The sequence below is a fragment of the Diabrotica virgifera genome, chromosome 4, assembly GCF_917563875.1.
Source record: "Diabrotica virgifera virgifera chromosome 4, PGI_DIABVI_V3a".
Taxonomy (NCBI): domain Eukaryota; kingdom Metazoa; phylum Arthropoda; class Insecta; order Coleoptera; family Chrysomelidae; genus Diabrotica; species Diabrotica virgifera.
The window spans coordinates 43,558,194-43,619,141 of NC_065446.1; the positions used below are offsets into that span (position 1 = coordinate 43,558,194).

The following is a 60,948-nucleotide window of genomic DNA, read 5'->3' on the forward strand; positions in this document are numbered from 1 at the left end:
TCTTCGCTATTGGAGTCTGTTTTCGTTATAACCCCAAGCGACACTGTGACAGTTGAAGTCACCCAATACGAATTTTATGTGCTGCGGTTAAAAGTTATCCGGTTCCTTAAAAGCAAAGTCAGCTTTTTGTCGAAGCTGACGAAGACAGCTGACGAAGACTGCGCTACCATACTGGTCGTGTGGTCTCTCCAGTATAAGATTCATATCCCGAATCCTTGGTCTGGGCCTTGCAGTACCTCAGTGGGTTTCTTAAACCAGTAGAAGATCTACGCCGTGTTCTCTGCACATACTAGACAACATATTTTCTTTATCTGCTGGTAGTACTTTAATATTATTTGAGGTAGTCGTCAAAAATGGCCTTGGCAAAGACCCTTTTGGTTGCGTTTCCATCTGTGTTGTTCTTGGTGCACCGGTGTTGAAAGGATTAACCAACATTACTCGTTTCCACAAGTGATCACAATCTACGTGGAGACTCCTTTCGTGTTCCCCTATATTTAAATGAAATGTTTACTTTGTTATATCAAGGAATATTTGGTTTAATTTTGTAGTTAAATTAAATTGAGATTAGATTAATATTTTGAAAACAAATAATTATTTACAAACAATGAGACTATATAATAAAAAATCCCTAGTATTATCTGGAGATAAACACATTTGACAGAATTATCCATTGTATAAAGTACAAACAAAAAAATATTTTTAATTCTGAGGAAATGTGGTACATAATATTGTTCATTATTTTATATTTAATTTTGCAATAACTTTTTCATTGTACTCAAGTGCGTTACAACCCTAATGCGCCTCGTTATTTGGGGTCCACCTGAGGGCTACTCTAATTACACACTTATCAAGGAATGTGACATGTACTTAAATTAACGTGAGATAAGAGCAAACGACCTAATTCATTCTTGCAGTGTTGCCGTGTATGTTAAGGTACCTTTAAAGAGTAGAAAAATATGTATTTACTATTTTTATTGGCAATTAATTACAATTTCAGTTTATTGTAAGTTTGTTTTAACGTTTCGATTTCCAAAGTAGAAATTGAAATTTCAGAATAATAGTATTATACCTATATTATGCAACGAGCATTTATTAATGATGGTCATTATGAAGCAAGTATGAGGGATACGAAACGAGCCGCCTAGCGGCGAGTTTCGTATAGAGTACGAGCTTCATAATGATAATTATGCAATAATGAAAGTTGTATACACGATTTTTTCTATGGTCATTCACAACAAAAAATATATTCAAATGTATTAATTTCTTAACGCAAACAAATTAAGTAGTTTGTCAGTTTGACAGTTTGTTTACATATTGAGAACTGTCAAAGCGTTATGTATTTGACTCGCCATTGGTCACTGCGCGTGTACCACATTTATCGCGAATTTATTGGTTAAAAATCTCTATCTTAATGAAAATCTGTATCATAATGAAGTTCATTATGATACAGGTAGTGATATCATAATTGATATATTATAGTATGAGAATAAAAAAACAATTTTAAGCGTATTTGTGCTTGATTCACAATTGCCACAAACACATTGCTTGAGCCACTTTACTTTAAAATAACTTTATATGGATTTTGGTTTGGTTTCAATCACCACTTCGGAAATCGTTATTTTTTTTTTTCAAAATAAACTTATTTTAAAGTAAAATTGTTTCTTATTCCCAATAAACATAGTAAATTGTATTAAGATGCCACAAGAAAATAGCTCATAAGTATATAATTTATACCATACAATGGTGATACTTTTTTATACAGTGCGGTGGAATAAGTGTTGCCCCCCCCCCCCTGTTAACTTGTTTATTTTAAGAATATAAGCAAAACGCTCGGACAGGTCGATTTTTAAACTAACCATAGTATATTATAGTATCAACGTTTCGAACTTTACGTGATCCCTCTTCAGGTGACAGCCATAAATTTGATTTTTTTAAACGGGAAAGTACATCATGTGACACCTCATTTAAAAGCTCTTAAAAACTGAGTTCAAAAATGTATAATACTTTAATCCTGTTTGAGAGCGTAGGCGAAAAATTTCGGTCTAATTCTTTCTAAATGCAATCATTTTTTTCGAATCCTCAAAAAACCAATAAATATTTTTGAAAAATTTAAACGCAGAATGAAATATTACAGTATTCTCGATGGTCCAAAGTCCCTGAGAACTCCTATAATGTTTATTTTAATAAGTAACAGTGGTGGAAAAAAGAGAAAGTTTAGTGTGATTTTTTTTAAATATATCATTCAAAAGAAACTTTTTGTTTATTCTAAGGGACTGTCAGCCCTCGGTAATAATCTAATCTTTCAATCTGCGTTTAAATTTTTCAAAAATACTTATTAGTTTTCTCAGAATTCGAAAAAAATAAATGCGTTTAAAAAGAGTTCGACCAAAATTTTGGGCCTGCGATCTCAAAAAGGATTAAAGTAATATACATTTTTGAAATCAGTATTTTAAAAGCTGTTAAATGAGATGTCACATGATGTACTTTCCCATTTAAAAAAATTAAAGTTATGGCTGTCACCTGAAGAGGGATCGCGTAAAGTTCGAAACGTTGATTCTATAATATATTATGGTTAGTTTAAAAATCGAGCTGTCCAAGCGTTTTGCTTATATTCTTAAAATAAATAAGTTAACAGGGGGGGGGGCAACACTTATTCCACCGCACTGTATAAATAAATAAGAATTCATTTACAATAGAAGCTTTCAATTAATAAGCCGCGTTAGCGGTATAAAACGGGAGACTATTATATATGTAGCTTTTTTACAGGTCTTTTAGGCCCAGAGCTTTGTTGTTCTTTTCCATAGCTTTCTGATAAGAGTCAACTTCTTCCAGTCTGTTATTCCCTTTTTTTTTAGGTCTTCTACTACCACCTCTCTTCATCGCTTTCGTGGTTTTTCTCTCTTTATTTTATAATCTGGTACTCGCCATGCTATTTTCTTGACCACTCTGCCATCGTTCATTCCTTCTATATGGCGCAGCCACTGCAACTTTTTTGATTTTATTACGCTACGTATTTGTGGTTATTTGTAAATATTATAAATTTCTTCTTTTTTCCATCTTATATACCCTTCCTCTGTTTTCTTCCCTCCTAATATTCTTCTGAGTATTTTCCTTTCTTATTTTCTTACCGTTTCTTTTGTTATTTGGTTGAGTATACATGTCTCACATCCGCATATCGCTGTTGGTCTTATAACAGTCTTGCAAATCCTGAATTTCTTAATCTGAAACAGCTGCTTTGATCTTAGTAAATAATTCATGGCTCCTGCAGATCGATTGGATTTACTTAATCTGGCATCAATAGATATACAAATTTGTCTATTTCCTCGAACTTAAACTTTCCTAATTGTGTGCTTACCTTGAACTTTGTCACATTCCACCTTTGTCTTTCTACTTTCATAGCCTTGCTTTTCTTTTTATTTATTTGTAGACTAGCTGATATTTTACTAATCTTTCTGTAATCTCTTTCAGAATTTTTTCACTCTTCGCCACGATTGCCACATCATCTGCATGTCCCACTAATTGATGACTCTGGTACAATATGTGCCCATTTCTATTGAAGCTGCTATTCCTAATGATTTTTTCTAGTATCATGTTAAATATTAGCGTTGATAGGGGGTCTTCTTGCCTAAGTCCTGAGCTGACAGCAAAATCTTCTGAAATGTCATCGTCACTAATAATTTCTTTAGCTTGGTAGGTATGTATTTCAAATTCTTCCATAACTTTCGCAATTTTTTCTCTCTTGACAAAGTCATACGCTTTTTAAATCTATGAATAATACTATTGCCGGGATTTTGAATTCATAATAACTTGTCAGTACCTACCTCTTTCATTATGAATATCTGATTGGTTGTTCCTCTGTCATTCCTAAACCCTACTTGATATTCCCCTATCTGTAGTTCAACAAGTACCTCCAGCCTTAAAGAAAGTGTACAATAATAGTTTAATCAAATATCTAGTTTGTAATAATAAATGCCCCCGGATTACTGGCCGCTATTTTTCGACTGGAATATTTGAGGAAAGTCAATAGAAAAGGCGCACCATCTCTTAGGTATCAAAATTTTTATTAAGTCATGATTTTTTTTGTTAAAATTTAAACAAAAAGCCACTTCTTTTATTCATTTTAATATTGTGAAAAAACTTCGCGTTGTAGAAGGAAACATTCAGAAGACGATTTTCTTGAAAAAACTTGCTCTCCGAAATGAGATTTTCTAGATTAAAAAATGTTTATAAACAAAAAAGTTATTGCAAATCAAACCCGAAAGTAAGCATTGTTTTCAGTTGTTTATAATTATTAAAATATACAATAAAAATATTGAAAACAGATTTCACAATGTGAGTCTTATATACAGAATAAGCCAAATAAAAACGGAACATACGCAGTTAATACAGTGTATCGGAACTATGTTTGAAATAGTCGACCAATATATGACAAACATAAACCATAGCAACTCAACTACCTGTCTCCTTTTAGGCTAAGTCTATGGCCAGAAAAGCGACAATTTACGGCGCCATAATAACAGTAAAATGAAGCGCGAAAATGGGTCCTGGGAAGAAGGATCTGGGTCCAAATTTGTAGCTCATCTAACCACAACAACGACCGAAACACTGTATTTACATCTCGCAACACGCCTTAATTTACATCCCCATCTGGTCATGCTTTTTACTGCCGCTTCATTTTACTGCTCTTACTGCGCTGTAACAGCAGTAAAATGAAGCGGCAGTAACTGCAGTAAAAAGCATGGCCAGACGGGGATGTAAATTACGGCGTGTCGCAAGATGTAAATACAGTGTTTTGGTCGTGGTTGTGGCTAGATGAGATACAAATTTGGACCCAGGTCCATTTGTTTGCAACACGACGCCGAAGATGGACCCGTTCGATATTGCTTCGCGATATTTTACAGCTCAGTCTGGCAAAATCTGGCCATCCACTACACTCACCGCGGGACCCATTTTCGCGCTTCATTTTACTGCTCTTATGGCGCCGTAAATTGTCGCTTGTCTGGCCGTAGCCTTAACCTAAAACGAGACAGATAGTTGAGTTGCTATGACTTATGTGTGTCAAACTTTTATATTGGTCTACTATTTCAAACGTAATTCCGATACACTATATTAACGGCATATGTTCCGTTTTTATTTGGCTTATTCTGTATGTGCAAAAGGTAGACCCCAACTCTCGGTCGAGTAGTTTTTATCACGGAACGGTTACATGTTTCCAGTAACTGGCGCCAGTCTCATTGGTATGCCACTTGCATGAAGAATAGACCAGCTTTCTATTTGAGACAGCGCTGACAGACAGCGCTGGACTGGCGCAAAAAAGTATTTACATGATGCCACTACCAGCCAGCGCTGCCGTGTCAGTGCGCTGGCGCCAGATACTGGATACGTGTAAACTTTTCATCACGTTAGAGAAAAAAAAAAGGTCAATTTCAAATTACTGTACAGGTGCTTTATCAATATTAGGAAGGGCTTCTTTGGTCTCATTTTCTTCCTAAGGTCTCAATTTTTCAAGTTTTTAAAAAAGTATAAAATAAAAAATAAATAAAAAATAATTTTATTTCAAGAAAAAATCAGTTTACATGCAAAAACTTAGATGCTAAGTACACGATGAACATATTGTTTGTGTGTGTACTTATTCTATTTATTATAATCAATAAAATTAATCTAATGGAGGTAACTGATTATTAAGAAAACAAGAGAAAATTCACTTAACCTAATAAAGATTTACAAAAGACTATGTCTATGTTCTATAAAGTTTTACATTATTAGTAGAATATGTTATTTATTTTTATATTTTTTATCCAGCTAGAAAGTGATTTCTTTATCTTAATAAATTTTTTATTTTTAAATTCTTGAGGTAAAGAGTTAAATATTTTTGGAGCTGTGAAGAGTAAGCTTTTTTGAACAGCCGTGTAATATATTGGTGTAGTAGTCGTTAACATATTATTAGTAGTAAATCTAGTTAGAAATTGATTGTTTGAGCTGGGTTTTGGTAACTTATTATTACAATAGAGTCTGACAATAGTTTTAATATAAAGTTGAAAAATCTGCATTACATTTGCTTCTATAAACAAATCTTCTGAAGAAAAACATTTCTTTTTAAATAAAATGATTTTTAAAATTGTTTTTTGTGTTATTATTAAGGGGGATAGAACGTTAGAATAACCTGCACCCCAGGTACATATTCCATATGTTAGGATAGATTCGACTAGGGCTTTATATATATTTATGATAGTGTCCTTTGTTAAACATTTTCTTAAAATGTAAAATTTGTACATAATTTTTCTTAATTTACCACAAATATATTCAATGTGAGGTTCCCACTTCATGTGTTTGTCAAAAAATACTCCTAAGTATTTAATTTTATCAACAACTTTAATAGTTTGACAATCACATTTTTTGTGATCCTTACATGTGTATTTATGTACTTTAAGAGCTAAAATTTCTGGTGACGTGGCTTCATTCATTGTGAAGCACATAAAGTGGGACTTCTCGATATTCATTGAAAGCAGACTGACATCAAACCAACTTTTAATTTTTGCCATGATTTCCTCTGCTATGGTAAGAGTTTTTTCCCAAGTGCTCTCACAAACAACAATGGCTGTGTCATCTGCATAGCATATAATATTAGCCTCTTTGAGAACTGAAAATAAAAAGTCCATGTATAACACAAAAAGCACTGGACCCAAAACCGTCCCGTATATTTATTTATTTCTAATTACTTTGATCTTTCACTTCTATTTCGAGCTTTCGGTAGCTAGATAGTCTGATGCCTAGATTTTAAACAGCCTCACTTATTTTATTATCTGACCTACAAGCTCTAATTTACATCTTAGTAAATTTTCTGTTAGAACCATGCATTGTGTCTTTTTTGGGAAAGTAACATGTTCAATGTTTTTGCTGTTATATTAAATTGGTGCAAAATACGTAATTAATTCATTTATCTCACATTTGGTATCCATTTTTAGTTCTTACTTTTTTTTAATATTTCATTCATGATCAGGTTGAACACTAGAGGACTCAGGAATTCCCTTGTCTTATCCTATTTCCAGCTTCAATTGGGTCAGTTAGTTTCTCTATGGCAGTGGTTCTCAATCGTTTTGAGTCATGTACCACAAAATTCGTTTTATGTATTACTTTTGGTACCACCTAACTGAAATACTTATGTAGCAAAGTAATCTAAATAACTTTAATAGTGGTGCTGATTCTTGCTGTTTTTGCGTTTTGTTTACCACCGCAAATAATGATATGCACCACCAGTGGCACATGTACCACATATTGAGAACCGCTGCTCTATGGCATTCAGGATGATAACTTTAGTTAAAAATAAGTTTATTTTGACATTTAGATTTTATTTCATTTACTTGGAAGCTGTTTATTTAGGCAAATGTTGGACAAAGTTGGAACTTGAAAGAGATTACCACAGAGACGCATTTCACCAATTAGTTTAACGAATTTATCAAGGTTAAAGCCAAAATAGAAAAAAGTGTACGATAAAAATTACTGAAGATAAACAAGTAAGGAAATAAGTGACATTGTTAAATGATTTTTCTACCGAAAAGTTGTCCAAGTAATGAGTGGCTATCGATAGTGGCCGTATTCTTACCAATGCATCGAATGGTTTGATTTGAAAAATCATAATTGGTTGAGTGAAGGAACAATATTAGCAACAATAAACAAATATCGAATCTTAATCTTAATTATTCAAACCCAGATCGGTAGTCCGCTGCATTTCTTCAAATATATCGACTGTGTAACAAACTAGGACGTTCGTTTGGCTATTACAATAATTAACAACTATCCGAGATAGAAACATTTAAAGCTTAAATTTTACTGTGAGTGCCATGTAACAATGGCCATTTGACCTTTTATTTTTTTAAAATAAGGGATTTAAACGATTCATTTTTGTAGCCACTGACATTACCTTTCAAATATTTTTTGGATGAACTTGATATCATAAATATTCACGGAGTTATTCTAAAGAAAAAACATTTGTTCGGAAAAATTAGTGAAGCATAAATTGTTATGCTATCAACTTCTTTTGGAGTTCATTTGATAGGTGTGTCTGAGTACTTTGACAAGTGTTTAGTATGTAAGTATATGTTATAAAATCCATCGTTTTCCCGTCATTTAAGCTTGAATAATAAGATTTGAGCACTCGCCGAAAAAAAAATATACATTCAATTACCTATAAATAACTCACTTCCAATTGGTCCCTCTGCCGATTTATGAGTTTATTTTCAATAAAATAATTTTTACCCTAAGAATCCACCACCAGAGTAAAAGCGCCAGTTGGCACTATGTCACATTTGTTTCTTGGTGTATCCTCTAATTACTCACCAATTTTCATGACAATAATCGATTGATGTTTATCGAGATCGGAGGTAATAGTTTATTGTTACCTTTATACACTGCACTAATGCCTATTTGAAAGCATAGATATTAGTTTTTGTGTTTTCATAATGTGTGATTCTCATAAAATCTTTTGATTTTCTCTTTGTAAAAAGTGCATTAAATTAAACTGTCGCACAGTGTGTCAATTATAACAAGCTAGGTGGACACAATTATTTTTCATCCTAATATTTACATTTGTGTCGGTGTTGGGCAATAATATAATTTGATAATAAAATAAATCATTAGTTTTATTAGTTAAAAACTGAATCAACTGTCAAACTAACGTCAGAACGTGTATGTATCGATCTGTAAATTGGTGACGAAATTTGTAATTATTACTGTAAATACTAGTTATTAAAATTAGTTTTCGCTCAAATAGTGACTAATAACAATTGTGTTACGTGTTAATCATCAAGAACAAGCTTTAACGTCAGTCAGTAAGAGATGTTTTACTTAATAATCTTCCAACTTAAACCCATTTAGTGTCAAACTGTCAATAGTTTTTTACTGTTGCTATCCCGTCCCAACGGACGCCAACGGTTAGGCAATCAGTGTTTCAGTGATGTATCCAAGGCTATCACTTATTTCCAGACATCTAAAGCGTAATATAAACAAATTCAAGTTACTTTTAACTACATGAGTAACAATTTAAATCAATGTTCCCCCACTATTAGCATCACCATGTCTGGACCCAATTCTTCCAGTAATCTTACTAGTTCATATGCAACTGCTACTATGACGAAACAACGTCCGAAGTATCCCAAGAAGACCGAAGCAATTTTATAATTAGTTGTACGTCTCTATAGTATCCAATGATTGTATATCCAATTTTTTTTCTTCATAATTTTTACCTAATGTTATTAGACATATAAATTTAAATAAAAAGAACTGAATCAGAGAGGTCTAGAAGCCTAGAAAATAAATAAAAAGTTAAAAACAAAAGTTTTTCTATATTAAATACATTATAAATACAAATAAATAAATATATAAATAAATATTCCTCTGATTTTGAAGTAGAATTGACAGAGGTTGAGACTCTACTGCAGTGGCGGCTCGTATAACTTTAGGAAGGTAGTGCCAGAATCCGGGCAGCTGCCTAAATTTTTTGTGGCGGTTTTACGATATGGTCAAAAAGGATATAAAATATAAATAGAGTATCACGATAAGCTGAATTTAATTGGGTTTTTATATTTAACTTACCAAGCATTGAAAAGCTAAAAACGTTATTCATGTGCACTTTAGATGTTTCATGGGATTTCAATTTCTCCCATATATGTACAAGATCATCGGTGCCTTTGTTTGACCAAGTCTCGTCACCTCCAAACAAAACGCATACAAAACAGAAGAGTTTATTAGTTTGTTCGCAACCACACAACCAGCTATTTTTATCATAAATAATTTTATTAAACTTCGACAGCGAAGTTTTTGTCCATTTCCACTTTGTTTTTCAATTTTTAAATCGGGTAAAAGCCGACCGAGTTCTTTAATTTGTAGTTTTTTTTCTAACGAAAAACCACCAAAAGAGTTTTTTAATATACTAATTTGATTCATTGTCAATAAATAAATTAAACGTAGAAAATAATCAAAATATTATTTTTATACCTACGACACCCACGATCACAACGCACTAACTAATAATTACAAATTAAAAAATATAGTAGAATATAAACACAAATATACAATACAGTAGTAGACAATAAATACAATAGCGTCAAGCGAACGCGTAAAGAAACTAGAAATATGTAGATCTAAAACATTGTATCTTAAGATCCACTAACTTCCTTTTCGAGATTTCGAGCCTGGCACGGAGACTCCAATTTAAACGTATGTTAAAAGTGCAATACCGCTCTCTCTCTCTGTCACTTACACAGGATGCTCATACAATCTTTCTCTTTTCTCACGAGCCACTATGCCGTTCGGCACTGGGATTTTTATGATTTTCATCCTTTATCCGGTCAGCTGTGGGTGGCCAGAGTCGGTAGATTTGCATTGCGCTCACAGTTGCCAGATTTGATATAATTTATAAAAATAAAGAGAAATATTCACAAAAAAAATAAACAGGCATTAAAATGTTTTTAAGATAAAAAATATGTTTCTGCATAGTTAGCAAGGTAGTGCCATGGCTCTATGGCACTACCTCACGGGCCGCCACTGCTCTACTGTAGGAGCTATAATCAACTTTAAAACCTCTGGGTACAAATTGACCAGCTTTTTTGTTTAGAATTTCTCTGAGGCTATTTATTATCTGTGGATCAGATGTTATGATCAACATCGTAAGTAAATCTGTAATCGTGGCAATACGTGAATAGTCTCAGGGCCTCGATTTTTGACCCTTCGCTTCGTTATCGAACGTGTTCGCTTCGTATACTAAACAGATACTAAGCGTATACGTTCGATAACGAAGCGAAGGGTCAAAAACCGAGGCCCTGGTGTATTGCTTCCAGAACTTGCGGTAATCTTTGTTCCTTGCTTCTTGAGCTCCTTTGGAAAGCGGTCCAAGCGAAACTAATGATGATTTTATTACTTCCATACTATGTATAAGTATTTTGTGTACAATGGTTTTCAGTACCATGAGATGGCTCTTATGGCTAAGAAAAAGTTCTTTGCATTCAAGACAGAAATTGTCAAATCTCTAAAAAAAAAACGTTGTGCTCGAGTGTGTTGGTTATAATAAGACTTATTATCAGTGAAAAAGGTGCAGATATTACATATAGCAAATTTAGCCCCGGTACAAAAGGGTACAAGTCATTGCCATCATTTGAAGTTTCGAAACGAAAAAATTCCTTCGTTCTTCATACAAAGTTTTTTTAAGTTTGTTTGTTTATCAGATATAGTCCTGGATCCCGCGTACTAAAAAAAGTTGATTAATAGCAAGCTGAAAATTTGTTAAAAGCTTAACGGTGCCTAGTCGGACAAACTTTGATGAATGGAAACACTGAAATAGGGGAAGTTTTAATTGTGGAACAGGTTAAAAATTTGGAACGTCAGCCTACGAACACGTTCCATGTATTTTGTCGGACAGAACTTTCAATTGATTTGTTACCATTTCATTAAACTCTCATGCAAAAATCAGACTGGTGTTTATCACCAACTGGGCATTTTAATACGTGAAACACGAAGAACATGTCAAATGACAGGAATCATGTTGGTTATTAATAGCAGTCTGACTTTGGCATGAGAGTTTCATGAAAGGGTAACAAATCAATTGGATGTTCTATCCGACAAAATACATGTGACGTTTTCGTAACCTGACGTTCCAAATTTTTAAACTGTTCCACAATTAAAACTTCCCCTGTTCCAGTGTTCCCGTACATCAAAGTTTGTCCGACTAGACACCGTTAGGCTATTAACAAATTTTCAGCTTGCTAATAATCAACTTTTTTTCCTACGCTGTATCCAGGTCTAATAGATTTATTAAATTAGAAAAAATTAGCATAAATATTATCCATCTTCAACAATATCTGTATAAATTAAGGAAAACTTAATTTCGTGTGAAAAAAATGATGAACGGAACTCAACTGATTTATTCTATTACAATAAATATACGTAACTTTGGACGCTATTACTGAAAAAATATGATGTGCAAGCGTGTGCAGGTTATAATAAGTATTATTATTAATGGGAAAGATGCAGCTATGACACAGAAAATTTAGCCCAAGTACAAAAGGGTACAAGTAATTGCCACCCTTCCAAAGTTTCAAAACGAAGAAAATTTCCTTAGTTCATCATAAAAGCTTTTTTTAATATTGTTTGATTATCAGATAGATTTATTGGATTAGAAAAAATGAACACTTACCAGCATAACTATTAGTATCCATCTTCAACAATTGATCTTTAAAAATAAGGAAAACTTTAATTTCGTGTGATTGAAATGGTGTACGGAATACACCTCATTTATTCTATTACAATGAGAATACGTACTTTTGGGCTCTATTACTCAACGATGGGATGTGTTTGACATAAACAAATATTAGAATAGAATGTTTTGGGGTATTGTTTACAATATTCAAATAATAATTCTTTTAGTTTTGACTATGACTTTTGTCCACCTAGCTAGGCTCATTGACACACTGTGTGTCGTGTGTATACACACTTTATATTACAACAAAAAATATGCAAAATAGTATATTGTACAACAAGAGAGAAAAAAGACATATTTGTCTCACGAGCGCAGAAGTTTGTTGTTTGTTTGAAATCAAGCGAGAGAAAAATATGTCATTTTCTCTCCTGTTGTACACTGTACTTTTTCTATGGATGGGTTTTTGTCAAGAGTTCAACCTTCAAAATTAAATAATTTAGGTGCTTTTAGGTATATTATATGCCTAAATTGAAATAAAATACATATATACACATAGGTATTTAATATTCTTAATATTTATATACTTTATTTATTTAAAATTATAATTCAGAGTTGAACAGTCTTAAAAGGTAATTTTTGATAAGTTTTGACAAGTTTGAACAAATTTTGTTCGACAAAAATTATTGTGTTTGTATTGTGCATGTTACTATGGAAATGGCGATCATATATGGAAAACCGTAGGAGAACCCGTGAGAAAAATATTTCTCTCACTGCAATGGCCGACTTTTCTCACTGCCTGAGAAATTGTTCATTTTGAATGTATGTAAGTAGTGAGAGAAGTTGAACATTATAGCATCCATAGAAAAATTTATTTCTACATAGCAAATGTAAATACGTAGAAATAACTAAAACACAATACCGAACCCATCTCTACACTGATTCAGTAAACGTTGCGTACCAGTCACGCATGAGCGTTAGTGTCACGTGGTAATTATGTTTATCATCATTGTAAAAAAATTTATTTGTTGGTTACCTTAATTGATGTTTTTATTATCACAAATATCGGTGTGTTTGTTTATAATAATTATTGATTAGTAATGAAGTTGATCGTAGTATTAATAGACGAACGCAACTGCCAGTTGGAAATAATTAGTGGCGACCACAAAACACTAGCGGGAGTTGTTGTTGTTGTTTAACCTAGAAAATTTTAGAATGGGTAACGAGTTTAGAGATTTGGCTGACGATTTAGAAAATTGGATGTCGCGGTTACCACAAAATGTGCGACAAATACCAATTACTAATATTTCTATCCCAGGTAAGAGAGTTTAATAAATATAAAATATAAGATTATTCTACTATTGAAAAAATTGTTTTGGATTTAAAATAATAGTGAACGTAATGGTAGGGGAGCCCAAGCGGGAATTTTTGCAGTTACTCGAGCGCGTCAGATTATCATATTCGGAGAAACCTGGTACCCTGCAGATGTAGCTCTACCATATATTGGTTCTTAACACAGGGACGTTCGTCCTAGAAAGATTTCACCTAAAAATTTTTTTTCGTCGAACCAATAACGGTCGCTAATTTAATACTTTTTTCCCATCCAAAAAGTGCACAACGTCCCTAAAGAACTTTTCACTTTAAAAATTTATTCCGCCGAAGTGATGACGGTCGCTATTTCAATACTTTTTCCCCATCTAAAAAGTGCACAACGTCCTTAAAGAAGTGTTCACTTCAAAAATGTATTTCGTCGAAGCAATGACGGTCGCTAATTCAATACTTTTTCCTAATCTAAATAGGACAAAACGTCCCTAAAGAAGTTTTCACTTCAAAACATTATTTCGTCGAAGCAATGACGGTCGCTAATTCAATACTTTTTCCCCATCTAAAAAGTGCACAACGTCCCTAAAGAAGTTTTCACTTCAAAGATTTATTTCGTCGAAGCAATGACGGTCGGGATGACGGTCGCTAATTCAATACTTTTTCCCCATCTAAAAAGTGCACAACGTCCCTAAAGAACATTTCATTTCAAAAATTCATTTCGCCGAAGCGATGACGGTCGCTAATTCAATACTTTTTCTCCATCTAGAAAGTGCACAACGTCCTTAAAGAAGTTTTCACTTCAATAATATTAGTATTATTATACGTACATTATAATAATATACGTACAAAATTTACTTCGTCGAAGCGATGACGATCGCAAAATAAATCCTTTGTCCCCATCCAAAAATAAGTTTTACATTTATTTTAAATTTAATTACTTTTATACAATTTATGTATACATATACATAATATAGATACAGTGGAACCCCGATAAGTCGGCCCCCGATAACCCGGAAGTCCGGCTAACCCGGACCGATTTTCATCAGATAAACACTTTGATTTTCAGTACATATTTTGTATTTTGACAATGCCATCCGTTCTGGGCGTCGAAATGTTAATAAAATTATTTTTTCAATTTAGTTGTGGCTTATTTCCCATCAAGATAGTTAACTATCAGATAAACATTTCAACAATAAAAATGTATGTATGTAATATAATATTTGAGAGATAATGTGTATTTGTGTAATTTGAACTATACATAGATAGTAAAAATGACTCATGGGCACAAGCCGGCAGAAACAACAGGCACCTGTCTGTATTATTCCTTTATTTTTTATTTCAAACTGTGTTAGCATTGTTTAAGAAAGACTATTTAAAAAGTTCTTTTTTAATCAATGGTCTTAGTTTTCACTGTTCTTAATACATAATAACTAAACATCCTTCGGATTGTGACTGTATGAATACAGTATTGTGGTATTGTTCGCTTCGGTTTGCTTTGCTTAGATTTGTGTTTGCGTGTTTTTAGTAATTAAGATGTGTAGGCACTGTGCATATTTTATATATATTTCATGTTATTTCAATTCTAACGGAGTTTATCTGTAAGTATACCGTATTTTATTAATTTTTACCATATTCCCCGGCTAACCCGGATTTTCGATAACCCGGATCGGTCGCGGTCCCGATTAATCCGAGTTATCGAGGTTCCACTGTACGTACAAAATTTATTTCGCCGAAGAGATGACGGTCGAGATGACGGTCGCGAAATAAATCCTTTTTCCCCATCCTAAAATAGGTTTTACATTTATTTTAAATTTAAATACTTCTATACAATTTATATATACATACACATAATATATCTATATTATGTACAAAATTTATTTCGCCGAAGCGATGACGGTCGCGGTGATGGTCGCAAAACCAATCCTTTTTCCATCCTAAAATAGGTTTGACATTTATTTTAAATTAAAATACCTCTGCACAATTTATATATACATACACATAATATATAGCATAAGCGATGACGGTCGCAATGACGGTCGCGATGACGATCGCGATGACGGTCGCCAATTCAGTGCTTTTTCCCCTATCCAAAAATCGCACAACGTCCCTAAAGATGATGGTCGCGATGATGGTCGCGAATTCAATGCTTTTTACCCTATCCAAAAATCGCACAACGTCCCTAAAGAAGTTTTCACTTCAAAAATCTGAAGATTTGAGCGGAAATGGGTCAGTCACAAAGTTTCACAAGAAAAAAGCGAATATTTCGCGAAATGAACGTCAGATCGAAAAATTAAAAGATACGTGTTCAATATTTTTCAAAAATCTATCGAATGGTACTAAACATGACCCCCCACGGAGAGGGGTTGGGGGTAAATTTGAAATTTTAAATACAAACCCCGCGATATTTAGCAAAATGAACATCACATCGAAAAACTGTAAAATGTTTTTAAAAAATCTATTGAATGGTACTGCAAATACACTGCATTTCCTTAGCTGCTTTTTAGATATTTCTTTTATGCAACTCCTAAAGGCATGACTTAATTCGACGACATTTTTCTAAAAATACACTTCTGCTCCATTCAGCCAAAGTGAATTCAATTTGGATGAACCGTGTAATTTCGCCTTAACAAAGTAATATTTGTCGATAAAAGTAGGTATTTGTTACATAACAAATGCAAGTAATCAATTAAAATGTATGCAATAAAGGCTACACATACTATAACTTTGTTGTCACGTACGCGCCGTGAATAAATTTAGTCAATAAAATGAAAAATGTGTTGCCTAACTTAACACAAGTAGTGTCTAAAATATAGGTAATAAAAAGTCTAGAACAATGCAGAAACAAAAATATGAAATTTTCTATTATGAGAAAAGTTTGTTCACTGGTATTTTTTAAATATTTTTGAGACGCATATTATTTTGTATCAATAATAATAACTTGATAAAAAATTCTGTTTGTACTCTGTTATTAAGTTGATCGTATGGATTTTTGTATAGGTATGTACCTATCGTCCAGGGTAATAAGGTTTTTTCCGTGACACTTGAACAGCCAGGGTACTGAAGCGTTTTTTCGATAGGTAATACCTATAAGAGCAAATTGTAACTATTTTCTGCGTAGGATCTGGCGGCTATTTTTATTTATAAACAATTAAGTGTCAAAAAATGGCATTTTTCACTTTTTTTTAAATCAACGGAAGACAGGGAAACTTATGGTTCTCTTAGTACAAATATCTTCGAGAATATGGAAAAAGCTTTAAAATGACGTATTACAAAGTTTGATATACTCATTTATTGTTAATATAATGGCGGCAAAATGTCGGAATTGCAAAAAAAAATTATTTTCGCAATAACTATTGTAAAAATAGTGTACAGCTTTGAAATTTTTGTCAAATAAGGGTTCTTTGGTGCTTAATATGTGATAAAAATTTCAAAGCGATTCATTGAATTGTTTAAATTTTATTCAAATTGTTTATCCCAGAGAGCATTTTTTTTGCAATAACATAAGTCAGAAGAAAATGACGTTAGAACCATTCCACAGGTGTCAAATTAAAGAGAATGAGCTATATTTTCAACTTGGTTTAAAAAAAAGTGAATAAAAAATGCATTTATTAGTAATAAATAATTATGCAAAAGTATCGTAAATCTTCCCTTATAAACTTTTTATTTTGTTATATAAGAAATTATACATATTTATTACACTTTTTACCAATTATGATATAGATAGCATTACTTGGTAGTTGTGCACTTAAAACAGGGTAAAAAAGTTAATTTTTTTGGAAAAAGTTATTCAAAAAGTTTATAAAGAAAAATTGACGATACTTTTGCATAATTATTTATTACTAAAAAATGCATTTTATTCACTTTTTGTAACCATGTTAAAAACGTAGCTCATGCCCTTTCATTTGACACCTGAGGAATGGTTCTAAGTTAATTTTTTTCTGACTTATGTTATTGCAAAAAAATGCTCTCTTTTATCACATATTAAGCACCAAAGAACCCTCATTTGACAAAAATTTCAAAGCTGTACACTAATTTTTACAACAGTTATTGAGAAAATTATAATAATAATAAATGAGTATAGAATTTTTACGACAAAGGCAAGATTACGTAGGTCAAAATTTTTGACGCATGAGCACTGTCAAAACATTAGAATGTGACTTTTCATCATGACCACGTTTATGTCAGAGATATTTTTCTTTGTTTTTGTTTACTATAAAAATAATATCTATAATTATTTATTCTAATTAATTATGTCAATTGGTTTTCATTACTTGTCGAAATATATTAATTAGCAACAATATTATCATAGTGTAGGTATAATCATCAAAAGAGATTATTTCACAGCATAATTGACCGCAACCAGCAACACTGAACTGTCATTTGCGTTTGAATGTATGAGTAGTGTACGAATGTCTAAAATATTTAACTAAAATTATTATTTTTTGGAATATTGAACTTAAATAATTGTTTTAGAAAATTTATATTATTGATAATAATAAATGTTTTTGGTTATTTAATTAATATAATTCTAAAATTCTCAATGTAATCGCGATTATGTTTTTCTTATTAAAATACCATGTGGACGCTTCTACAAGATCGGGCAGTTCCGTGTTGGTGTCGTATTTTAGCTATGCTACACAAATTTCAATTCTAGAGTTGATGTTATGGAATATCATTATTTTCGTTAACATAGGGCTTTTCATTCACAGTCATTTGTTTCGAGCTTTTGTCATGTGTCACATAATATTAATATATCTACGACATACGTTATTGGTATATAAAATAATACAAACCAAAGACGTATGACGTAGATATATTAATATTATGTGACACATGACAGAAGCTCGAAACAAATGACAATCGATGAAAAGCCCTATTAACAAATATTTTGACATATGATTAATATATTTCGGCAATTGATGAAATCCGATTGACATCATTAATTAGAATAAAGATATTATTTTTATAGTATTTATTATTATTTTTTAATAGATATTATTTTTATAGTAAACAAAAACAAAGAAAAATATCTGACAAGTAATGACATTATCGTGGCCATGATGAAAAGACACATTCTAATGTTTTGACAGTGCTTTTACGTCAGAAATTTTGACGTACCTAATCTTGCTTTTGTAGTAAAAATACTATATATCAAACTTTGTAATACGTCATTTTAAACCTTTTTCCATAATCTCGAAGATATTTGTACTAAAAAATCATAAGTTTCAGTGTTTTCCGTTGATTTAAAAAAAAAGGGAAAATGCCATTTTTTGACAGTTAATTGTTTATAAATAAAAATGGTCGCCAGATCCTACGCAGGAAATAGTTATAATTTGTTCCTATACGCTGTGAGCTCGTACGTAGAGGGGATATTTACAAATTCGCGAGCGCCAGTAGTGGCAAGTCTGTAAACGTTTACCGGAAATTTGACATAAATGTCAAAGTGATTAATTTAAAATTAAAATTAAAAACATTAATTATAAAAAATATTAGTTGGTCAAAGCTGTGGTATATATTTTTACCTTAAATATACTTACGTTTTAAATACTGAATTTAAGTTTTTTTAATGTTCCGTAATATGTAATTATAATTTAATCTAAAAATCTTAGCGCCATCTACACGATAATTGTGAAAGTATCCGAAGTGAGAAATTAATATTTTATCAATAGCACGTCAAAATGATTAGTAAAATCTTAAAAAAATCGATTACAATTTAATTACTTTTTTGCGTTGTAAATATTAAGCGATAACAATTAAATAATAAATTTAAAAATTACCGGTGAAAGTTGAATTAGTAATCCGCTAGGAGCGCCACCAGCGAAGCTCAGAGCGTATAGGTATTACCTGTTGAAAAAACGCTTCCGTAGGGGAGACCGGAGCTAGTTGACTAAAGGGGTTAGTTGACTAATTGCCTCTAGTTCTTCTAATGTGTAACAGATGTCGCCTAAAGACACGATATCTGAACTGCCCGCTCTTGTGCCTCCATTTTACAATATCGATGTTATGGTCGCTTGTGTTTTGTGTCAGTGAGAACAAGAAATTTAAAATCATCCTTGGTAAGTAATTACTTTCGTTCTTAATATTTCCGTATTATTATCTATAAAATTATTCGTCACAAATTTCACTGAATATTTTTGAGAAGTAACATACATTGATTATGATTTGACGAGATTTATTCCTATCTACGTTAAGGCATATCCATCATACGGCCTTCGGAATGATAAGGTGACGCATGGGGCTTGTTGACTAAGCCATGCCGGGGTCTGTTGACTTAGTCAACAAACCCCGCTATGTTCTCAAATTTCATCATTTTTGTGAACTAAGTTGGTATTTTACAATGGATTAATTAGTTTATAGTGATATTGATATTGAGGCATTTAGAAAATATTAGGAACTGTTAAATTGCATATGTTTCTTCAAATGTAAATCTATCTGAAGCGTTAATCGTCTTTATTTTTGTTACAGCAGAACTATGAGAACCTATCAGAGGAAAAGTGATAAGGGCAAGACAGCACTAGATATCATGCAACGGGCCGTTTCAACAGTTTTAAATAATGGCAGAAGTGTTAATAGTGTCGCAAAAGACTTCTTAATACCACAAAAAACACTTCATCGCCATGTAGTTAAAGCCAGGTCAAATGGTGGAAATGTAAAGCTAGAACGTGTAGGTTATTTCAATGGGCAAAATATTTTTTCTGAGGAACAAGAGACACTTCTAGCTAATTACCTGAAACAAGCTTCGGATATTTATTATGGTTTAACCCCCAAGCAGCTCAGAAAATTCGCCTTCCAGTATGCCAGTGCAAACCATCTAAGAGTTCCAGATAGTTGGACAAACAACAAAATGGCAAGTCCAGATTGGTATACATCTGATATCAAGAGGAATAAAACATTACCTTGAGGACACCACAAGCCACCAGTTTGTCAAGAGCCACTTCATTCAACAAATCAAATGCAGACATGTTTTTCAACAATTTAAAAACGGTGTATAAGCGTCTGAATTTGCAAGTATCTGATATTTGGAACGTTGATGAGACGGGTATTACAACTGTTCAGAAGCCGGATAGAATAGTGGCACGACGTGGCTTCAAGCAAATAGGCAAACTCACGTCCGCAGAAAGAGGAACCCTTGTAACCCTCAGCAAGTGGTAATACTGTTCCTTCGTTCTTCATTTTCCCGAGGGTGAACTACAGGGACCACTTTATTAGAGATGCACCTGTCGGAAGCCTAGGAGATGCAAATCCATCAGGATGGATGAAAGAACAACATTTTGTAAAATTTGTCAAGCATTTTGTATTTCACACAAGATGTTCTAAGGAACGCCCTATACTTTTGCTGCTCGACAACCACGACTCCCACCTTTCTGTCGAGGCGTTGGATATTTGTAAGGAAAACGGCGTAACGGTTTTATCTTTCCCTCCGCACTGCTCGCATAAATTGCAGCCTCTAGATAGGAGTGTTTACGGACCCCTAAAAAAATACTGCAATTCAGCTATGGATAACTGGATGGTGAACAATCCAGGTAAGACATTTTCCATATATGATGTTCCTGGAATTGTAAAATTGAGTCTGCCTCTAGCTGCTACGCCAACCAATATAATGGCTGGGTTCCGTAAAACAGGGATATGTCCTCTGAATGAGGATGTCTTCACAGAGAGTGACTTCTTGCCATCATATGTGACCGACAGGCCTACACCAGCAAATGAAGAAGGAAACGCTTCCGAAAACAATATAAATATTTCAACAATGGAACAAGCTGAAATCATGGAGAATCCCCGACAATTTTAGAAAATGTCCCAGATGTCAACGACAATTTGTCTTCAAACACAGCCGCACCGACAAAAATAGAACCTGCAAGTTCGATATTGCTTTCTCCTGAAGAAGTAAGGCCGTTTCCAAAAGCAGGTCCTCGACAAAATTCGAGAAAACCACGAAAGAAGAGACAGACTGCTATTTTAACCGATACTCCGATAAAGGATGCTCTAGCGGAAGAAAGACAGAATACGAAAGGAAAGAAAGGTCCACATAAAAGAAAAAGATGCAACCAAAAGAAAGACATCAAGAATACAAAAATTAGAAACGGTCGAAAATTTCTTTTTCGGGAAGAAAGCCCGATTCCATCTACGTCTGCAGCTCATCATGACCTTACATCTTCGGAATCTGAGGATGAAACTGAGTGTTTAGTATGTGAAGAACCCTATCGAAATAGCACCAGAGGGGATGACTGGGTGCAATGCACCCATTGCAGCAGATGGGCCCACGTCAAATGCACGAACAAGAATAATATCACTTTTTTCAGATGAATTAACTGTGATTCAGATGATGATTTGTGAATTTCGTTTTAATCTAAGGGCCGGTTGTTCGAACGCTAATCAACAATGATCACTATCAAATATTTAATTACTGTCACAACTGTCAATGTCAACTTTGATTGGGATGCTGAAAACATAATTGATTAATTAGAGATTAATTAATTAATTAACATAACACTTATTAACATAATTGATTAACTAATTTCATAATTGTAATCAATAATTATGTTTTCAGCAACCCAATCAAAGTTGACATTGACAGTTGTGACAGTAATTAAATATTTGATAATGATCATTTTTTATTAGCGTTCGAACAACCGGCCCTTAATGTCTGTAATAGTGTATTACTCAAAATAAACGTGAAAAATTGAATATGCATTTGTTTTTTGATTGTGTCACTATTATTAACCTTATGATATCACTAAGAAAATATTGAGTCAACTAACCCCATGCTGTTAGTCAACTAACCCCGCACCCGGAGCTAGTTGACTTATTTGACAAGTCAGTTAAAATTTGCTTAAAACTTTTTTTTACGGAAAACTAGAATAAATTGAAAATATGTATAGAATACCTGAAGGAGCATTGAACGAGCTGATATACTTCAATTTTACAATATACAAAAAATAAATTAGTAAAAATTAATTATCGAAAAAATAAGTCAACAAACCCCGGTCTCCCCTACCCTCGCTGCTGAAGTGTCATGAACAGGGTATATTTTGTTTTATTACCCTGGCCTACTACTTTTGTTTTTAGCTCTTGCTGCTGCTACTTTCGTTTCCTTTCTGGCGACATTATCCGTAGTTTTCAAGATCCGTGTCCGCTGTATTTTTTTTATAATTCTTTAGATATATTTTTATATTATATTTTATTATTCTTTAATTTTGTTTTCCACTGAGTCTCTCTGTTATAAAACTTATATTCTGATATTTTCCAGATATTTCTTAATATTGTCTCTAATATTAGATACTAGCCGTATTTATCTCCAAATTGTATTAGGACTTTCTTTCATTCCAGCTAATTTAATTATTAATTTTGCCCAAATAAACCATTTTCTCATGTTTTAATATTCACTATTTGATTATTTTGTGATCCTCTCCGGATTTAAATTTCCCTCTTTCTTGAACGTCCATCACCAGCAAATTGTATTCATGATATTTTTTAGAACTTCCGAACTAGAAGTACTAATGGGTGAACAGGGAAAAGTGTACTTTTGAAGTGTGTAAAACAAATAATTCCTAGCTGAGCGCTTTCGGCTTATAAAGCCATCTTCGGAGCTATGCTACAATAGAAAGGTCTCTAATGAATAATTGATCTTAGAATTCAAAAGTTTAACTTACGTCAAATGGTTCAAAATACCACTATGAAGAGAGATGGATCCCATGTACGATATACAAAAAATACTTCTATTACTTGTGCAATTTTTTAATGATGGAAAAAATATAGAAAAAAAAAACCTTGTCTGCCTGTTGAAAAAATGTGGTCAATTCTTGCTGTTCTTAGTCGGAAAAGTTGAAATAACGTATATATTACAAGCACAAAGGACTTTCACGAAAAACTACATTACATAATATAACACAAATTTGATCATGGTAAGGTCGAGAGACCTTACCGTCTGATGTGTGCTGTGTCAGTATGAAGAATGGCCGAATGGCGGCATGTAGTCTGGTGGATTTTAATGACAGCTGACATAGATAGCCCTAATAACACAAAACATTCCAGGAATGTTCCTAGAAGGTACACACAGGACATTGAAAACATTCCTGGAATGTCCCCAAAAGCACACGAACGTCCCTGGAAAGTCCCAGGAAAGTGCTGTGTCAGCATTTTAAACATTCCTTGAATGTCTTGTTGGAACATTCCATGAATGTCTACGAATGTTCTTTGAACATTCACAGTATATTGTTTAGACTGAATGTCTTGTTGAAACATTCCGTGAATGTTCTTAGGACATTCAAAGTATATTTTTAGACATTCTCTGAAATATATCGTCAGTGATGTGACAATACCTCCTATATGTTTTTTCATGAGTTTTGCAGGAGACGAAAAACATTTTTTACGGTCACCTGTTTTCATACGTAAGTTTTGACTTGTTTTGTAGTAAATAGATAGTTGAATTTACTACAAAACAAATCAAAAAATATATGAAAACACGAGGTGGCCCAAACAAGTTTTTCATCTCCTACAAAATTCATGAAAAAGCAGATAGGAGGTATTGTCACATCACCGACGATATACCAGAAGTACAGTAGGAAAAATGAAAGAATACCCATGAACGAACATATAAAACACGCTGTATTTTCCTGTCACCGTGTCACACAAAAAACTGGTCAGCACAAGTACATGTAATAATTATTGTTACTTGCACTGGACAATTTTCTTTGTGACACGGTGACAGGAAAATACAGCGTGTTTTATATGTTCATTCATGAGTATTCTTTCATTTTTCCGACTGTATATGTAGCCATACCAAATAATACATCCTTGATAAATATAAACATTTTTATTGCACAAAATCCTGTCATATATTTTTTTCCATAATCATCACTACGATGACGATTCATTGTATTGAATTGTTCATTAGAATTACAATCTGGTCATAACTCTGACCAATGAGCAATTTTAATTTAACCTAAATTACTACTGTTCCTTAAAATGAAGAGCTTACCCATAGCGTCTCTTATCTAATCTAACAGGCACACAAGCACTATGCTCTGCTTTTCTAACCGTACTATTCTAACATACACATGCACACAAGCATTATGCTCTGCTTTTCACTATCACTCAAACTAGTTCAAAAGGCTTTGTCCTCTTCAATCTTCTAGTTTGCCCAGTAGTATCCAGGAGCTGGATTTCCTCAATATTCTTGTAGGTACTTACGAAGTTGTTGCTTGTGCTTTCAAACTTTACTCCAACTTTAAAAACAAATCCAGCTGTAAAATATTTATGTGCCTGAAGGCTTTTGTATGCTTTCATCTATAATATCTATAATAGTAATTTGGTGGAATGCACTTTATGGTAAAATCCAATTCTGACTGAATTGTATATGGATCTGAATCCCCAATTATTTTCAGCTTCAATAAATATCTAAAACAATAAAAGAAATAATGTTATTGCTTGCAAAATTCATCAATATTAATAAAGATCAGAGAAAAATGAACATTGATAAAAATTGTTTGCCCTACCTTTCTCCAAACATCTGGTGTCTCCAATAATAATTTCCTTAAATAATCACTTTGCAGTGTGGTAAAGTTTATAAAGTTCACAAAATACAGCAAACGAAATCCAAATGGATCCAAAATATGACGATAAACCTTAGACAAGGAAAAAAGAGCGATAAACAGTGAAATGATGAAATGAAATGATATTACAAACATAACCTCTGTAACCTGTATGCCATGCCAACCAGAACCAGAAGTCACGTGGTTTGGATTGCCTAAATACATATACACGCGCAGCAAATTTGAAAATGAATGCAAATTGAATAGTAAATGGCCTCTCTTAAAATATAGGACATTGGTAGTATGTTCATAGAATGTCTTGTGGTAACATTCCACGAATAACTTAATCAGATATTCACCGAATGTTCCTTGAATGTCCAGTACATTCAAACATTAATAGAACTTTGATAGTACATTCCTGGAATGTTTTGTGTTGTTAGGGAGTGTGTGCTGGTAAAGGTACTTTCACCTTTTCTCATAACAAGTGACAGTAGTTGACATATGACATTTTAGCTTAATTATAGCTTAATTATTCTTCTTTCATGTTTAATTTGTAAAATTTCATTTGATCCATTAGTTAAAGAATTACATTAAAATAACTCAACCGTGCACTTCGCCGTACTTTAGTTTACAGTGCGCCAATGTTTGTGAGAAGGGTGACTTTAGCTTTATAAATAAAAAATTATATAAGATACAGATTTAATTTTAGAAAATTCTTTATACAAGTTTTTTTTTTTAAATTCTCTGAATTTTTCAATGGTCAGTTTTTTTCTAAAATTTATATTTTCGAAGTTATTTAAACAACATCTAATTTCGTAGTTCATTTGTTTAATAAAAAATTAAACACCCACTTCTCGAGTAGAACTTTTTGATATGTTGTTTATTAAACATTTCTTAATGAAATTGCAAAAAGTTCTATCTTCTTTGATTTTTTCCGAAGTGAAAATCTATATGCACTCCCCTAATTATAAAGATCTGAGACTTTTACAACATCTATATTGGAATCCAGAAGCTTCTATTGTCGTAGACGGCAAAGAAACAGACACAATTTTCATTCAAAGAGGTGTCAGACAAAATTGTGTTTTATCCCCAACTTTGTTTAACGTGTACTCGGAAATAATATTCAACGAAGCCTTAGAAGGACAATGTAGACTTTGAATTGGGTGAGAAACTGCTAACAACATCAGATATATGCAGATGACACAACACTCATGGCTGAAGGGTCTAGGACGTTTCATCGCCGCCGTTTCGATGCCGCCAGTTCGATGCCGATGCCGGCCGATTCATCGCCAGTCAATTAATCGCTATCTGATATATTTCCGAATTTCCGACAGTTACAATTATTATTTATTTTTAGTATTAATTAGGAATTCTAGGAAAAGCGAGATAGGACGGCAATGAAATGGACTGGCGATGAACCGGCGGCATCGAAACGGCGGCGATGAACCGGCGGCGATAAAACGTCCCATTCCGTGGCTGAAAGTATCTTCAATTACTTATAGATCTAGTCACTAGAGAATGCTCTAACAGCGGACTTGGCATAAATACATTAACCCTTATCCGGGCAACACATTTTACTTACGTAACCGGGCAACTCGGATCCGTTTTTACCCACCACTGTACTTGAATATACTCTTCATATTTACCCCTATATTTCTAATATTCTTTTTTGATTTTTTATTAAAGTTAAATTTAAATTGTCTAGATCAGCGGTTCTCAATATTTTTTAGTCATGTACCACCAAATACTAGCTGAATGATCTGATTAACTATAATAGTGGTGCTGATTTTGGCTGTTTTGCGTTTTGTGTACCACCTCAAATAATGAAATGTACCACCAGTGGTACATGTACCACAGATCTAGAACCGCTGGTCTAGATTAAAAAAAAAAGGTGGTACTATAGTATGCGGCCTACCTCGAGGGTGCGATCTACCTGAAGGATTTGCACAAAATAATGAAGTGCAAGAAAACTTTTGTAGAAAAAATATTTATTTACAAGTAATAAACATTTGGAGCCAAATAAAGACTTAATTAATAAATAAATAAAAACTTTTGTAAATCTACTAGGCCATTTTATTTGAAAAGAGGGGTTGGTGTTTACGCATACCCTGGAAAAAGATTACGGTGTTGTTGCCTTTCATTATTTTGTGAAAACCCTTCTGAAAAAAGAGTATGCTAATTAGCTCATGTATAAAGTGTAGAATTATTGAGACAGTCTTTATTTAGCACTTTATTACAATTATATTTCAAAGCGACAATCCATATCATTAACCTAACTTCTACCACTATCTTCTGACATCCTGTCGTTCTCCCCCAAAGAGGTTCTGTCTCAAGTACCGACTACGTTTCTGAAGGAAACGTATAAGTGGTTGCATACTGAGCTGACTCTACATAAAGTACCGACAAAAACGATTTTTACAAAATGAATAAAACGCATAATTTAGAAGAATATTATTATTTTACTTTTACAAATTAATACTTTGTCATATCAATTTACTATTTTAGTTGGGACTAAGCCACAAGAGTAGCTTATTCCTAACTATAATAGCAAATTGATATGACAAATTAAATTATTATTAAGCATGAGGTTAAAAAAAAACAATAAAATTAAAAAACCATAGATTAGTCATTTATTTTTCTTTATTGCAATATACTTTCACTGTAATTCAATATAATTTTAGGAGCTTAGTTGTCGACACTAACATCGGTATCAAACTACTGATAGCAGATGCATTATTTATTTCAAAATATATATAGGTACCTACCTAACAATACCTAACAATATTATTGCATTCCAACAATGATTATCAGTTATTAAAATTCATTTAGAATATAATATATAACACCTATTGTAAGCATCTCTTTGATGTTCACATCAAAGAGATGTTTACATTGTTTGTGGACGTTTAGACTTTATTATTGGATTTCCGGAATCATAAAAGTCGTTTAGATAATCCACAAAAACATTACCTTACTGCCAGATTAACTTCTGTAAGAAAGATTTAGACTTTAGGTATAAATACAAATAGGGTCCGACGGGCCCGTGTTGCCTCTTTACGTGACAAAATTCTTTCGACACAATAATTTCAAAAATGATAATGAATATTTTGAATATTCATAAAATATCATTCAATGATGCATAAAATTCAATAATTTTTTTTTATCAGTTTATGATAAAAGAATTGGCATCTGGGGCCCGTTGGAACCACCTTGCCCGGATAAGAATTAAAGACAAATAATTACTTGTTATAGTAAACAAGACGTTGATATAACTAATTGTCAACAGTGAGCTTATTACACAAATTAACCATTTTAAATACCTACGACCTCCGATGATGGATAAACTAGACCCTAAATCTTGATAAAGAAATTAAAACTCGTATAGAAATAATTGCAAGAGTATTTATGAAACTTAGATCGATATAATGTGCAATTCTCAGGTGAACTTACAACTAAGGATCAAGTTACTAAAATGTTATCCTGTATTATTATATTTAAATGAAACTATGGAACCTGGATCATGAAGGTTAATATGATGAGGTGTGGATGTCATTAGATGCCTTCGAGATGTGGTCATATCGTAGCATGCTTAAAATCTCATGGGTTCAACGCATTTCAAAGATAGAAATCTTAAACAGAATAAGTCTAGGCGAAGGTGATTTAACGAATATGATAAAAGAGAGAAAACTTGAATATATGTGGCATATAATGAGAAGTAGCAGATACTGGATACTGTAGGTAATACTCAACGGAAAGATCGAGAGAAAGGGAAGCATTGGTTTTAACGTTTCAATCAGCCGATTGAACGCTACACCAAGCTCCGCTTGGTATTTGTCCCTCGTACTATATATTTCTACAAGCGACCCTACTATCGTCAAATTAATTTGTCGAATTCTTCTAAGGTATTTAAACCGATACAAATTTGTACCCGAGCTTTTTCCATTGCCACGTAAAGGAGTGGGAATAAAGCTGCCGGCGATCACCACATGGGGAAGCAAACTGTAGCTGAAGAAAACTATCTTGGAGAGCAGAACGCGAGAGCGACTTCTCGCAACAGCCCACAGTATCCTGGATCCAACTACTGATCTACTGATGCATCAGAAGAATGGCTTCAACAAGATAGCCCTAGAATTCTCACAACTACCGACAGCAACAGAAAGTTCTGCAGAGATTGGAGACCTCCCATAAGAACTGTGTGACTCCGACAAGAGGACTTAAAGCTGAGTACCTTTTTTACCTTTATAACTTTTATACCGGTGACCAGCAGGGTCTCGGTCACAGTTTCAGAGAATTAAATTGGTTGCCTGTACATAATAGAATGATTTTTGTTAATTTTTTTTATCTGAATAAATAGTGTATATAAAATGATTTGGTAAACTTTTTATTTCCTGTACCTTTCTGTTGAATATCCTAAGGGATGTTCGAGGAATTCCTCCCCTCGTTTCTCTCAGCAGTGTGGTGTTGCTGCCCTGGTCTTGCTATGATCAGGATGTTACATGGCTCCTAAACCTTTGTCAATGGCCACGGCTTATTAGCTGATGAATAATTGTCGCATGTTTCGCAAGATCGAGAAATTGTCGGCAACATATCGGCAAATTGTCATGGAAGCTACCAGCCTTAAAATTTGGGCATGGTACTGAAAGAAGAAGAGGTGGTTAAAACACAAAAAATGTAGTTAAAATATGGTTCATTATGTTCTGTTCATTGGATTTTTCTCTTTCTTTGTTTCCTTATTATTTTTGTAAATAATTAAGTAGGTGATATTTGCACTATTTTTATTCTAAAAATTAATATTTAACAATTTGGTCGATGTAAAAGTTGTAAAATAAAATGTTACTTTTTTTTAGGTTCTCATGACAGCTTTACAGCCAACATTACGAAAGACTCTGATATATCCCCTGATGCCGAAGATATAGTTAAAGAACTCTCAATTTTGGGCCCCTTATTTAAAGAGGTCATAGCAAGGTGGTCACGAACTCAAAGCTTTTTAGCCAATGATCAACTTATTAGAGGTATTAGATATTTTGATATTAGAACTTCTACAAAAGAAGGAACTGACGAATTTTATATAGTACATAGTTTGTATTCTGTACCGCTACAGGGTTGTTTAAACGAAATAAATGCTTTCTTATCTACTCATCCGCAGGAAGTAAGTGTAAAAATTTATTATGACTTTTAATTTCAAATATTTCATTCAAAAGAAACTTTTTGTTTATTCTAAGGGATTTTCTGCCCTCGGTAATAATGTAATCTTTCATTCTGCCCTTAAATTTTTCAAAAATATTTATTAATTTTCTCAGGATTCGAAAAAAAAATGAATGAATTTAAATAGCATTCGACCAATATTTTGCGCCTATCCCCTTTACCTTCGGCCGGGTGCGCCTTAAAAAATTACAGTGTCGGGCGCGCAGCCACAATATCTTTTTAGTGAATTTTAATAAATATACCTTTTATAAAGGATTTTACTTGTTTCTTGTATAAAAAAAAACTTTAATTTATTTGATCATTACAATTTGTATATACAATATTAGATTTAGAGTGTCGCGTCATTTACAAGTGAATGCACTACATTTTGTACATTTCATAGACGTATACGACTTAATTTGTACAATTGCAGCATCTACCACGTTTAGCAAGATTTTCGTCTTCATGGTGAGGAACTGGTTACTTCGGAAACACCCTGAACAGAAATTCGGTTATATCACACGGAAGTATGCACTATTCACAATAAAGTTCGATAACTAAACTAACTAATTGTCCTTAAATTTCACGAAACGATGATGGTACCCGCTGAGGATTAACCAATAAAGGGATTTTAAAAAGATCACGTACATAGCTTATACCGTTCACACTTTACCTGGAAAAATTGAGTTTACGCAGCAAATTTCTGCGACACGCCGGGCTGAAGGTTAAGTACCTACAGTGTGACAAAACCAAATGGAACATTCATTATTTGATAAACCGGTGACTTTATAGAAAAATCCCGAAACAGGTGTATTTTTATTTTTAAATTATGATTTTTTGGCATATACAGGGTGGTTCATCTTATTCGCCTCGGTCTCTGTACGGAAAACCACTTGATATTTTAAAAAAAATTTCTTCACAGAAATATACAGGGTCTTTAATACTATAACCTAAAAATAATGTGAATTATACAGGGTGTTGTACCGGGTACCAAAAAAGAGTGGTATATGAAAGTTATATTTTTTCTTATGGAATGCCCTATATCTGATGACATTATTGAATTGACCTTAAAAAATAAGCTATACTTTCATAAGGGTTCCCTATACCTAAATACAGGGTGTTTTGATTTATTTCGATTTTTATAAAAATGTAAGGTTTTAGAAAAAAAGTAAATATCTACGAATCTAAGAAGCAGTAACAAATTCTTTCTTGGATCTTAATAATAGACTATTTAGCATACTTAAACAGATGCTTATTGCAACAAAATTTCTTACAGGGTGGTCAAAATATGAGATTGTTCTATTAACAAATTCAAGCTGTAATAAATTACTTATTTTAAATGGAACACCCTGTATCTTACTAGTCTATCGCGTAGAAAATTTACTTAGCTTTCAATTTATATTAGGGTTTCCTATACCTATCTTTTTAAAGGGTGGTCAAAATATTAGATTGTTCTATTGGCAAATTCAAGCTGTAATAACTTACTTATTTTAAATGGAACACCCTGTATCTTACTAGTCTATCGAGTAGAAAATTTACTTAGCTTTTAATTCTTATTAGGGTTTCCTATACCTATCTAGCTTCATTTTTAAATATTTAAAGATTTCCTAATTTGTAAGCTTTAAAAATTAGAATTAAGTACCTATGTCGTGGTTATGTACAACACATCACCAACACCGGCAATATACTTAAATATCTGAGTCAAGATAGTTTCATTAATAAAATTCACATTTTTATCATTTAATCACAGAGTGTTCTTATTTTAAATGACATACTTGATATTCTATTCTTTATAATGGAAGATATTTAAAATTTCTTCAATTCCATGTTAACATTCTCAATAGCAATACACATGTTATTCTGTAAATATAAATTCCCATGTTATTCTGTAAATACCCATTTTTACATCTTTTTGTACCGGGTGTCCCAATAAGAATGGCTCTCGGCCATATCTCAGGAACGGTTTATAGTAGAGCTTTGAAATAAAAAATTTTATAACAAAAGTTGCCTCAGGAAAAGCCTGGAAATTATTTTCATAATTGTGGGTCCACCGCTAGAGGGCGTAATTGAATATCAAAAATAAAAAAATCTCAATTTTACAAAATTTTCCTAATGAAGGGGCACTGGAAATCCGATTATTGTATTCTTCATCAAATTCTGCGCATATTTGATTTAACAAGTTTAACTCTACCTTTGCAAATAAGAGGTGGGGGTGAGTGGGAACCTTGTTATGAAAAAATGGCTGTAAGTCCGGTTCTGCTAAATCAAATTTTGAAAACTGGGTCTTGTTGAAGACAGATCTTTTTCTTCAGTGTAAGCGTGATAATTTTGAACCATCCTAATAAGTAATAAGCCAGCTGGGAGGCGTTATTTAATTTTTTTCAGAAATCTAGTTTTTTTTGGAAAATATTAAATACAAGTATGCATTTTTAATCATACTTTATAAAATTAGATTAAATTAGCAATAGAATAGCGAAAACCGCATGTCGATACCTTTTGTCTATCTCAAGATATCTCGAGAAACGTGTAAATTTTATACATAACTGTTACTATCTGCGGTAAACTAAGTTAATGAAAAGTAGTGTGCTGTGGAAAAAAACAAAATAACATTTTCCAGATGTCAACGTATAAAAATATAATTAATTAAAACAACAATATAAAGAGAAACAATACTATTAAAATTAAATATAACACAGAACAAAAAGAACTACTTAGTGACGACCTAAATATTCAAATTGTTGCCCATCATACACTACTCTAGAATACATTATCCAGAGAATACTAAACGCCATTCAAAGCATCTCGAGAGCAGAAATTGAGACTGCTGTTCAATCTACTCTTGAAAGAGTAAATGTTTGCAACGAAAATGATGGGCAAAAATTTGAACGTTTATGTCATCACTAAATAGTTGTTTTTATTTCTTTGTAATAGGGCTTTTCAACGCTTCTCATTTGTTTCGAGCCTCTGTCATATGCCGTATAATCCGTGTATAATATTAATATACGAGATATGAACGAGGCTCGAAACAAATGAGAAGCGTTGAAAAGACCTAATATACGTTGACAGCTGGAAAATGTTTCTTTGTTGTTTCCATAGCACACTATTTTTAATGAATTATTTCGTTTACCGGTGACAGTAACAGTTATGTTTTTAAATTTACACGTTTTGTAAGATATCTCGAGATAGAAAAAACGTATTAACATGCGGTTTTCGCTATTCTGTTGCTAATTTTGTCTAATTTTGTAATATGGTATTAAAAATGCATGTTTGTATTTAATATTTTCCAAGGAACACTAGATTTCTGAAAAAAATTAAATAACGCCTTCTAGCTGGCATATTACTCAGTAAGTTGGTTCGAAATCATAACTTTTACATTGACGAAAAAGATCTGTCTTCAACAAGACCAAGTTTGCAAAATTTGATTAAGCAGAACCGGACTCACAGCCAGTTTTTCATAACAAGGTTCCCACTCACCCCCACCTCTTATTTTCAAAGGTAGACCTAAACTTGTCAAATCAAATATGCGTAAAATTTTATGAAGAATACGACGATCGGATTTCCAGTGCCCCTTCATTAGGAAAATTTTGTAAAATTTAGATTTTTTAATTTTTCATATTCAATTACGCCCTCTAGCGGTGGTCCCACAATTATGAAAATAATTTCCAGGCTTTTCCTGAGGCAACTTTTGTTATAAAATTTTTTATTTCAAAGCTCTACTATAAACGGTTCCTGAGATATGGCCGACAGCCATTCTTATTGGGACACCCGGTACAATAGGCTCGTTTTCGTCAAAGTAGCCATTGCATTTAATTGTTTGTAATTGCGATTTAAAGATTCAAACAAAAAGTGGCGTTCTTAAATTTACTTAATAACCGTTGGGTTAAGATATGGAAAATACTTATACGGAATGAAATATAATTTATATATCTTCCAGAATACGGCATCTAATAAAGGGTATGCAGTTTAAAATAAACATATTATTCAATTTCACATGTAGGCCAAAATCAACTAAAATAATACAACACTCTGTGTGATTACATGATAACAATAAAAATTTTATTATTAATGACAGTATCTTGTCTAAGTATATTGCCGGTGTTGGTGATGTGTTGTACATAAACACAACATAGGTACTTATGTAATTCTAATTTTTAAAGCTTATAAATTAGGAAATCTTTAAATATTTAAAAAATGAAGGGAGATAGGTATAGGAAACCCTAATAAGAATTGAAAGCTTAGTAAATTTTCTACTCGATAGGCTAGTAAGCTACAGGGTGTTCCATTTAAAATAAGTTATTACATCTTGAATTTGTTAATAGAACAATCTAATATTTTGACCACCCTGTAAAAAGATAGGTATAGGAAACCCTAATACAAATTGAAAGCTAAGCAAATTTTCTACGCGATAGACTAGTAAGATATAGGGTGTTCCATTTAAAATAAGTAAGTTATTACAGCTTGAATTTGTTAATAGAACAATCTCATATTTTGACCACCTTGTAAGAAATTCTGTTGCAATAAGCATCTGTTTAAGTATGCTAAATAGTCTATTATTAAGATCCAAGAAAGAATTTGTTACTGCTTCTTAGATTCGTAGATATTTATTTTTTTCTAAAACCTTACATTTTTATAAAAATCGAAATAAATCAAAACACCATGTATTTAGGTATAGGGAACCCTTATGAAAGTATAGCTTATTTTTTAAGGTCAATTCAATAATGTCATCAGATATAGGGCATTCCATAAGAAAAAATATAACTTTGATATACCACTCTTTTTTGGAACACCCTGTATAATTCACATTATTTTTAGGTTGTAGTATTAAAGGCCCTGTATGTTTCTGTGAAGAATTTTTTTTAAAATATCAAGTGGTTTTCCGTACAGAGACCGAGGCGAATAAGATGAACCACCCTGTATATCATACTAGTGACGTCATCCACCTAGGCGTGATGACGTAATCGATGATTTTTTAAGAGAATAAGGTCTGGCGCATATTGAACCTGTAAGCGAGTAAGCCTATAAGCGAGTCAGAACCTGCGCTGGTGGGACCGGTGACCTGTGCAGTTATTTTTCTAGCGTGGCGCATATTGATCACAAGCTAACCCGACCGTCGGCTGTCGCCGTAACGAATAGAGACGGGCAAAATAAGTGCAAACGTGTAACGGTTACTATTGATACCGGTTCTCAGTGGTACTGAGTAGGTACAAATACTGATTACAAAATACTGATGTATCTGATCCTTGTACTGAATTGAGTAGGCAACTAAAAAACGGTAGTTCCGTACATGTAACTAGTAATGTTTTAAAAATATCTTACACGTCCCTAGTAGTCGTAGCGGTATGACTTTCGAAAACATCGAATTTGATCATAAGCGGCTGCATAAAAAGATATCTTACACTGAGTATTCTATTTCTACATACCTATATAATAACAATAACAAGCATAAGTTAAACACTGCATTGATTGTGATTGCAAAAACGGTTCGCATGTTTTAAATAAGATTTTTGCTGATTATGTTTTTGCTAAAATATTAAATAACACAAAAAATACAATTCACAACCATCATTTAATTTTTAACGATAAACAAAAGTCTAATAAATATATGATGCCAAGTTTAAAATTGATCGACTTTGTCGATAACAGTGTCATTAATAGATATTTTTTACCATGTTTCCAATAATTGTGTGGATTTAGAAATACATACTAAACAATTTTTTGATCTGTATAAAGGAGATTATCATGACACATTATGGTACTCCTTATTTTTCAAATAATATGCTCTTGTAAACGCATAACTTTGATTTATTGGCTAAAGCCACACTAACTACAGAGCCGTGCGGTACATCTTTTTAATATGATGCAAGTCTTAGAAATGCCGCCTCTTGAGTATTACAGAAACTTAACTTTTATTTTTATTAAACGAACCTACACAAAATGAAGGACATCTTTTATTTTAAAAGCAAAACATACTTTATAGACCTGGATCCGGCAAACTGAAAATTTGTTCGTAGCTTAACGGTGTCTATTCGGACAAACTTTGATGTACAGGAACATTGGAACAGGGGAAGGTTTAATAGTGGAACAGTTTAAAAATTTGGAACGTCACATTACGAAAACGTCCCATGTATTTTGTCGGACAGAACAAAAAATCGATTTGTTACCCTTTCATTAAACTCTCATGCAAAAATCAGACTGCTATTACTAACAAACATGATTCCTGTTATTTGACATGTTCTTCCTGTTTCACTCATTAAAATGCCCAGTTAGTGATAAACACCAGTCTAATTTTTCCATGAGAGTTTAATGAAATGGTAACAAATCAATTGGAAGTTCTGTCCGACAAAATATATGGAACGTTTTTGTAGTCTGACTTTCCAAATTTTTAACCTGTTCCACAATTAAAACTTCCCCTGTTTCAGTGTTCCCGTACATCAAAGTTTGTCTGACGAGACACCGTTAAGCTATTAACAAATTTTCAGCTTGCTATTAATCAACTTTTTGTTGGTACGCGGGATCCAGTCCTAGAAATACTATGTCACAAATGATGGCGTAATCTATTTTCTATAGGTATAAAATTTTTGTAAATATCATTCATTTCTTAAATCTACACAACATTATCATTAAAAATGATCCATTACTAAAAACCGTTAAGCATATCTGTGAATATCGCATAACCCTCAAATAAAATGTGTCATCATACCGGGCTTGTTCATGCTTAAAAATAAAATATGTAGACAAGATATAAATATACGTAATAGGTAAGCAGTTTTTGCAACGACAATCCAATCACAATCAGTGTTGTTTATAATAATGGTAATGCCGAACGAGTTCTATTAGCTTTTCTACGTCCATCTCGAAAACAAAACCGCAACTGAGAATTGAGTCACGCGTCCCACGACACGCAGAAAACTGTACGCCGATGACAAACGTTCGCATGGCTAGACCTGGCACCGTATTGACTGATATTAGGATGCGCAGAACTCTCTACGCAACTCGCAGGTAGAGTTGCACAAGTTTGACTTGAATGTTTGAACTTGACTTGAGTTTGACTTAATTTCAAATCAAACTCAAGTCAATCCTTCTGACAAATAATTCAAGTCAAGTCAAACTGGTCAATCGTACAGGTTTGAAAATTCAAACTGTTTGTCAAACTAGTTTGAAAGAGTTTGAAAAATAATTTATTTCGTAGATATAATTTTTTAACAATCCACGAGGAAAATAAAATTCCTGTAGCTGGCTGTATACCATAAATCACAAAAAATACAGGATTCTTCGTAAAAGGTATATTTAAAAGACCCTAATAAGGGTTGCATCACAAAACAAAACGTTTTCGGATTAACAAGTAATCCATCATCAGAGTTAAGCCAATAACATGCATGCGTGAGCCACCAAAAAGTTATGGGTAAAAACCCTTTAAAAGGTATAAGACCTTATATTATACTACATATTATGTTTAAAGTAGTTAGATGTTGCAAATATTCCTGGATATTACCCAGGGCAACACAGGATGCCTCTAACCCACGTGGATGTGATATGAAAGGGATGAACCTCACATATTGAAAATTGAGTGTCAACTATATCTTTTAAAGGGTTTTTACCCAGAAATGTTTGGTGGCTCACGCATGCATGATATTGGCTTAACACTGATGATGGATTACTTGTTAATACGAAAACGTTTTGTTTTGTGATGTAACCATTATTAGGGTCTTTTAAATATAACTTTTACAAAGGATCCTGTATTTTATTTTTTTTTATTTTTTTATATACTTTTTTGTTGAGATAGACATGTCAGTTGCCAATTAAGATAAGAAATTTAATAATAGGTACATTGAGTGCCATATAAATCATCCTTTAGTTCCAATAATTTTAGTATTTGTTTCCTTCTACTCATTTTTAAAAATCTAGAACACTGAAACTTTCACAGTAAACTATTTTTTAGCACGCACAACAAAATTAAATAAAAAATACTAAATGAACAGTTTTTGGTTTAAATTGGCTCTAGCTATTTTTATAATTTTCTGCTTTTATAACCGATAACAATAAACACCGGCTCCGTCTTCAACGACAGAACGAAAGTCATAAAAAAAGTGAAAGTTAAAAAGGAAGAAAACAAAGAACCTCAAAAATCTGTTTCCGTACCAACCCCTTCTTAAGGATGTTAAGGCCTAGTTCCTTGAAATTTTATGGTCAAATTTGGATTATCTACATTTTTTCAATACGAATGGCCCAGAATCTCACAACACGTGTTGTGTACTAAAAGTAAGTAAGTCGAGCTGCGTTTAGCAGAAGGTACTAATAAAACAGTAGAAGTTGACCTGTACCTTTAAAAGTTGTACTGTTGGAATAAAATCAATATTTATACATGAAAAACAAGCTATTGATTTATACTCTTAGTACAGAAATGATTAATAAACATTCAAAATTCAAAATATAGAAGAATCCCGAAAGGTTCATTTTATGACTTATACTATATTCTTAGTACATAGCACGTTATAATATAAAGATTTTATATAGATTATTTGTATTTTTTAATTTAATAACATATATTATAAACACAACATTTTCACTTTAACCCTATATTGCATAGTGTTGCTTTAAGGCAACACCAAAATTAACTTCCGTTAGAAAACTAACCTTTAATTATTAAGTGAATTTAAACTGCATGTTGTGTTCTGAAAGATACATTCTATCTATGTAATCACGCAAACTCCTACGTCATTATTTTAAGCCAAGTTTTCGCGCCAAAAGTTGGCGGGCGTTACCAGGCGTGTGTTATAAGCGAGAGGTAGAAGATCTTTCAACTTGTTTTCTTGTTGTACACCATTTTTGAACGTAAAATTGGATACTTTTTGTAATAAGCTTATGCGAGGGAAGTAATTCCTAGTAATTCTATAATTGTAAATATAAAAGAAGAATCACAAATGAAGTTGTAAACAGGTGTTGCTTTGAGGCAACTTTATGCAATTAAATCATGGAACTATCTGAAATTAGTGTAAATCGATTCTGTGGAAATCGGAGTAACAGAAATGAAAATGTTATAAGACCAGTGCCAGATGATTCTGATAACAGTAAACAAAACCTGCTTGTACAAAACCTATTTTTGTAAAACAAAAATTGCATTACCTATTCCGAAGTGGAAAGGTAATGTACCTACGACAAATGAAATAAAACAACCAATAGCATACTTTACTAAATTTTTTGATGACGAGTTGATTGGAACTCTTATAGAGCAGTCAAATTTATATGGTATTCAACAAAGTCCAAATAAGCCACTTGGTGTAACAAAAAATGAAATTGAACAATTTATTGGTATGTCATGCTACACGTCTACCTATATAAACTACCGCAAGAACCAATGTTTTCGAATCCAAAAACGAGGATTACCCAAGCAGCCGATGTAATGTCTGTGAATCAATTTGAGTCTATAAAAAATATTATGAGCGACAATACTAGACAACCATCTAGATAATCTCCATATTATGACTATTCATACAAAATAAGACCGTTGATCACTAAAGTGAACGAAGTATGTTCTACAATTCCCCTTGGAGAGTTCTTGTCAATAGATGAACAAATTAATTGTTCCTTTCAAAGGAAGAAGCAGTATAAAGAAGTGTAATAAAAAAAACCGAAAAAGTGGGGATACAAAATTTTTGTTTTATCTGATAAATGTAGTTTAATTGCATGTTGTTGCTACAGTACACATTCCGAATTTTCAAAAAAAGGGGGGCCGACTCAAAAATTAAATTATGGGATCATTTATGTTTATAATTAAAGCCAGGTAAAACGAAAAAAAAAAACATTTTTAGTTTTTAATTTTTTAATTTTAGGGTTAAAAAAATTCCATCACTTTTTGACGGAAACTTCAAAATTAATGTGTATGTGTAACACAAAACTGTTATTCTGGCCAAACGCTTAGTTTAGCATAAACAGACCAAAGTCGGCGCTTAGTCTACAATTGCGATACTGTTATGAATGACAGTTATGGATATATGGCAGTTAAGAATGGCAGTTATGAATATAGTCTTGTTATGCAAAACTAAAAACCCTTAATAGACAGAATGTCGCTTGGTTTATTTTTGTTTTTCTTAGTAACCGTTAACGTGACAATAACAGGGATTTTTCCAAGATAGTTTTAGCTATGTGTCACCAGAATCCGCTGTTATCTCGATTTTAAAGAAATGGCGCTTGGTCGAGTTATGCATAACGCTGTCCTTTGAAAGAATTAGTTCACTGTTTGTGATTTTATAACGCTGTTCTTTATTTTTCCATAATAAAAGTATGTATGCACTTTGCAATTTTCACTTTTTTGAAATCACCTGCCGCACCATCAAATAAATCAGTATATCTATTTTTCTTAATTAATACTGCTTCGACTACAGATTGTTTCTGTTAATTTTTGCAGTGAGAATACCTTCAATATCAGACTCAATTTGTTCTGGTACTTATTCTGAACCTAAATATATCCACATTCAGATATTAGGTTTGTTCTAGCAAACAGTCAAACTAGTCAGAAACCGTCAGCAAACAGTTGGTCAGTGAGAGAACATAATACAGTCACCAGTGATATCCCCTCTACTCGCGCTGGTCCACTATTCGCTGATGGTTTCAAACCGTTTGAAACTGATGCTAGAACAAACCTATTACCTTCCAAAGCCACACACTTCAAAACGAACGTAATAAACAAGCCAAACATGGACGTCTAAATATGAACTACAAACTAATTTGCGGAGTATCAGAATACAGATTCAGACCTATCCAAATAACTCACAACAAAATACATACGCTCTCAATTAGAATTGGAAATAAACACGTTGCCAATATGACATTCAAACTTCAAACTGTTTGAAGAAGTTTGATTTCAAGTCAAACCTAAAGATATCGAAATCAAGTCAAGTCAAACATTTTTACAAAAAAAGTTTGATTTTCAAGTCAAGTCAAGTTTGTTGAATAAAATCAAACTAGTTTGACTTGATGCATCTCTACTCGCAGGTGCCAGGTTGTGTTCGCTTAGGATCAATTTGCGCCGGGACTAAGGGTTGTGTGCTAGCTTATTTGAAAGGTTACATTAACTCATTTGAAAGGTCTATTCAATCAACAGTAATAATTTTATATTAATATTTTAGGTAGTAATATTGGATTTTCAACATTTCTTCGGTTTTGATGATAGTATTCATAAAAGACTGACACAAGATATTATTAATACGTTTGGAGGTAAATTAATACCATATACAAATGAAATTAATACAATTACATTAAAATCGATGGCTAGCAATAAATACCAGGTAAATAGTAATAGGAAAAAAACGATATTAATTATAATAAAAGCACAAAATATAAAACCTAAATACGTGGGTGGTTCGATAAGTACTTAAGCCTGACCGCTCGATGGCGCCACTGTAGCAAACGATCTATCTATTATCGCGTAATACATTCTAGTAGACGGCCAATGTCAAAATTTCAGCCAAATCGGACTCGTGGTTTAGCTTTGATCGCGTGTGACATCAGGCGTGTCCACGGATTTTGGAAAAATGGATTTTAGAAGAAATATCTGTCGGTGATTCGATTCTTGTTTTTGGAAGGAGATCACGCAGCGAAATCAAAGAGTGCTTTAATGCTGTGTACGGGGACTATTCTCCTTCCATGGCTTCTCTCAAAAATTGGCTTAACGAGTTACAACGTGGTTGCACGTCGGTTTTTGATAAGCCACGTCTAAATGCCCTGAAAATGGCTACCACGGATGATGACGTGACAAAAATCCACAAACTCGTATTGGTAGACCACCGACTAAAGGTGCAAGAGATAGCTGAGACAATAGACATCTCAAAAAACTACATGAATCATAGTCTGCATGAAATTTTGGTCATGATAAAGCTGTCGGCGCGATGGGTGCCGCGTCTGCTCACTCCGAAAACCATGAGACCTCTTCAGAGCAGTGTTTGACGTTATCTAAGAATGATCCGAAGGAGTTTTCAAATCGTTTTGTAACCGTCGACGAAACATAGATCCACTGGTACACACTAGAACGTGCTCCAAAGAAGGCGAAGACTGTCTATCGGCCGTAAAGGTGATAGCCACCATTTTCTGGAATTCACAACGTGTAATATACCCCGACTACATGAAAAAAACCTTCTTCTTTTTAAAGTTGGAAGGAGGATGGATATCATAATGGCTATGGTCACTGTGTTGCCTGCTGCTCTGAAAAGTTGTAATGAAATACAGTTAAACCATTCTCTAAGGTTCCTCAGCCAGGAGATGAGTCTTCTTCCTATGCTTCTTCTTCCTTGGATCCTTCCTTGCATAATAATTCTCAGCAACTCATATTTTTCTCCTCTGGTAATGTGACCCAAATATTCCATTTCTCTAGTTTTTATACTTTTTATAATTTCTAACTCCTTATTTCAACGTCGTAGCACTTCGATATTGGTAATCCTTTTGAACCCACTGAATTTTCAATAGGTTTGTTCTAGCATCAGTTTCAAACGGTTTGAAACCATCAGCGAATAGTGGACCAGCGCGAGTAGAGGGGATAGCACTGGTGACTGTATTATGTTCTCTCACTGACCAAGTGTTTGCTGACGGTTTCTGAGTAGTTTGACTGTTTACTAGAACAAACCTATTATTCTTCTGTAACACCACATTTCGAACGCTTCTATTTTTCTTATGTGTTATCTCTTCAATGTCCAAGCTTCCATTCCGTATAGCAATATAGAAAATATGTAGCATCTTAAAGCCCTCAATCTGAGAGGCAACTGAAGGTCTTTTTTTGTAGGCAGTGTCTTCATTTTTATAAATGCTTGCCTTGCAGTTTCAATTCGGACTTTAATTTCTTTGCTTTGGTCATTTTTGTCATCAACCCAGGTTCCCAGATATTTGTACGTCTTAACTTTTTCTATTTGGGTTTGCTCTATCATTAACCTTTCATTTCCATGTTCTGTTTTTGAGACAATCATAAGTTTAGTTTTTTTCTGGTTTATTTTTAGTCCGTATCGAATTCAATAATCGTTAATTCTATTTAGCAATTCTTGTAGCGATTTCAGGGTGTCTGTTATTATAACGGTGTCATCAGCGAATCTTATGTTATTTACTATTCTTCCGTTTATAGAGATTCCATCACTTAACTCCGCTATCGCTTCCTGAAATATGGCTTCACTGTGGTTATACAGTAGCGGCGACAGAACACAACCCTGTCTTACTCCTCTCTTTATATCAATATTCTTGGATTCTTGTTCTTCTTTTTTTTTATTGGCCTTTTGATTCCAAAACAGATTGATGATAATTCGTAAATCTCGTGTGTCTATATCTCTGTTTTTCAATAATTCTATTAGTTTTTCATGTCGGACCCTTTCGAAGCTTTTTCGAAGTCGATGAAACAGGAATAAATATCCAGGTTCATATCTAAGCATCTTTGAGAGAGGACATTAAACGCAAAAAATTTCTCTTGTTCCAAGTCCTTTGCGGAATCCAAATTGGGTATCATCCATATCATATTCTAGGTTTCTGTATAATCTTCCATGAATCACCTTCAGAAATATTTTGAGGGTATGGCTTATTAGTGATGTTGTCCTATAGTCCGAACAATCTTTGTTTTTGGTATTGTTACAAAGGTGGACACCAACCATTCCTGAGGGATTTTTCCGGTTTTATATACTTCATTAAACAGATCCAGTAGTACCGGTAGAGTTTCATCGTCTAGACATTTCAGTAATTCCGCAGGTATTTCGTCTGGACCTACAGTTTTTCCGTTTTTTGCGTTTCGTATTGCTTGTTCGATTTCCTCCATTATGATCTCTGGTCCCGTTTCGCTGTCGATTTCTTCCGGTTCTTGTCTATTATTGTCAAACAGGTCTGTTATGTATATCATCCACTTTTTTAATTTCTCTTTGACTTCTATAATAATTTTTTCATTGTCTTTAAAAAGGTCATTTTTCTTTTTTCGCTGTGAATTTGTGATTTCCTTTATTTTCTTGTGCATGTTAAAGCTATCATACTTTTTAGAATATTCTTTTATTTCACTACATTGATTTGCCAGCCAGGTGGATTTGGCCTCTTTTATTTTCTTTCCTATTAATCTCTGGATTTCCTTGTAGTTTTCCTTACTCCTGCCTTTATGTTTCCTTCTTTCCTTCATTCCCTCCTTCTCTTTTCTTAAAAAAAGAACCAAATTGGTGAAATTGGGCTACGAACTCTTGCATAATCCACTGTATTCTCCAGACTCCCGTGCGACTTCTTTTTGTTTCCAAACTTGAAAAAGGCACTCGCTTGGCAGTACTTTAAGTCGAATGAGGAGGTCATCGGCATTACGGAAGCCTAGTTTATAGACCTCGATAAAACGTATTTTTCAGACGGGTTAATGAAGTTGCAACATGTCTGGGTCAAATGTATCGAGCTAAAAGGAGACTATGTTGAGAAATAAATCGCCACTTTTCCAAAATTTTCGTTTTTTTGTAGGCAAGTACTTACCAGACCGCCCTAATATTTAGTATATAGGGTGAGGCAGATAACTGGCCTATTAGAAATATCTCGAGAACTAAAGGCAACAGAACCATGAAAATTGTAATGTAGGGGTTTTGAAGGATGATCTATTAAATGAAAATATTTTCATCTCTTTGCAACTTCCGTTATAACCGGAAGTTGCTTATAACTTCGTTTTTTTAAATGGGACACCCTAAATATTTTTACATTTTTGGATTCTCCTCAATATCTTCGTTCTTAAAATATGAGGTTTTGTAATATTATACAGGGTATTTTAAAAGATATTTACGTTAAATATTACGAATATTTAGCAATATTCACACCCTGTAGAATTGTAACAGTTTGACATTAAAAACTCTGCTTACGTTCGAGTGATTTTTAATATAGTTAAATATTGTTAAGAATCATTAGTATAGCTAATTTTGAAATTTTAGTATACAGGGTTGGTCGAAACTCGGAATGAATATTTTCTGAGTTTTCTTAAATGGAACAACCTTTATTTTAGTATTGTAATGAAATTATATTTTATGGTACTTTTTTATTTTATAAGTATTCCCTATACCTAATTGCTTTAATTTGTGAGTTATTGGTGATTCAAGCTAAACATTAATTGCAAAAAAAATACGTAAAATTTTATTAGGTTGGCCTTAAAAAAATTCAATCACAAATAATTTTTCAGAAATAAATGCATATTAATCCAGACTGATCCTTAAAATTACCAATAATGGTTTAGCTATCAAAATACCTACGTAGTTAAGATTGTTGGTGCGATTAACAATTAAGCACAAATGAAAGCAGTTAGGTATAGGGAATGCTTAAGAAATAAAAAAGTACCCTAAAATATCATTTCATTACAATACTAAAATACAGGGTGTTCCATTTAAAAAAACTCAGAAAATACTCATTCCGAGTTTCGACCAACTGTGTATACTAAAATTAAAAATTTAGCTATACTAATGATTCTTAACAATAGTAGACTATATTAAAAATCATTTGAACGTAAGTAGAGTTTTTTTAAAGGGTGTGAATATTGCTACGCAATTAATACAAAAACGTAATTATCTTTTAAAATACCCTGTATAACATTACAAAACCTCATATTTTAAGAAATAACACATCGAAGAGAATCCAAAAATGTAAAAATATACAGGGTGTCCCATTTAAAAAACCAAGGTATAAGCAACTTCCGGTATAACCGGAAGTAGCAAATAGATTAAAATATTTTCATTAAATAGATGACTCTTCAAAACCCCTTAATTCAAATTTTCATGATTCTGTTGCCTTTAGTTCTCGAGATATTTCTAATAGGCCCTTTATTTGCCTCACCCTGTATTTGTTAAATAAAAAAATCTTTACTTTGTAGATATTTGTTATATACCGTGTAAAGGGCACAACTTTTTGGCCTGCCGAAACGTTTCCAAATCCGTGGCCCAATGTGGACTCAAAAGAAGCCCTGATTAATTCTTTGGATAACAACCTTGCAAAAAGAAATCCTAATATCCCGTTTATTTCCCAATGTGTTCTTACACCAGACGCTGGATTTATTATTGCCAACTTTTTAAGTAAGTAATAATCATTGTTTGGATTACTTTCTTAACATCGGTATAATAGGGAACAAGCTTTTCTAGCCCAGTAAATATTTCAAGGTGAAATCATTAAAAAATTTAGCACTTTTCGGGAAAACCCCATTCAAACTTTTTAAAGTGTTTACAAGAACCTTTATTTTAATTGTTTATAAAAGTTTCTAGCATTAAAAATAAGCGAGTTACGCTCAAAATAAAGTTGGCCTTTTTTTGGTACAAAAATGATGAAAATCTCCCCGTGTTTAGCTCCCCAAATGAAATTAATCGCTACCGCTTTACAAACAATTTACTTAGTTATCTATTTTTTATATGATCTGTCAGGTTCAACGGTTTAAAATGCTTATTTTTGAAAGGGTTATAGTTGAAAAAGCTTGAACGGGTCACTAATCACGAGTGTATGCAAATTTTGAACAGCCATATCTTAACCAATTTTTGTCTTACGGAAAAACAACATCAAACTAGCATATTTAAAATAGCAAAATCTACATTTTTACTGTTTAAGATTTTTCTTATCACTAATACTTTTTAAGTTATTTTGAAAAAAGGAATCTTTTCAAAAATTTTTGGAAATTTTTTTTTACTACACTCACCGGCACAAAATTCCGCCACCCAAAATTTTTAAGTAAGTTTGATAATTTATAACTTTGTTATTTGTGCTCCGATTTTCAAGATTCTTGCATCAGTTTGTAGGTACATGTATTGATATCGTTTGGTATTATTCCGGTAACACAAAAAATTTGCTTGCATTGCATTATACGGGTATGAATGGAAGTGTTGTATTTCCTCCTAACTTTAAAACATTCTGTGGAAAAATGGAAGGGTTGATTTTGTTTCATAGTCCTGTCATATTATCCCAAAGGCATCACTAAAATTTTGTTGTTTGAATTATCCGAATATCTCTTTTCTTGTAAGAACTGTACCATTTTTTGTAAATAAAAACACTGATTAGCTCATAAAATAGAAGTTGGATTGATAAGATTCGAATGGCCCGCATGCAGCCCAGATCTCAATCCTATTGATTATTTATGGGATGAATTAAAAAAAGCTATTCGCCGTCATCCTAGGCCACCAGAAAATTTGGTAAAGTTATGGCCCTGGTAGAGGAATATCGGGCTATTCCCGAGGCAAGAATAACATATCTTTATTCGATGCCAAACAGATTGCGAGCAGTCGTTGCTGCAAGAGGTGGACATACCAGCTATTGAGTTGTTTGATTTTGTTGTTAATTTTGTTTTATTTTGTTAATTTTAGTGAGTTTGTTATTTTTAATTAAAAAAACCTTCAAAGCAGTCTTTTTATGTACAGCTCTTACAAGAAAAGAGATATTTGGATAATGCAAAAAACAAAACCTTAGTGACACTTCCAGGATGATACAAAAGAAGTATGAAACAAAATCAGCCCTCAAAATTTTTCCACAGAATTTTTTAAATTTAAGAGAAAATACAACGCTTCCATTCACCCCCGTATAATGCCATCTAAGCAAAAAATTTTTGTTACCGGAATAATAACAAATTACATCAATACATGTACCTACAAACTGATGCAAGAATCTTGAAAATCGGAGTACAAATAATAAAGTTATAGATTGTCAAAAATATTGGGTGGCGAAATTTTGTCCCGGTGAGAGTATATAACCAATTTTTTTTTTAAATAAGCACTTCAAACCAGTCAAACTTACAGATCCTATAAACAATACACATAAGTTAAAATAAATGTTAAAGGGGTAACGATTAATTTTATTTAGGGTGCTAAATAGAGGAAGGTTTTCACGATTTATTCTACCAAAAAAAGGCGCCAACTTGTTTTCAGTGTAACTCGTTTATTTTTGATGCTAGAAACTTTTCTAAAAAACAAATATAAAGATAATTTAGATACTTTAAAAATGTTAATTAGCTTTTCCCGAAAAGTGCTTAATTTTTCGGTGATTTCGCGTTGAATTATTCGATTTGGAATTAAACGACTAAGAACGTATTTTTCATGCGCTACAACTTTGCCTTTACATAATTTATAGACTTTTTACTGATACACCATTTTTTTCGCTTTTTTATAAGCTACACTTTTGCTAAGAATATTTTTTTCAATAAAATATTTACTTTTTGAGTTAATTACGAAAAACGGTCTGAAAACGTAGTTTTTTTTTTAATCAACATTTTCAGTCACGAATAACTCGAAATGTATTGATTTACGTAAAAAACTTTTTGGAACGAAAGTTGCTTATAATCCGTCAATTTATCCATTTCCGGGCTTATTTTAAACACGCGTTTTTCACCCCCCCCCCTCCGAGAAGGGGTGACTGTCACCCCCCAAGTAAAAGCAACCAACTGCACAAATTCAACTTTGAACGGCACAAATTACACTAGCAGAGCATACAGTGTCAATAATCAACAATAAGCTTTTACATCATGTGACGATCGCATACGTAGCCGCCATGTATAATTTTTTATCTTATTCTTCTAGTACCATGACCGTTCTAAATAGTTGGATATCATGTTGGCTACCATATTCGCTATCGTGACTTTATTGACAGCAGCTCTGAATAACGGTGTAGTCGATTTTCCATACCATTGCCTTTTTTTTCAGCCATGATGTTCTTCTGCTACCAAATAAAGAAAGGAAAAGCGGTAGGACCAGATGATATTCCTGGGGAAGTATGAAGAGCATTGGGAGAGACAGGAACAAGGTGGCTAGCAGGTCAATTTAATAGAATTATGGAAGTTGGACAAATGCCAGACGAATGGAGAAGCAGTATACTGGTACCTGTTTACAAAAACAAGGGAGATATACAACAATGTACAAACTACAGGGCTATACAACAGCTTAGCCACACCATGAAAATATGGGAAAGAGTAATTGATAGACGGACACGTGAAGAGACCGAAATATCCGAGAATCAATTTGGCTTTATGCAGGGCAGATCAACAACTGATGCAATTTTCATTATAAAGCAGTTAATGGAAAATACTCATTATAAAGCAGTTAATGGAAAGCAAGGAGTAAAGAAACAAAAGCTCATATAGTATTCATTAATCTTGAGAAAGCATATGATAGAGTTCCTCGAGAGATTTTGTGGTGGGCACTCAATAAGAAAGGAGTCCCTGGTGAATATGTAAAGATTGTGAGGGATATGTATGAGGGAGTAACGACTAGTGTTAGGACAGGTGTGGGAGAGACTGATTAATTTCATGTGAAAGTAGGATTGCACCAAGGCTCTGTGCTTAGTCCGTATTTATTCTCATTAGTTTTGGACCAGATAACAGCGAAACTGCAGGGTAACATTGCATGGTGCTTAATGTATGCTGATGATGTCGTGTTAGTAGGAAATAGTGAAAGAGACTTAGAACAAAAACTGGAACAGTGGAGGCAAGCTCTGGAGGAAAAAGGTTTAAAACTTAGTAGGACAAAAACAGAGTATTTGGAATGTTCATTTAAAGATGGAGTTACTACAAATAAAATGGTATCTTTGGATGGTGAACTGATTGTAACAAGCAATAGTTTTAAGTACCTGGGATCGGTATTAGAGAGTAATAAAGAAATAGATGGAGATGCATGCAGTAGAATTAGGGCTGGATGGATGAAGTGGAAAGAAGCGAGTGGTGTGTTGTGTGACAGAAAAATTCCAATGAAGCTGAAGGGAAAATTCTATAAAACAGCCATAAGATCGGCTATGATGTACGGAATTGAATGTTGGGCAGTGAAGAAGAAAGAAAAACAACGAATGCATGTGGCGGAAATGAGAATGCTTAGATGGATGAGTGGAGTGACAAAGAAAGATAAAATTAGAAATGAGTATATTAGGGGAAGTCTAGGTGTGGCAACAATTGATGCCAAAATGAGAGAGCATAGTTTAAGATGGTTTGGTCATGTTCAACGTCGTGACGTTAATCATCCAATACGAAGAATAGTTGAAGTGTAGATTCCTGGTAGGAGTAGGAGAGGAAGACCAAAGAAGACCTGGGGGGAGACGATAAGGCAGGACATGTTGGTAAAGGGGATTGACATTGATATGACCCAAGATAGAATTGTGTTGAGAAATAAAATTAGGGAAGCCGACCCCGCATAGGAATAAGGCAAAGAGAACGATGATGATGTTCTTCTTCTACCAGGACCACGTTTACCTGGGATCTTTCCCTGAATGATCAGATGTAAAAGATCATATTCTTCAGGGTGCCTCATAATGTAACCGATGTATTCCAGTTTGCGTCTCCTTATTATATTGACCAGTTGTGTTGTTTGATTAAGCATTAAGCCGTCTCAGGACAGGTATACCTAGCAGAACATACATGGTCAATAATTAACAATAAGCTTTTACATCATGTGACGATCGCATGCGCAGCCATCAAGTATAATTTTTTTATCTTCTTGGCTACCGTATGCGCTTTAGTGACTTTATTGACAGCAGTTCTTAATGCCTATCGATATTCCATACCATTGCCTTAGATTTTTCAGCCATGATGTTCTTCAGCTACATCTTCATGATGTAACATGGAATTTGGACAAACGCCAGACGAATGGAGAAGCAATATTTAGTACCTCTCTACAAACACAAGGGAGACATACAACAATGTACAAACTACAGGGTTATAAAACTACTTAGCCACACCATGAAAATATGCGACAGAGTAATTGATAGACGGGTACGTGAAGAAACCGAAATAGCTATCCGATAATCAATTTGGCTTTATGCAGGGCAGATCAACAACAGATGCAATTTTCATTGTGAGGCAACTCATGGAAAAATACAGGAATAAAGAGACCAAAGCTCATATGGTATTCATTGATCTTGAGAAAGCGTATGATAGATTTCCTCGAGAGATTATGTGGTGGGCACTCAATAAGAAAGGAGTCCCTGGCGAATATGTAAAGATTGTGAGAGATATGTATGAGGGAGTAACGACTAGTGTTAGGGCACGTGTGGGAGAGACTAATTTTCATTTGAAAGTAGGATTGCACCAAGGCTCGGTGCTTAGTCCCTATTTATTATCATTAGTTTTGGACCAGATAACAGCGAAACTACAGGGTAGCATTCCATGGTGCCTAATGTATGCTGATGATGTAGTGTTAATAGGAAATAGTGAAAGAGACTAATAACAAAAACTGGAACAGTGGAGACAAGCTCTTAAGGAAAAAGGTTTAAAACTTAGTAGGACAAAAGCAGAGTATTTGGAATGTTCATTTAAAGATGGAATCACTACAAATAAAATGGTATTTTTGGATGGTGAAATGATTGTGAGAAGCAATAGTTTTAAGTACCTAGGATCGGTATTACAGAGTAATGGAGAACTAGATGGAGATGCATGCAGTAGAATTAGGGCTGAATGGATAAAGTGGAAAGAAGCGAGTGGTATGTTGTGTGACAGAAAAATTCCAATGAAGCTGAAGCAAAAATTCTATAACACAGCCATAGGTCCGGCTATGATGTACGGAACTGAATGTTGGGCAGTGAAAAAGAAAGAGGAACAACGAGTGCATGTGGCGGAAATGAGAATGCTTAGATGGATGAGTGGAGTGACAAAGAAGGATAAAATTAGAAATGTGTACCTATATTAGGGAAAGTCTAGGTATGACACCAATTGATGCCAAAATGAGAGAGCATAGGTTAAGATGGTTTGGTCATGTTTAACGTCGAGACGTTAATCACCCAATACGAAGAATAGCTAAAGTGTAGATTCCTGGTAGGAGTAGGAGAGGAAGACCAAATAATACCTGGAGGAGACGATAAGGCAGGACATGTTAGTAAAGATAACATTGATATGACCCAAGATAGAATTGTGTGGAGAAATGCAATTAGGGAAGCCGACCCCGCATAGGGATAAGGTAAAGAAAATGATGATGATGATGATGTTCTTCTTCTATCAGGACCACGTTTATCTTAGATTTTTCCCTGAATGATCAGTCGTAAAAGATTATATTTTTCAGGGGTCTCATAATGTGACCAAAGTATTCGAAGTATTGACCATTTGTGTTATTTGGTTTTGGTTCAGCCGCCTAATTACGCCCTCATTTCTAACTCTGTAGACCCAGCTTATTTTTCAATAGCACAGGAAAGATATAGCAATACAGTGGAACCCCGACAAGTCGGCCCCCGATAACCCGGAAGTCCGGCTAACCTGGACCGATTTTCATCAGACAAACATTTCAACAATAAAAATGTATGTATTATGTTAAAACATTTTATTTGTAGCCTCTTCGGGAATGTCTTAAAAAGATCGAGTTTGATTGATAAAACTTCGCTTCGACCATAATATAATATTTGAGAGATAATGGGTATTTGTGTAATTTGAACTATACGATAGTAAAAATGACTCATGACACACGGCGGCGGCGGCAGAGCGATGTTAATTATCTGCGGCTATCGCAAACAACAGGCACCTGTTATTCCTTTATTTATTTCCAACTGTCTTTTAAAAAATTATGTTTTAAACAATGGTCTTTTAAACAATGAAAGAGGCACTGTTCTTAAATAACATAACATTGTTCCGATGGCAGACGAAATTGACACAACCGAAACTGACTGAGTTTTTTTACGTCTAAATGAACAATACGCTATACTGTCTATACTATACTCTATACAACTATAGGTAAGTTAGATGTGTAATGTGCATATATTATATTTCATGTTATTTTAATTATAACGGACTTTATAAGTATACCGTATTTTATTAATTTTTACCATGCTCTCCGCCTAAACCGGATTTTCGATAACCCGGACCGGCCGCGGTCCCGATTAATCCGAGTTATCGTGGTTCCACTGTATGTCATTCGAACGCGAAAATCAATACTGACTGCAATTTTATATACCAATTAAGTCATTGGTTTATGCCATCTACTACACAAATAATATGTATAATTTTATATAACAATTAAATATGTCAATCGATTCCCTTTTTTAATGGCATAGATATTAATGATTCAGGTGTAGTGCGTGTGTGGAGTAAATGTCTTGTTATTTAGTAAAGTCGACTTTATTGTCTTTACAAAGAGACGCTAGTTGTATCCGAACGTCTGCAGTTCCTCAGGTAAGCACCGATCCCACAAGGCGGTGGTGCAAAATCCCGACAACCAAAATCCCGACAGCCAAAATCCCGACGACCAAAACACCGACACGCCAGAATCTCGACCGGCCAAAATCCCGACATGCAACAATCCTCGCATAAGTAAAAATTCCGACTGCTACATTTTGAATATTTATTGTTTCCTTTTCAAATGCAATACCAAATCATACTATAGAGTATAGAGTATTGAAATTGAAAAATTATTACTTACTAATAAGTACGGGTACTAATTATTATGTATTTTATAAGAAAAAATTATTTAAACACTTTATTTATAAAAGCTATACTTACTGAAATTTAAGGTTGTAAGTGACATGATAATATCTCTTATATGAAAGTAAACTTGAATTCACAATTTGATTATACATATTATTGGACTATACAGGGTGTCCAGAAACTCTACCGACAGATGAATACAGGAGATTCCACAGGTAATTTTAAGACAATTTAACCCAATTCACTTAGTCCGAAAATGGTTCCTAAGGGAGCTAGAGCTATTTGAAGATGGCGTCTGGTAAGTAATTTTTGTTAAATACCTCCGGAACGATTCTATTTAGAAAAACAAAAATTGGTATGCGTATTTATCTTTTAGAGATAAATCGAAAAAGATAAATCGATTCCATCCATTGCAAATTTCTAGTGCCAGTCATAGGCGTCCGTTTTGGGTAGGGCAACGGACGTTCTACACCTTCGGCAAAGAATTAAGGATTTGCATGAAATTTTAGTATGTTATAGTTTACTTCAAAGAACTAAGACTTGATTTTTTAAAAATTGTTTTACCGTGCCGTTTAATTACTATTAAGGGTCAAAGTTAAGTTTTAACATGGGCTCTTATGGGAATTCTTAAAAAGTTAATAACTTTTGACCCAAATTTACGATTTTTAATTATTTGTGCTTAAATTAAAGGTTTTTTTTGTAAGGAATAACATATTAAAAAATGAGGATTTTTTACCGTACCATTTATTTTTAATTTATTTATTATAATTAATTCCGTAATTTATTCCGTAATTTCCGTAATTTATTATAATTTATTTTTATAAAGTATTCAATACTGAAACATAGGATTTGAGTATTCTGCTATAAATGCATTGTTATCAACTTTCTCTTGCATTTAAGTTTCCCCCCTTTCCTCTGAGAGGCATACCCCGCAACGAAGGTGTAGAACGTCGTTAAGTCGATAGGATACACCATTTTCTAGAAAAATCGATTTGAAAATTTTTCGTTTTTTAAATTTCAAAAAAAAAAAATTAAAAAAAAAAACTATTTGAAAAAACGGAAACTGGTACGTTTAATTATATTCCAAAGATGAATCGATTTCATTAATTGCGAATTTCTAGTATCGGTCATATGCGTCGGTTTTGGGTAGGTCAACGGTTATTTTATCGCATAATTTTTTTGTCTTCAATTTTTAAGCATTTTTGACATTAGATTATTAAATTATGAGGTATTCTAGTAGTAAAAGTTACTCTTGCTTTAAGTTGGCCAAATACACCGTTTTTTTTTGAAAATTTTTCAATTTTTTTTTCAAATTCGAGACGAAAAATTTTTAAATTGATTTTTTTAGAAAACGGTGTGTTCTACCGATTTAAATCAACAGTACCTTTTAGTACTAGCATACTTCACAATTTAATAATCCAAAGTGAAAATGCTTAAAATTTAAAGACAAAAAAGTTATGCGATAAAATAACCGTTACGCTACCCAAAACGGACGCCTATGACCGGTACTATAAATTCGCAATAAATGGAATCGATTTATCTCTGGAAGATAAATATGCGTACCACTTTTTGTTTTTCTAACTAGAAACATTCTGGAGGTATTTAAGAAAAACTCATTACAAGACGCCATTTTCAAAGAGCTCTAGCTCCCTTAGGAAGCATTCTCGAACTAGGTGAATTTGGTTAAATTGTCATAAAATTACCTGGGGAATCTTCTGTCTTCGTTTGTCGGTAGAATTTCTGGACACCCTGTATATTGGCAAAAAAAAATAATTTGATTTATATACCCATGTTAGAAATTTTATTTAGAAAATTAGTTCATATTAAATGGTAAATACTTTTGTTTAGTAACAAAAAATAAAAAACAGATGGCCATAAACAAGAAATATAATTACACTTTTATAAAAAATATATTTTTTATAATTAAACGTTTTTATTATTTATAGGAGAAAATATAAAATAATTTGACGATATTTGATGCTTAAAATTCCAAAAATTACACTAGTATAAAAAAGTACTTTTTATAATACCACGGTTGTTTAAAATGGTATATATAATATTTATATATACTAATTAACTTATAAAATACGAATTTTAAGTATATCAACTTTTACAGAACTTTTTTGCAGAACTTTCGGTCTGCAGTCTAATGCCACTGACCCACCATCAATTTGTAGATATCGATTTATTAACGTACTTTAAAATATCATTGCATTAGCCACATTTTTAAAATAGTTTGAAATAAAACAAAATCGATTTATCTATATAGGTTGATTGATTGGTGGGGTAAAGCTCCGTAGATCCGCTATAGTAATAGATAGAAATAAAAGTTAATAACAAAAATTGTAGCCAACTTTGATTACAGATTGATAATCAGTAATCGTAAATTGTCAGTTTTAGACAATTCAGTCATGGCTTACCTAAAATTTGAAAAGATTTAGACCCGTAATTAATAATTTACTCTGAAAAATTAAAATATCTCAAAAACTAATAAATTTAGACATAGGGAATGTTATACATAAATTGAAGTAAGGTAACAGTACTTTTCGATAGTGATATAAATACAGGGTGTTTCATTTAAAATTACTGAGAAAATAATGTACTTGCGTTTTGACTCACCAATCATTTATGAAAATTTTGACAATAAGTTAAAAAATATGGCATCAATAAACCATTGCCGTTGTGCTTATTTTTATTTATTCAGGGAGTGGAACTTGTTACGATTTTCATATAAAATTTGTTATAACTTTGTAAATACCCTGTATAACATACCAAACCTTTATATGTTTGTAATGGAGAAGTTAAGAAGATTTCGAATATAAAATAAAATATAGGGTGTTCTATTTAAAAAAACATGAGTTTGATCTGCCACTATGTTATCTAATACCCTGTAGAATTCTAACTAATTTTGTAATGTGAAGCTCAAAGTTGGCTACAATTTTTTGGTTATTAACTTTTATCGCTATCCATTACTATAAAGGATCTACGGAGCTTTACCTTACTAATCTATCACCCTGTATAATAGCAGTTAAATATTGCATTGTTAGCTAGTTCAAAGCTATTCTGAAAATTGCAGGTACCTACGTAGCCTAGAACTATTTTTAAAATGGATTACAAAATTTTCGGAGTCCGTGACACCGACCAAGCCAAGTATATAAAAACGTTTTAAAATGTAATTATATGTTTAAAAGAAATTTGTCAAACCTGTCGTTCTGGCCTGTCGGAATTTTGGCTTGTCGGGATTCTGGCGTGTACGGATTTTGGCCGTCGGGATTTTGGGGTAGACCCCCCACAAGGATATAAATTATTTTTATTTATTAAATTTTTAATATAGAGAACTTTCCTACCCAGCTGGTTTTCGAACTCAGAACCCTTGTGCAAAGGTAGGCTCTTTTACCACTGATCCACACAGTGAGCGATTTTCCTTACTTTGCGAAATGTATTAATTAACAATGACAATTCCATCTTCAATGCTGCTACAAGGTATACATACTCTAACCCACTAAAACTTATGGATAAAAGCCTTTTAATTTTATAAACTTGTTATTATATTATATTGTTGCTGATAATATTATAAAATATTTAGACTTTAAGGTGATTTACTTCACGACAACTCCCAACTAAGAGGTTTGTTACAGCAAAAAAAAAGATCGAGAGATGATACTGAATAAATATAATGAATATAAAATGCAAAATATTCAGTTAATCTCTCTATCTCATCTCAGGGATTTATTAGGGGTTAGTGGAAGGTGACCCGGTTATTTCTGAGCATTAAAACAACCTATAACTTCTTCTTCTTAAAGTGCCGTCTCCTCAATGGAGGTTGGCTACTACAATTGCAAACTCTTCTCTGTCTTCAGCTGTACTTACTAGCTATTCAAAATTTAGCCCTGTCCATTGTCGGATACTTCTGAGCCACGATAGTCTTTTCCTTCCTAGTCCTCTCCTTCCCTCGATCTTTCCTTTCACTACAACCTATAACTACAATTATTTATTGAACATAAAATGAAAAACAGAAAATGAAATAAAATAGGAGGAATTGTATCAGAATATAAGGAACTATTAACTATAAAATATTGCTATGACTTAAAAAGGCCCTAACTTATCACATACATAATATACAACTTAATACCTAAGAATATTGTCAATATAAATAAACACTACACCCTGAATAGTAAAATGTACCTCCGTTCAGCAAGACTCAGATATGTACCGTACCATACTATATTAATATTATTATACCAAAAATAATGTGAATAATTTATACCATTAAGTGTCAAATACCTACTTCTGTAAGTCTTCCCGTGGAATTAACTAAGTACAATTTAATGTATACAGCCTGTGACTACTTGGTTATAGCTATATCCAGGTGTACAATGAGGGTAGAGGAGGGACCTAGATCTGTACAAAAATGGTAGGTACAGACACCCTATGGAATATAAATCGCTGTTATCTATGATTAATGTGATTCCTAATACATTTACAGCGAAAATAATAATTCTTTGATAAGTATTGGCGATTACAATTTTTTTTATATGCGTGTCCGCGAAGATTATAACTCCCAAAATATTTATAATGAAAATATTTAATTCATAATAGATGCCGACGAAAACAATAATTATTTCCCTTTCTGTTTCTGTGTTTGCCGACGAAAACAATTATTTCTGAAAACTTTTTACTAATTATAATTTTCGTGGACCAACAAACAGAAATGATGTTTTTTGCCGATACTCCTCAAAAAATAAATTTTATCGCTAACACTTTATTAGGGATTATAATTTTCACAATCATATAATCGAAAATAATATTTTTCGCGGCGTTCATTGAAAGTTCTATTCTTAACGGCATTTTTCGGAGTTTTACTTTTCGTAGGCGGCGGAGAAATATGGTGTCTATAAAAAAAGAAAGATATTTAAGGGTACTGACTTTCTCTGTTCTTGCTTACTCTGGTACTAGATGTCGGTTACTAGGACTGGTTACTGGTGCTGGTTACCAGGTACTAGTTGCTAGGTGTCGTGGTGACTACTTGCTAGGTGTCGTGGTGACTAGTTGCTAGGTGTCGTGGTAAATGTCCCCAAGAAATTGGCCTACCAAGAAGAGAAATTACACTGTCAGTAGGGACTGTACGAGACAGTAGAAATACTAGAGGCTATAAGCCTAATATAGCTTTAAAGATATTTACCTGAGGTTTAATGTGGCCAACAGAGAATAAGGGTTGTTGAGGTTATGCTCGTAACAAACTAAAATTTCCACTGGCACTACAAAATATACAGCCCCAAAACCGTCACTGGCAAAAACTCTTCCAGGCGATAAGTTTTCATAAACTTGGACCGTATTTTCTCACCGATGGAAAAAGGATTAGCAAACACAGCTCAAATTCTGCAATCCCGAGCACTGTCGTCAAGACCAAAACCAAGATGGACAGACCGGATGTCATCCGTCTTACCTCCATACCATTCGATCCCCAAACGAACATCGAAGTACACCATGGTTGACTCAGTTACGCGACAAGAACCTACACAAAGACCGTGAGACCAGAAAAAGACACACACAGTTCTATGGTCTCAGAAATTCCTAAAACACCTCAACAGACCCATTTTGCAAACGAACCGACCATTTTATAGTAACTACCATAGGCGTAACCAGGGGGTTTTAAGGCATTTAAGCATCTTTCAGTCCAACACATATAAATGAATTGTGAAGGTTTAAAAAAAACGTAACAGGTTGCTGGATCGGAGATAATAAACGTTTAAAGGGTAGTAATATAATAACAATTATATGACATCTAAATGATTTTTACCAATATATTTTTAGTGACTTTAGTCATGTATACCTTGTAGCAGCACTGAAGATGGACTTGTGGACATTCCAAAAACGTTCTGTGATGTAGCTCGAAAGGGTCCTTTTTAACCTACACCTTTTCTTTATCTTAACATGCCCTATCAAGTCTCCTTGACGTTGGCGATTAACATGGCGAAACGTCTCTGTCTCGAGCTATTCTAAATAGTTGTTCTGCTTCCTTTATCCCTGTCCACTCCCGGATATTCTTCAACCAAGAGGCCTGATTTCTACCAATTCCTCTGCGGCCTTCGATTTTACCCATCATAATATGTTGAAGAATGTTATACCGGTCTCCCCTTACTACGTGTCCAAAATAGGCCACCTTTCTATATTTGATGTTATCAAGCAGCTCGCGGGCAGCTTTTGCTCTCTTAAGGACTGCCACATTTGTCAGCATAGCCGCCCATGGTATTTTCAGTATACGTCTGTGCAGCCACATTTCAAAGGCCTCCAAATGATTAATGGTGGATATTTTTAATGTCCATGCTTCGACACCATACAAGAAGACTGACCAAATGTAACATTTAATCATGCGCTTTCGAAGTTGAAGTTGCAAGTTATCATTACAGAAGAATGACCTCATTTTTAAAAATGTCGTGCGGGCTATCTCGATTCTACATTTTACTTTATCTGGATCTAGTTGTTCAGTAATATGGCAACCAATATATTTAAAACTGGGTACTCTACACCTTTTATAAAAGATTTTTCTAATAAAGAATTTTATATATTAATTGATTTATTTTATTATTACAGGTTCATTGGAAGAAAAATGTGCAAAAGAATTAGAGTTAGATAGATTAAAATGGATAGAGGCTCAGAAGGCTGGGAGAGGGGGACTGAATATTATTATAGCTGACTTTATAGAATTATCGGATTGTAAATATGTTAAAGATGTTATTAATGCTAATCAATCGCTACTGAATACCAATTAAGTATAAATCTGTTTAACAAACTGTGCCAAAAGTGTTAAAAACAATGTAAAGTATTAGAAGACCAAATTTTATTATTATACACATACAAAAAAAAACATATACTGTAATGTTAAATAAATATATTTAATATTACTATGATTTATTTTGTTGAATCCTGGACACTCACTGAAGCAATGGAGAAAAAACTTGAAGCCTTCGAGATGTGGCTATACAGGCGAATCCTAAGGATATCATGGACGGACAGGATAACCAACGAGACCGTATTAGGAAGAGTGGACAAAGAAAGAGAGGTGATGTATACCATTAAAAGGAGAAAGTTGGAATATCTCGGACACATAATGAGAAACGGCAATAATTACAGATTATTGAAGGTAATCCTTCAAGGTAAAGAATTCGGAAAGCGAGGAATTGGGAGAAGAAAAATATCATGGTTAAAGAACCTGAGGAAATGGTTCTCCACAACAACAACTAATATATTTAAAGCATCAGTTAATAAAATAATTATAGCCAAAATGATCGCCAATATTCGAAACGAATAGGCACTAAAAGAAGAAGAATGATTTATTTTATTAGTCATGGAAATTACACAATAATCATATTATGCGTGTTTTCCTCAAAAATTCA

The 60,948-nt window shown here is 33.2% G+C and overlaps 1 protein-coding gene across 1 annotated transcript; it reads left to right on the plus strand.

Moving 5' to 3' along the window:
- The first annotated feature begins 13,179 nt into the window (after positions 1–13,179).
- LOC114325921 (PI-PLC X domain-containing protein 3) lies at positions 13,180–60,456 on the plus strand. The gene is made up of 5 exons (XM_028274072.2): positions 13,180–13,505; positions 29,889–30,190; positions 41,352–41,510; positions 46,064–46,262; positions 60,146–60,456. The coding sequence occupies exons 1-5, from the start codon at positions 13,403–13,405 to the stop codon at positions 60,322–60,324; spliced, it is 942 nt and encodes a 313-aa protein (XP_028129873.1). The 5' UTR covers positions 13,180–13,402; the 3' UTR covers positions 60,325–60,456.
- Positions 60,457–60,948: the final 492 nt, after the last annotated feature.

Excerpts from the sequence above, each read along its gene's own strand:
- LOC114325921 (XM_028274072.2), top strand. The coding sequence starts at position 13,403 with ATGGGTAACGAGTTTAGAGATTTGGCTGACGATTTAGAAAATTGGATG. Across the intron at positions 41,511-46,063 it reads TGGCTAGCAATAAATACCAG|ATATTTGTTATATACCGTGT; the intron begins GTAAATAGTAAT and ends TTTACTTTGTAG. Across the intron at positions 46,263-60,145 it reads TATTATTGCCAACTTTTTAA|GTTCATTGGAAGAAAAATGT; the intron begins GTAAGTAATAAT and ends TTATTATTACAG.